The 68,060-nt window shown below is 48.0% G+C and overlaps 1 protein-coding gene across 1 annotated transcript; it reads left to right on the forward strand.

The window, feature by feature from the left end:
* Positions 1-25,641: 25,641 nt before the first annotated feature.
* On the forward strand, positions 25,642-52,711 carry GRHL3 (grainyhead-like 3 (Drosophila)). The gene is made up of 16 exons (XM_010000593.1): positions 25,642-25,658; positions 35,569-35,755; positions 36,459-36,520; positions 37,977-38,313; positions 38,586-38,665; positions 40,735-40,888; positions 41,662-41,773; positions 42,460-42,554; positions 44,588-44,746; positions 45,348-45,426; positions 45,809-45,942; positions 46,793-46,827; positions 47,485-47,573; positions 47,719-47,804; positions 48,869-48,933; positions 52,597-52,711. The coding sequence occupies exons 1-16, from the start codon at positions 25,642-25,644 to the stop codon at positions 52,709-52,711; spliced, it is 1,806 nt and encodes a 601-aa protein (XP_009998895.1).
* Positions 52,712-68,060: the final 15,349 nt, after the last annotated feature.

Below are 68,060 nucleotides of genomic sequence, written 5' to 3' on the forward strand. Positions count from 1 at the left end.
CAGGAGTCCTGCTCAGCCTGTTTGAAGGTGTGCAGGAGCTGTTGTTGCATCCTTCATTAATGGAAGTCATCCTTCCTGGTTCCTGAGGGCAGGCAGGGGTTTCCTGGGCCTGTTCTTTAGGAACAGCCTGTCTCCCAGCTGACTCAGGCACTGTTGAAGTAGCATATCACACTGGTACTGCTGCCACCAGCTGTGTCTGTGCCTCATCCTGCCTGGTCCCCAGGCCACAGCAGCGGGCATTAGGCTATGGCTTGAAGGTGTGAAAAAAGAGGAAAAGGAAAGGAGCCCAGCCCACTGACCAGTCTTTTCCTGCACAGTCCCACTCGAAATCCAGAGCAACAGGCACTCCAGCCTGCAGAGGCAAGACAGGACACAGCTACTCACACCTCGCTCTTATTTCTGACATAGATCCCAATGGATCTCATAGCAAATGGGCCAAACCCTCTGTCCTTACCACAAGGATTGCCCTCTCCATGGTGGGCCCTGCTTAGGAAGCCTTGTCTCCCCCTCCCAGCACATCGCTCTTCAAAATACCTCCCTTGGGAAGGGCAGAGGCTTTCTCTGCTCTGTGGTGTGCTCATGCATATGAAGATCTTCAGAAAAGCATGAGATACCTTTCCTTTACATGAGCCAACAAAAATGTCCTGTCTTGGGAAAATGAAAATAAATCTAATGTGTCATCTATCCTGCTGGGCAGACAAATATAATCCAGGGGAGTTTTTAAAGGGGCCTCAAATTTCCAGTGCATGAGTGAAGTTCTAAGCTTTCTTGAGAGGAACTAAGGGGAGAAATCAGGACTCAGTGCTTTCATTACTTTTGGTGGGTTTGTACACGTAAAGACAACATTGGATCTCTGCCCTGAGCTCTACTTAACCCAAATACAGAAATGTGGCAATTTGAACCTGCCAGTGTTTGTTCATACTCTCCAGACTGAGTTACATGACAGGAGAGTGACTGCTAACATCCAGGTGACTTGGCCAGGGAGATAAGAGTTGTTTCAACCCCAGGAGAGTCACTTTGTCCTTTGCCAAGTGGTTCTGCAGGGAAAACTTTGGAAGATCCTTTTCTGGGTTAGTTTGTAGCCCAGCCCAATGCAGAATTGTATAGAGAGCACGGGAACAGCAAGGGCTGGGTTGTTGATGCCTTCCGTGCCATCCCCATGTGCAGTGGGGATGCTGACCATGACTTAAGGGCTGGTACCATCCCACACTGCACTTTTATTTTTATGGGTATGAAGGCTTGGATGTGACAATGGACAAAGCCAGGTCAGCTGTGAGGTGCACTGTGTTCTGTGTGGGTCAAGGAGAAAAGCAAAATCCACTGGGTTTTCCTCCTCACTCTGTTTTGGGGCAAGTCATCACACTCTGAGCAGAGCACCCCTCATTATGTTAACAGTTTGTCAGCAGGGAAATGTTAAAGGGAAATAACTTTTCTATTTAAAAGAAGTGCCAAGACAAATTCCCTTTAATTTCCCTCCCTCTTTTTAAACAAAAATAGAAAGTAATTTTTTGTTGTTGTTTCCCATCCCATGTGCTATCGATTAGTCATCTTCTGGAGATAAACGGGACTGTTTGAATCCTGATTATCTGCTCTTGTTGCACTGTCCAGCATCACTCACCATTCCTAAAGGGTCTGCAGAAGTGCCTTGAACTTGGCAAAGCTCAAAACTGAATGTCTTTTTTACCTGTTCCCTCTAGTCACTGCAGAACAATGTGAGGGATTACAAAAGCCTGCCTGAATCAACAAACAGCAATAAGCAGCGCCTGACGGTGCCGGTGCCGTAGAAGCCCATTACCTCCTCTAATTAATCCTCACTTCATTAGGCAGAAAGGCCACTCATGGGCGCGTGGGCGTGCTGAGGGTACGGCTGCAGTAACTCCTCTCCCCGCTGCTGTTTGTTGGTTTCTGTGGCCCTGAAGAGACAAACAGACCCGCCCTGAGCGCTGCGTGGGCTGGGCTGCCAGCACATGCTGAGCAGAGGGCTTTTACCCTCGAGTTTTCTCAACAGGGATTAAATCCCCTTTGCCCCATGGTTCTTCTGGCTTCCTTCAGACACGGAGAGGAAACCTCTCTCCTCCAGGGCAGGGGGATGGTGGTGAACCTCTGCTTGGGTGGACACTGCCACAGCCTTTGAGCCCTGCTTTGGGCTGTGCCATTACACAAAGATGCTTCTTGCATCACGAGAGATCCCATTCCCTATCTTCAGTCCACACCCTCTTCATCCTATTTAATTCCACCCTTACCCAGCAACAACCATTTAGGCAGAAGACACCCTTCCTCACAGATCTGCTCCCTGTTAAATGCTGGTTTTCCTGCATAAAAAGTAGAAGGTCAGGGCTTTCCACCATCCCTTTCCTTGGATGATTTGACAGCCCACACATTTCTGGCATTCCATCTCCCTTCCAATACCTGAAAGGAGCCTACAGGAAAGCTGGGGAGAGACTTTTCACCAGAGGGGGCAGTGATAGGACAAGGGGTAATGGTTTTAAACTGAAAGGGGGGAGATTTATCATAGAATCATAGAATCTTAGGGGCTGGAAGGGACCTCGAGAGATCATCTAGTCCAACCCCCCTGCCAGAGCAGGGTCACCTAGAGTACATCACACAGGAACTCATCCAGGTGGGTTTTGAATGTCTCCAGTGAGGGAGACTCCACAACCTCCCTGGGCAGTCTGTTCCAGTGCTCTGTCACTCTTACAGTAAAAAATTTTTTTCGGATATTCACCTTGAACCTCCTATGCTCCAATTTACACCCATTACCCCTTGTCCTATCACTGGTCATCACTGAGAAAAGCCTAACTCCGTCCCCCTGACACTCACCCCTTAAATTTATGTTAGACATCAGGAGGAAATTCTTCCCCACGAGGGTAGTGAGGTGCTGGAATATGTTGCCCAGGGAGGTTGTGGAAGCCCCATCCCTGGAGGTGTTCAAGGCCAGGTTGGATGAAGCTTGTGCAGCCTGGTCTGGTGGGAGGTGTCCCTGCTCATAGCAGCGAGCTTGGAACCTGATGTTCCCTAAGGTCCCTTCCAACCTTCACCATTCTATAATTCCATGATTAAATCTCTTCATGCAAAGCCCTTGATAAAACATCTTGGAGAAGAGAAACACAGCACCCATGTGCTGCAGCTTTCCTCCAGCCTGAGCCCAAAGGAGAGAGCTCCGTGCTGGTGGCAGCTCAGCCAGTGCGGCAGGACACGGGAAGGCAGCCACCACCTTGCAATGGGCTGTCTGTTGTGCAAGAGGATTTTTTTGCAGACAAACCTGTCGTTATGAAATGAAATCTGCCTCAAATATAACAGAGGAGGATCAGAGAGGCAGTTACTATAATTACTACTAATGATACTTACACTTGCCCATACGTTAGTCCCGTATAAACCTTTTTTATTCCCTGTGCAAACAATGAATAATTAGCAGCCTCTATCATTGCCTGTTGAAGGATTACATCATGTTCCCTGGGACAAAGACCATCTTTTTGAACAGCACCCAGCACTGAGATTTCTAGGGTGTCAAGTGCCACTCTAATAAAAGCATGTCAAAATTGCAAGTGAATTCATTGAGCTCTGTAGGGCAAATCTGTTCCCACTAGACCTTTTCATTAGCTTTTTATTGGTACTGTAATTTTCTAGGGTGTTATTTCACATTATGGAGGAAATCTGTTTAATGCTTGTTTCTTTTGCCACTGAAACTGTAAGGCATTAATTCAGGGGCTCTGGAGGAGGACAGGTTTGCTGTTTCAGGGGTTTGAAGGCTTTTAACACTCATCTACAGTTGTTTCCCTGTCACGTACCTTTCTCCTACCTCAGTCTTGGCAGTTGCTCCACCTGATGTGAGGGAAATGTCTCTCTCTTAGCCTTGATTAGGCACCAGGAATGCACTTGTGAAAACAACACACCATTTTGCTTTCCAGCATCTTTTTTTTTTTCCCCAGACAAAATCGGATTTATTGCATAATAAACATGTTCACTGGAGCTAAGGTGAGGTGGTGGTTAAAAACAACTGTGGTTTACATCCCTTTTCAGACCACCAAAGCCCAGCCCTCTATTTGTGCTGATGCATTACCACTGACAGCAGTAATTTTTAGTGACAGATACAGAAATGTCCTTAGGGAAAATACAACAGTGATGGAAGTTTCCTGTGGGAAAAAAGGGTTTTTTCTTCTTCTTTTTTTTTTTTTTTTTTTTTTTTTTTTTTTTTTTTTTTTTTTTTTTTTTTTGTTTTTTTCTTTTTTTTCTTCTTCTTTCTTCTAAGTGCTTTCACCTTTTCTCTTTTTTGTCTTTAGGGACAGTTTCTTAACAGGCATTTCAAATCTCTTGATCCCATTGATTTCACTAAGATTTAAGGTCAGCCTGCATCTTACAAGCAATAACCAGTTTCTTTTAAGATCAAACCTGAAAAATTGGCTGTGCTTTTCAACTGCATTGGATCTAAATGTCAAGCCAGCTGTGGTCTGTATTTGTTGCAATCATTGGAAAGACCACACCTCTGTATGAAACATTGTCTTTTGCATAGCAACTGATACTGTGAGTTAAACTCGATTGCACAATTTAGACTCTAATCTTGACTGGGAAGATAGCATCAATTCTGAGTCAGAACCATATTTTCCCCATATCTCAGAGACAGGATATTTTTGCACAGCAAAAGGCAAAAATTTACATGTATGTAAATGTGTTGAATCTCAATCTCAGCATTCGGAGTGGGTCCTGGGTCAGGTGGATCTCCCACTGAATGCAAAGTGGTGTTGCTGTATCACAGCCTGAACAAAGGCTGGATAGGGCCCCGCTCCTCCCAGGATCTCACCATCCAAGTGCAAAAGAAGAATTGCAGTAAACAAAGGGGAGGAGATTCCTTGTGGAGGTTACAACAGCCAGAGATCCAGAGATTCACCTGTTGTTCTGAACCATTTAGTTGGGTCATAGTCCAGAACCAAAAAATTTCATTAAAAACAAACATTGCTGGGTAAGGTTGTACCTACTTACATGATGTGTAAATCATGATCCTGTCAGAGCACGGAAGTGAGTAAGTAAATAACTGCCCACAGCTCAGGCCATATTTACATGGACAGGCACAAGCAATCATCAACCTCATCTGCCCATACCCTGAGCCAACAAAACATGAAGTTGTTTCAGCCTGGAAGTCCATTAGCCTTATTAATATCACATGAACTTGTGCTAACAAGCAAAAAATTGGCAGAAATATCAGCCACTTTTGTGCAGCTGATCATTATGATTTCAGTAAAGACAATTTTCTTGAATTTAGCTTGAAATGTGTTGCTTTTGAGTCAGATCTAAATGCATCTTTGAGTGCCCAAAAGCATCTCTGTTTTTTCAGCTGTAGCAGCTGGTTTATGATAACACCTCTTACTACAGATCTTTGCCTGGCTTAAATGCACTTTGAAATCCTGGTTCAGAAGGAGCAGGAAAGGGTCATGCCCCTTAAATGCACTGAGAAGCCTTTGCATCAATAGTTCTCCACTCAGCTTCACAAAGTCAGGATTCTGCTATGTGGAGAAGTTACAAAGCTCTTTCATATGAGGGTGGTGGATCACTGGAACCATGGGATGTGGCAGCAATATGTTATTGAAGTTTTCTTCCTTCGTATTCAAAAGACTGATTAATCATAAATAAAATTCTCAGATTTTGTTTTGATCTGGATCATGACTCAGATACTGGTGCCATCATGAGTGCTTGTTTCTTTTTATTTGATTGTGATGTGAGAAGCAGAAGGTTAATGGCACGTGTGGCAATCCCCTGTTTTGTCTCTAATTGGTGAAGTTGTGCAGAGGAAATGACAAACACTGATGTTGCTGTTGCTCTGGTTAAGCTCTCAACTAATGTCATAATTTCCTGATATGATGAGTAAGTTGTAGTGACTTAGTTCAACACCTAGACCCTCACTTGGGTCTTTCTTTGGAGACATTTTTAGCAGGATCCCCTAGGATGTTTTGTTTGTTTTTTTTCTCAGCAGGAGGTTTGTTGTGGATCCTGTTATCTAAATATCTGAATTATCCCTGCATTTTTAACAAGCTTACCTCCAAATACACGAGTGCAATAGAGGACTGATGTTATCATAGGATGAGATAGAGGCAAAGAGAGTTTTCCTCAGAGCCCTGTAGAAAATCTGCAGCAGAGATTCTGAGTTCTGGGATAATGCTGCAGTCTCCTGGTTTTCTTCCTGGCTAGAAGGTGTTTGGGACTCTGGGCTGAGTCCGCTGCTCAGGGAATCCTACAGTTACATTAATTGTGACAACTAAGTGCCAGGATTTTTATGAGGCCCAGTGTATTCATTAGACGTTGATACTTATTACAATTAATAATACACTGAAATTAATTACTGGGAAGAAAAATTATGTCTGTGTTGATCCATCCATGTGAATGACAGGAGAGGTGCCTTCTGTGGCACTTCATTCCCTGGCCATTGGTGCTGTTATCCTGGAGGGACTGGGGTTTCCAGTTAATTCTCAGCGTGACAGTTTAATGTATTTATCTGATGCAATTCATTCCCCTCTGCAGCCCCAGCTCAAGCAACAAAGCAGGAGAAAATAACTGCTCAACCACCCCTTAATCCACTCAGAGTCAAGGCAGAGACACTGAACTAGCCTGACAGGAATGATGACCAACAGAGCAAAAGGCTGGGGGCCCTGGAGGGAAACCTGCCAAGCTTTGGTCCTCTAAACCACCTAATCCCTTTGTACCTCAGTGCCTTTGGAGCTGCTGCAAGTGTTCCAGGGCAGGAGATGCTGCTGTGCCCAACGTCTGGGTTTTTAAGCTATTTATTATTGCGAGTGCTGGGTGTGATATTACAAAGTGGCTCTGAGCCAGCTTAAGGCTGAGAATAAGCTTTCCTGAAAGCTCAGGTTTGTACAACTTCAGGAATCCAGGGACCATTATCCCTCTGCAGAAGAAGGGGCTCTGTGCAGGTCCCCTCAGTGAGCACATGTGTGTGCAGCAACGCCTGAGACCTTCTGCAAAGGAGATTCCATCTGAACATTATAAACTGACTGTTTCTGAGATGTCCTTACCAAATCAAGCCAGTGCCTTGTCCAGTGCCTCATCATTTTTTTTGACCATCAACATTTGATGCCTGCTATTTCTATGGATGGTGAAACTCCCCTAAATGCCCCCAGCTACTTGAGCAATGCTGTGAATGGCAGGAAAAATTCCTCCTTCGGCCCTAGAGGCCACCAGCTCATGCCCTGAAGCAGGAGGTTTCATTACCCCTATTTTTTTCCCTTGGGTTAGATGACTGCCAGTGTTATTTGCAGTCATAAAATTTTCCAGCTCAGGTTGGAGACCCAGTCAGTGTTGTTTGTCTCAGTGACCTTCCTGCGGCTGCAAATTCCTCTGCTCTGCTATGCACTGGACACAGCTTTTTCTTTCAGGACACCAACAAGAGCTGCCCTTTAATTTCACCCAGAGCCTGCTTTTTCCCACAGGGTCTGGCTGGGGGTGCTCAGCACCTGGCAGGATGGAGCTCACTGCTCAGGGCTTCAGAGAGACGTGCAGGGGTAGAGATGGGAGTCACAGCTGTGGGGTCAACAGCTTTCCCTTAGCAAGACCAGGCTGGAGGAGCTATTGGCTTTGTTGCTCAGCTTGGTTCTTCAGCAGAGCCCTCCATGAACTAGGCAGCCCCATTGAGAGGCTTAGTCCCTGAATTGTCTTCCCAAAGCACAGACCAGAGAAATTCAATGATGCCCCCACCTGTCTTCATGGCTCTTGAAATGACCCTTATGCATACAAAAAGTAGGAAGAGCACTGAAGGAATTGTGGGACTCTGTTTTATTTTATTATTTGGTTTTAGATTTTATCTATTTTGTTCTGATATGGGTGAGAACTTTCTTTTTCTCCTTCTATTCCTCCTTTCTTTTAAAACCATAGAATGATAGAATGGTTTGGATTAGAAGGGACCTTAAAGATCATCTAGATCCAACCCCCTGCATGGGCAGGGACACCTCCCACTAGACCAGGTTGCTCCAAGCCCCATCCAACCTGCCCTTCAGCACTTCCAGGCACAGATTCTTCCAAACTGAGAGGTTTGCAGGATCTAGGACTGTATGAAAGAATATGAAATAATTTTATTTCAAAGAAAGAAAACTACTGAAAGCAAAATCTTCTACAGAGATGCCCAAGAGTGGCTACTCTGGTAACAGTGGAAAGTACAATGGCAGGAAAAGGCACAACCTGTAGCTGGTATTTTTCTGGAGTAACCAACATGAAAGGGAAAGCAACAAGATGCTATAGAGAAGGAAGAGATCTAGAGATCTAGGAATCCAAAGTTTTGCTTCCCATCTCTCTCTTGAGTTTCTACATTTGAGAGGCAGGGACTGAAACTGCTGCAAAGGTCTCATAGTGGCACCAAGACAAAGTCCTCAGTGACATCTGCCATTATCACACTGGGTGCTGGGACTGCAGGGGAGCACTGGGGTGGGAAAAGGCCCAACACTTAATTAAAGGAGGGTGCTGGGTGCAGTGGGGGTGAAACTAGAGCTCCCTGGAGATCCCTGCTGCAGAGCTACAGGTGATTGTTGGGCCTGCCTGAGCTCCAGCTGATAATGGTTGGAAGACAATTACACACCTGCCAGTTCCTTGTTACAAATCACTCCAGAGCCTGAATCAGGGCTTGGTTGATTTAATGCTTCTTTTTTTTTTTTTCCTTTTTCCCTTTTTTTTCCTCTTCCCCCCCTACTTCTCTCTGGCAGTAGCAGTGAGGGACTGGCTGAGTTTGCTTGCTTGGCTGAAGGAAGGAGGGCTGCTCAGTTAATATATGAGCATCTACTCTTCAAAAACAAAATCTGCCAGTGATGCAGGCATCGTGTCAGCCACGTAGGAGGTGTGGAACCACGTGAGGAGTGGTGAATTCAGCAGTCCTGAGCTACCACTGTCCTGCAGCAAGAGAAGGTACTTAAACATTTAAATATTACAGGGCAGACAGCTCCCAGAGCCCAACAGCTACTGGGTCTGAGGACTGTGGCTGCTTTTCCTCTGCTTGGATCTCCCAGGGAATGGCAGTGCAGGAACAGAGCAGGGGTGTTTTGCCAAGGTGGCCTGGTGCTTGCGGAGAAGAGGTAGTCCAGCTCCTCCAGCACCTGGGGCTTTCCTTCTTATTGTTTCCCTCTTCGCTGTTGGCAGAGGGGAGCAGGGAGTTGCTGTCCTCCCTCCTGGCTTCCTCTTTGCTCCAAATAGGGTTACAGTTACCTTGCTGCTGAGCACTGGGCTCACCCACACCGAGATCCCAGGAGGAGAAGTCATTTTCCCCCAGGCCCTGGTGGCAGGAGTGTGGGGAGGGCTTCACCACAACTGGGAGCATTGGAATAGGGCTAATCTGGCTTGACCTCCACTCTCTCACCATGCCAGCCTTGTACGATGGCAGGGAGAAGAAGTCACTGCTTGCAGGCAGCTTGGCTGTCAGAGTCAGCATTATCAGCCATGCTGGGCTGGCACCTCAGGAAGGTCTGAGGCAGAGCTGGAAAATCAGCCTGAATGTAGCCCTGAAAAACACGTAGTCATCATCAAGAATATGCTTTGTAGGAGCAGCCTGTAACAACTGCTGGCGCTAAAGGGGTGTGAAGCAGGCAGGGAGTCTGGTCTTTTTGTCTTCTGTGCCACAAACAGAAATACCTGGGTATAATGTTTTTACTTTCATCAGGACTCTAGTGATGTGAAGGGGCCCCTGTTAGATCATTTGCAGAGATAACTCAGAACATGTAAATAAATATATCCCTGTCTCTCCAGAGATCCCAAATCAGATGTTGCATGCTGTAAACTCCAGCATTTGTAGCTCTGATCTACATAATCAGATGGGGAAGGGAGGCAGGCTGGTAACAAAGGGTGCAGCTGCCTGCCCCACGTACTGTCTCCAAGATCAACAGATTCCTTCACCCCCCGAGGTGCTGGAGTCTTTAATCTAAAGCTCCATGGAGATGCTCCATGCAATTAGCACCTATGCTTATTACTCCTTCTTGCTCCATTCTTACCCCAAAGCTCTCTAGATAAAAGGGAAGACTTTTAAAGCTCAAAGTTTTTCATGGCAGTTTCCTACTTTGTGCAGTTCTACACCCCCTCTCCTCTCCCTGCTCCTTTCTCCACGGCTCTGAGAATCTCCCAGGTTTGTGGTTTTTCTTTTTCACAGGAAGTTCAAACTCTCCTTTCCCTTATTAGGATTGTTTGTAATTCCATCTCCTACACATCCATCTTGCCATCCTTGAATTTTTTTTTTTTTTTTTTGCATCTCAGAGCCCAGCTAGTTATTATCTTTTCCCCCACTGGGTGGCTGCTTATCTGTTTATTTGCAAAACTGGATGGAGGTCTTCTTAGAAGAGAGATTTTCATTTGATTTCCAGCTGTCCTTGCTCCACAGAGAGGCAGAAACTTAGAAGAAGGAAGATTTTTGAGGTGTTTTTTTTCCCTACTCCCAAACAGAATCTGAAAACAGCGTGGCAGGGATCAGTAGTGCTGCTTCTTATCTTGGCTCTGCTACTCTCGTGCTGAGTTCTTGGGCAAGACTTTTCAGCTCTGAGTCTGTTTTTCCCATTTATCAATAGAGAGTATGAAATGGGCTTGTGTGTCTCCTCAAGATGCTGTAATCTTGAATTAAATGGTCCCTGTGGAGTACTTTCAATATGCAGCTTTTCATGGCAGAGCTAACTGTTATTGTCCAGGGAAAAATAAATATGTTGGAGTAAGTCCTGGCTCTTCCCAAGAGGCTGAGTAAAGGGTGTTATTTGTGCTGGAGCACCATTCTATTTAACCACAGACTCTCAGGGGATTTGTGTGGCTTCTAGTGGGTCTGCAGATGGTAAATGAAAAAAAAAGCTTATTGTCAGTTGGTTTAAACAGATTATATACAGGAGAAAAGAGAAGTTTTAGAGATTCTTGTCCAAAAATGTTGTAAACTACTGATGGCTGGAAATGGGTCAGCACTGGGGTGGAAGAAGTCAACAAAGAGTTGCTCAAACTTTCATGTGAGTTCTTTTGTGACTGTACACCTGTGGGGTATTCTAGGGATGGGTCAGCTCCCAAGAATAATCCTGGAACTAGTGAATTTTAAGGAGCTCTGATTTTAATTCATATAGTTTAGTTTCTGTGGTTCACATCAAAAGACACCAAAATGCTGGGAAAACCTCTGGAGCAGCCGCACCTCAGTTTGAGAAGGGCAGTTCATTCACACCTACTTCAGGGCTCTTCCTTTTAAGCTGCATGAATTGTTTTAATAAACAAAACAGTTTTCTTTCTAGAGAGTTCTAGTCTTTTAGCTGCTAGTCACTTAAGTGGTGTCCCTAGATGCTATGAAGTTGTTTTTTCTTTGACTCCACTTACACCTTTTCATTGAGTTTGAAAGCAATAATAGATTTCTTAGAGTCCAGATAATTGTGTCACTGGCATGTTCTCAGAGGCAGTCTCAGCTTTCTAAATCCTGTGCTCAAATCGGGCAGGTTGCCATACAAAGATGGAATTAGATGGCTAGTTACCTGATTTAAATGCCCAAATTGAAATTTTTATGTGCAACTGCAGCTTCTTAGGGGTGTAACTGGTTAGGTTACTGGTTAGCCATCTCATATAAACCATAGTTGTACCTAGAAAGGTTGGACCAGATGATCCTTGAGGTCCCTTCCAACCTGGCATTCCATGATTCTATAACAAGTGAATTTATTTCACTTCTCTTTAAAATATTCCATCAGTTTCTTCTGCCACTTTCACTTGCTGAAAATTAGGGTCAATCCAATTAAGCTGGTGCTGTTTCCTCAGTGAAAAGTGGTATGACCAAGAGGAGAATCTGGTTTATTTTCTGTGTGATGGATGTCATTAGAGGGGGAAAAAAAATAATCAGTGTGCACTGTGCTGGGATAGTTGACTTTGGTGCATATTTGAGATATTTCCCATTCTGAGTATAGGAAATACTTGAACAAAGTCAACACCAGAGTAGCCAGCACGCCGTGCTCTTCAGATGCCACCATTAGAGCTGTGTGTGGTGCTGACAGAGTGAATTCCAGCTGGAGCTTGGAGAGTGATGATTAATTTCCAGCAGTTCTGAAGAGGAAATTATACTCGTTAAATCAATCTAGGAGAATTTCAGCCCTTGCATAAAAGCCACCCTAATTGCATTGGTGAATTCAGGCCGGACTGCAGCGCAGTGTGCAGGAAGTTCACACATGCCTTGTACTATCATTAATGATTGCAAAAGAGCCTGAATTGTTTACTCACTCAGCCAATAACATGTTTGTGTTCCCTCTTTTTTTTTAACCTTATTTAATTTCAACGGGAAGGGGGCAAATCTCTGGCCTCTGAAGTGGGATGATGGACTGAATAAACCCTGGGCTGGTGGTGCTGGGTCTTCTTTCACCCCAGCAGCACAAGCTGACCCGGTGTCAAATGTTCTGTTTGGCTCCATGGGTGACCCCAATTTGCTGTAGCCAGAGACCTGTGTCTAGCTCTGTGCCTGGGAACATCACTCATGGTTTGTTGTTATTTTAAGCCTGCCCTACTTTGCTGTCATTAATCAAGGAGAGGTAGATGGGATGGGGACAACAGTGGCAGCTCCTTTTGTGGCCATGGTCTGGCAGCCACCGCTGTGCAGCCTGCGCCCCACTCGCTTGCCACCCAGCCCTTCCCAGGAGTGGGGTCAGGGAGACATTGAGTTTATTAGCTGTGCAGGGTGATTTACTGGCATCAAATTAATATGAGTTAAATTCACCAGAACCCTGTGGAGGAGAAAACCAGCTAAGGAATGAGGCAGCCAAGTGGTTTGTGGGGCTGTGAGTCAGCAGGTTGCAATTAAGGCACGGAGGGGCATGGAAGGGATGGCTTCTGTCTCTTCCCATTGCAGTCTTGCTGGGGACAGCAGTGGAGCTGCCTCAGGCTGACTGTTGGGTGCTTAATTCATAGTCTCATAGAATGGTTTGGGTTAAAAGAAACCTTAAAGATCATCTAGTTCTACCCCCCCTGCATGGGCAGCGACACCTCTCACTAGACCAGGTTGCTGCAAGCCCCATCCAACCTGGCCTTAATTCAGCCTGTCCTGTTTTGGGCACAAACTGGGTGAAGATTTTCCATCAGCCTCTCTTTCTCCTAAACAAAAGTGCCAGTGGTTCTGAAAACGCTGAGGTGGAGTTTTGCCGGTGTCCAGGCTGAGTGCAGTTAGGTTGTGTGTGGTCCCTGTCACTTTATGGGACTTGAGTAAACACCAACTGCTTTGTTGTATGCTGAATAGGAAAGTTAGCCCCAAATTAGCACTAATGTGAGGTCATTTAACCCTTATGGGAGGTCTTTTGAAAAAATCATAATAGAGCCATGCAGGAGTGAAGACAAACCAGTCACAGAGCCCTGCCAGGTTTTGTGCAAGGTTGACAAAGTGCACTATTATCATGCTGAGATGGGGTCAAAAAAGTAAATACTTGAGACCAGCAGAGAGAAACTTTCCTCCTGCTGGGTTGATTATTCCTAAAACAGGTGCTACTCCCAAATCCCCACGCAATGGCCACAAGCTCCCCATATAATTCCTGCAGGGTTTCAGGCCAGGAGAATTAAAAGTGAATTGGAAGTGAGCGTCAGCATCTGCCAGTCGAGTGTATTCATTGACTTAATGGCTGCTGGGTCAGGGCAGCTCTTCCTGCAATTTCATCGTCCAGCCCTTGAAACAAGAGCTAGTCTCTAATTGCCATTGAAAATAACTGTGTGTGGCTTGTTTGGGACAAGCAGCAGCCTGTGAGTGAATGGAAGCTCTTGGAGGTGTGATACAGAGACTGGTGTCCTCCCTTCCTGGGCAGCTATGGGCTAGGGATGGGCAGACATTTCCAGCCTGCCTTGCTCCTCTGCAGTGGGAGCAACAGTCTCTGCTGGTCAAGACATCTGAAGCAGGGTCAGTGTGTGTAGGAGTTGGCTTTCAAGGAAGGTCCACCCTGAGGGAGAGCTGTGATGACCTGTGGGACTAAGCAAATTCTCAGGGAGCCAGAAACTTCCTGTAATTGGGGACCCTCATTTGCAAGATATATTAGAGCTGTTGGTCAAGCCTCAAAGGTCGGGTTATGGGAGAGAAGGCTATGGGTGCTCCTGGTGTGTGCTGGGTGAGGCAATGGGTGCAGGCAGATCCCAGCCATGGGAGGAGTGTGGACCAGGCTGTTGCGGGGTGACACAACTGGAAGGTGGGCACAGGTAGCCCCGATGTAGAGCACAAAGAGGTCACAGAGTGATGGAAGTGTGGGAGGGTGCAACACACTGAGCTGGAGGGAGGGAAGTGACTCAGGGAGCCTTGCAGCATGCGAGGAACCCACAAAAGCAGCAAGGGGGGTGTCCATCCTGTCCCCACCAAGTGTGCGTGGCCCTGGCTCTGCAGGGCTTCCTTGTGTGACCCTGTGCTGGGCACTTCAGGTGGACTGATCCCACAAGAGCCTCTGTGACTGGGAGAAGGGGCTTAGGTTGGAACCAAGAGAGCCTTGTTCATGTCACCCACAGTGTGTGGCTTTAGGCTGGCCAGCCCAGATGTGCAGGCCATGCTGTGCAGATGTGAACAATTTGTGTCTCTGTTTTATTGGGGACCTCTGTGCTATGTTGCAAGGTAACAGCAAACCTCACAGCATCAAGAGAGGAGGTTTTCCTGACAACATGAGGGGGCTGGGAAGATAAGCTATTAGAGTGTGGGGCACTTGATGGGATCAGAGCCCACAGGCAGGGACTAATCCCAACCCCTGGACCTGCCAGAGCCTTTGGTCTGTGCACTGGCAAAGAGAAGAACTGAAGGGTTTAACCAGCCAACTTCTGACAATATGAAGTACATTTAAAGTTCCCTTATGGTTGTTGTCCACTCTGAGTACAAAAGTCAGGAGAGAAACCTTGGTCACTCTTTTCTGGTGAAAATCTGTCCATAGTGAGTGCTGGCTCTCTAGTTCCAGCCTTCCCAGGATGATTCCCTAGGTTGTTCTTGAGAAACACCTTCCTGCCAAGTAGTCAGCAGGACCGGAAGCTCCAGATACCTTCTCATCTGGAAAGGCAATCAGACAAAATGCTAAGCCCAGGGGGCAAAATTTCAGTCTTGGTGCCAGTCTTGCTTATTACATATCTGGGTTCTGCAGCCTGGTAGACTTTCATCATATAATTTATTTGCTTCTCAACATCCCTGCAGTTATTAAAAGCATCATATTCAGAACTGCCACCCAAGGTTTCTCTAATTAGTACATCTGCCTTTCGGGGCAATTTGGGATTGTTCAGTTTACAGCTTGACCTCAGGCAGCAAATGGACAGAATTTGCTCTGGGCTCCTCTTAGCCAGGGGAGCTGCCTGGGGTCCTTAGGACATCAGAGGGAGAAAGGATCTGATACTGCAGGGATGGGCTCTGTGGAAATGTCAGCCAAATGTCATGCTCAGGTCAAGGGGGAGAGCCTCTAAGTCCCCTTTCCTGCCACACAGTGCCAGCTGGCACCACAGGGCTCTGCAAAGGGCAGCTTTTCCTTGTGTGGAAGACAAGAACAATCCAGCATCTCCCCTGGGAAGGCCCACAAAGGCCCAGCACTGCTCTGTTTGGCACTTGTCTGCACTCAAGGTTTAATGCTGGCTGCAGACAGCTGGCTGGGCTGCCCATGTACCACCTCACATGCTGGGGTTGTGATGTCTTCCCCATCTATGATCTTCCTGCTCCTTCCAAAGCCTGGATGAGGAGAAGCAACAGTCTAGTGCAATGAATCTCATCAGCTGGAATGCAGCAGTGCAGACTCAGAGTGCCTGCTTACCAGCTGAACACCTTCAAGTGCAGGAACCCACATGGAGAGGCAGGTAGGCCAGGCAGGAGCCTCATGTCTTGTTTCTCTGACCTTTTATTAAAAAATTGATAAAATACATTTAAATTCTTGCAACAAGTCTTTCTCTGCCCATCTGGCATCCTTCATCTGAACCCAGTCTTCAGCTTTGCCTCCTCACTGAGTTCTAACTCTGGCTGCTCCCAGGTCTGACTCAGAGTAGGTATTTGTTTTTCATCCTAAAATTCTTTAATTCTGTGCTGAAAACCCAAGCAGCAGGCACTGATCTCATTGGCAGGGATTCATCCTAAAGCCACTGTAGGAGCCCACAGGAAACATCTCACTGTCAAAGTTATAAATCCTTCAGGTTCAGATGAAATTACAGTTTCCTTTTTGTGCCTTTTTAGGACTCATCTGCACTTGGGTTTTGGCCACAAGAACCAGTTCCAACTCCAGTAGAGACACGGTTTATGCTGGTGCAGGATAATTTGTTTGATCTTGTTTCAAACTGGGGTAAAAATGCATTGCTATAAGTAACATCTCCACTAGTGGTTTGCGTGGGTGACTAGACACTCAGGGTAGGCAAATTTTTCTAAGACTCACATAAAATGACTCGCAGCAGGGTCAGGGCTGCAGATCCCATGAGAGCCCTGGGGGTGGCATCTGTCCAAGTGCTCGGGACTGCCCAAACAGGCCTCCAGCTGGAACAGTCACAAAGGTGGTGAGAGGCAAAGCTCAGGCACACTGATGTGCAGGGAGCAGCCCTTTGGTCTCCTGCTTTCCATGGTGGTGCCTTAGAGACAAGTCATGGCAACAGATCCTGCCTGGATATCCCTGAGGAGCCAGCAGCAGAGGTTTGCAGGTGAATTGGGTTCGGTGCTCTCAAGAAGCCACCCTGTGCATCAGTGCCTGGTGGTTGGGTGCCACATTGTCCTGGTTTAAACCAGAATGAAGCCAGTTTTCCTTTTACTGACACACACAACAGTTGTGGGGAAAATACGAAGGTGTCAGCATTGAAGGGAGGCTGATTCACAGATATTGAAGTAAAAGAAGATTGATTGATTGATTGATTTAACAAAGCTAAAGAAACAGTTTGTTGTAGGCATGTGCTTCTTGCAGGAGGCCTTTTCTATGAGGAAGGAAAATCCCCAGGCCCCTAAAGGCCAGCAGACCTTACGTGCTGCCAACTGAGATGTTCTTGGTGCAGCTCTTTAAATGTTGCAAAACTACCTGATATTTTTCCACTCCATGGGACAGCTGGTACCTTGCAGTGAACTTTCTGTTAATCCCCAACAACAACCTACCCTGAGAAGGGAGTTCCAGCCCTACTGAGACTGACATGGAAAAGACAAGAGATTATGATTGGACACAAGAGGTAAATTTTTCACTATGAGAACAGTCAGACATTGGAATATTCTCCCAAGGTTTGGTTAGATTTGTTATCTAATAAGGTGATGCACTGAGATTATTTTAATTTGGGTTTCATTTAACAAGATTTTTCACTGTAGCTGTTGGGTTATGGCCTGGCCAGGAAAAGTAAGCAAAATGAGCAGGTAGAGCAAGTCAGAATTAAGTGGGCCTTTATTTGCTGTCAAATATGGTAGGTTCCAGCTAGGAAGCAGAAGGAGCTTGCCCACTACTAGAGGGAGGATGGGTGTCTGATTTTCTTTCTCTCCTAGACTCCAGAGCCATTGGGAGGGTGTTTGGGAGAGAATGCTGGTGGAATTTAAGGGCTCCTCCAAGTTTCCATGTGCCTGCTGTGACTGGAAGAGATCAGAGCTGACCCCAGGCTCCCTGCAGCTTTTGGTCTCTCTGACAGAGGTGGCAGCAGGATCTGGGTTGCAGTGTGTGGGCCCTGACAGGTGAACACCTGATACCTGGCTGTGATTACCTGTATCCTCACCAGATCACAGCTTCAGTCAGGAGTAGGTGCAGCTGCAGTGGGGGTGGAGTAGGACAGTGCAGCTCAGGGGTGCTGGAGTGACTCAGAAGGTCCTGTCACCCCCTGATAAAGCTTTCCCTGCTGTTACCCTGTGCTGGCAGTGCTGTGCAAGCACCAGTGAGCCACTGACCCCCTCGTACTGTCAGCTGAAGGTAACATCCTGCAGCAACTCCCTTGGCACCAGAAGATAAAGTCCAAAAGTTCCAGTTTCCCCATTCTCCAGCCCAGCCCTCTGATTTTTACAGCAGGTTTCAGCACTGCTAGCTTTGCTTGGATTTTGCTGCAGCATCTCAGACACACCGTGGCCTCAGCATATTTTGGGAAGGGGGCTCCCCTTTCCTTTTGAGCCTCTGTGTTAGCAGGACAAAACTGGAGCCCTTGGGGAGGGAGCAGGGCCAACATTGGGCCTGGCTGCAGGAGGTTTTCCAAGGGAAATCCCTCCCTGCTTGTAAAGAGCTGAGAACTGGAGCTCCAAGTACCTGGTGCTTCTCCCACATGAGGTTGCTCAGAAGTTGGTGCTGGATTCCCTGCTCACTATCAGCCAGCAGATGATAGCTGGGTGACTCATGCAGGGCCTTTGGCAGGGGTTTCCAGTTTTCTCACTGGAAATGAGATTCAGTTCCCACAGTTGATGTACCAAGCCCCTGCCCAGCCTCTCTTCTCCTCCCCTCCCTCTGCTTCTGCCTTTTCATTTGAATACTTGGGGAGCAGAAGCTGCCTCCAAACCAGACCTGGGATCTAAGCACGGAATCCCAACTCCAGGGCCAATTTTAGAGTCAAATCAAGATTGTGGAGCCAACTTCTTCTTCCTCTTTTCTATAAATAAGCAGGTCCAACAGCTATCTTCTCAAGGTATTGTGGGAAAGTGGCTCCTGCCAAAGTGCTGAGACAGTGCAAGGCAGGACGACTGCTGCTGTGTGCCAATTCCAGCCACCCCAAAGCCTCCCCTGGCCCAATATCCCATGACTGATCCAGATGAGTAATGACAGGTATAGAACAGAAGTGAGAAATAATTAAAATTTGCAGAGTGCTTTGATGATTCCAATACTGACCAGCCTTAGCATTGGTATGTCATGAACCATGGTCCTGCTGGCTTAGAAACCACAAGCCAGGTCCCAGGTAGATGTAGGATTGGCTTTAAAATTGCTTCACTTTGTGGAGTGTGTGAGAGAGTTATTTTCATTTCTGTCTCTTCATTGCTGAGCCTATAAGGGTTGTGTTTTGAGGCACTTTGCAGCAACCATGAAAGACTGAGATTTTTGTGTAGAGAAAACTTTCACATGATCATGTGATTGCAGGAAGTCAGGCTTTAAAAAGGCAACTAAATAAACTTGTAACAACAGCAAGTATCAGCAGATTTGTGATGAAACCATGAAGGCTGGCAAACCTGAGACATTATGAGCTCCACAGGTTGCACACAGATAAATATCTCTGGCCTGAGCTTTTCTAATTAGCTACAGAAACTAAGTTGTCAGGTAAAGGTGTCTTTCAAGGCTCTCTGAGCAGATTCGTTATAGCCCACTAGGATGGACTGGTATTAATTAATAATATTTCCTTTTCTATTTGCTTCTGAGGAATGTACTGAATGAAATCCCATTTCTGTCTGTTCTTAGATTCAAATCAGAACTGGCACCTCCACGACTGCATTAACTGAGCAGAGACCAGGATCCAAAACCACTTTTTGTTTCAGCTGGAGTCTGAATCTGAGCCCAGTCTCTGCTGCTGGGATATAACCCGCTGGCTGATAAGGGTAATTTATTCTGATCAGCTTGGGACACCTCTGCCAGTGACATTTCCATATCTCTGCTCATGAAGGGCTGATTAATGATGAATGGAGTCAACTGAGGTCCCTGAGACCAAACTCATCTTTGCTACAGCGTCACTGGCTGACATCAGATAACTTCCTGAAGGAAGGGAGGCAACTTTGATCAGGCTGCAGCAGTGGGGGAAATGGTTGGGAGCAATACCCCATGTTTTGCATCTGGGCCATTTTAAAAACTGTTTTCATGTTTAAAAATAAGTTTCAGTGAGGAATCACAGCACTGTGGTAACTGTGGGCCCAGCCCTGAGCCCTTTCTTGCTCTGCTAGTGGCACCGACAGCACCTTCTGCTCCTGCTGTGGTATCACTGGGGAGGGGAATTGAACTCCTTGTTTTTTTGCAAAAGGAAAAGTGCTTTTTGGATTTGAGTTGTGTGTGTGAGTTGATGGGAGGGAAATCCCTGCATTAGGTCTGGCTGAAGAGCTGCAGCGTGTGCTTTCTATTGGGTGTTGGTGTTAGAAGATAAGGTTTGCTTGTAGCCAGTCTGAAATCCCTTTTAAAAAGGACCCAGTTTTCCCCTGTGAAACCTTTCCCTGGCTCCTTCCATGGACTTATATAACTGTAGCTGAATATCACAGGCAGCCTGGGCAGCAAATCTGGCTGCAATGGAGAATGTCCTTGTGACATCTCCAAACAGCTCCCTCCCTCTACAGACTGAACTGGCATGTCCATTCCCTGCTGTGGGTTCCCTCGAGCTGGGTCTGGACTGACCAGTGTCAGCTAAATGCATGTGTGGAAAATCAGCTCCAGAGTGAGAGCACAGGACAAGATTAGGTCAGAGCAGGGAGAGAAAAAGTGAAGCTTCTTCCACAAAGAGAAGCTGGCTGAGACGGTGGGTCATGTTTGTTTATTTAAACTGAAGGTGTCTGCCCTGAAGTCTGTTAGTTGGGTCAGTTGTTTGCAACCCAAACTTGTTACTGTGTAAAAACTGGTAGAACTAGATAAAGACAACCGGAATTTTCCTATAGCCCCGTGGGCTACAACAGATAATAACAAACTGGCCTGACTCTCTTCAAAAAGCACTGGGTAATGTTGTTCAGTGGTACTAGAATCCTGCAGAGCTGGCCAACGTCCCAGATACCTGCAGATAGAGGGGTTCAACTAACTGGAAAACCGCTGCTGGGAAAAGATCAGTGAGGGGTTTCTCCCTCCCTTCAGAAGGCCAAATGCTTTTTTTCCCCCTTTTCCTCATTATTTCTGTGACAAGGGGGCTGCAGATTGACATAACCTGTGCTGTGCTGTGTGCTGTCCAAGCAGAGGGCAAGGACAGTCCTGCCAGACTAAGACTTGCAGCCCAAAGAAGTTCCAGTTCAGCTTTCTTTTCCTGCCTTCCCAAGGAACAAGCTCTGGGAGGCAGAGGGAGCCTCACTGACAAAGTGTGTCTGGTCTGGATATCAAAGGTTTCAACAAACTTTCATGGCACAAGCTGTTTTTTTGGCTGGAAAAGCACCTGAAGCAGCCACATCTCCCTTTGGAGAACAGTTCACTTGAACCTGCTCCAGGCTGCTTCCTCTTACTGCCTATTAATTGTTGAAGTGTTTTAATAACCTTTGGTCAAAGGCAGCTGAAATTCCTGGCACATCACAGGGCAACTGGAAAGGATGTTTGACAGCTGTCAGTGGGAAAAGCTGTGTATCCTAAAGGGATTAAAGCCCTCACTTTGAAGTTTCTTACAAGTTCTACAGAAAAGAAGCCAGGCTGGGAACAGGGAGTGTGAAATGATTTCTCCAAGGTCACCTGCAGACCGGTAGTGGAGGGAGGAACAGGGACACGAGGGCAGCATGGTAACAGGGCTGTGCTGTGGCACCAGAGGGCTGGAGACCTGGGCAGTGACAGTGTCCTCCATCACAGAGCTGCTGAGCTCTTGCTAACGAAATGCAGTTAATCAGTCTGCCCCTGAATGTTTAAAGAGGGTTTAACAAGCCAAACACAAGCACAACCCTATTGCCTTAGAGAGGGTGTAGCTGTGAGCAAAATTTGGCCCTCTCTTTCAAACTTTGCAGTTTGTCTTGACTGCTGCATGCTTTATTTTTAGAGCATCATAAAGAGCTTTTGTTCCAAGGTATATTTAACAGGGGAGTGGAAGGGAAGTGGGAGGGTTTTGTGCATAGAGAATGTATCTCTTGGTCTCTTTCTTCTAACCCACCCCCTCACCAGATACTCTTTGGAGGGTGGAGTATAAATGAAAAAAAAAAAGGGAGAAAATAATAATTAAAAATACTGAAATGACAGTCAAAGGGTTTGTCTCGGCGTCCAGGCCTGGAGGAGTCTCAGGCGCCATCAAACGCACATTATCACAAAAAAGAGAAGGTGCCCAATTGAATGGCAGAGGCAGGGCCAGGGTGGTCCTGTCTGGCAGGAGCTGGTAGGTGTTGGAGGCAGTGCCAGCTATCCCCGCTTCCCACCAGGACACATCACACCTGGACTGCTGGGCGGGGGTGGTCCTGGGGGTAACAGAGCCCTGGGACAGGCTGCTCAGAGAGGCTATGGAGTCTCCTTCTCTGGAGACATTCCAAACCCACCTGGACGTGTTCCTCTGGGATCTGCTGTAGGTGATCCTGCTCTAGCAGGGGCTTGGACTAGATGATCTTCAGAGGTCCCTTCCAACCCTTATGACTCTGTGAGTCCTTTGCTGGTGGTAACACAAAGCCACCTGAGGGGAGGCTGTGAGGGTCCTGTCTGTGGGAACACCAGTGATGAGGAGTGGGTAGCGTTTTCATCTGACCTTGAAAAGGTGTCTGAGAGAGCAAACTCAAACTGGTGTTGCTGTCAAGAAGGCAGAGATATGACAGAACTGACACAAAGGGGCTGGCTTTTCTGCTGTGAGGGATTTTCCTGAGGCCCTGTCATTCCCAGCGGCTGGGAGAGGGCCTCTGTGCTGTGGGCAGGCACTCAGAGAGGCTATGGAGTCTCCTTCTCTGGAGACATTCCAAACCCACCTGGACGTGTTCCTCTGGGATCTGCTGTAGGTGATCCTGCTCTAGCAGGGGCTTGGACTAGATGATCTTCAGAGGTCCCTTCCAACCCTTATGACTCTGTGAGTCCTTTGCTGGTGGTAACACAAAGCCACCTGAGGGGAGGCTGTGAGGGTCCTGTCTGTGGGAACACCAGTGATGAGGAGTGGGTAGCGTTTTCATCTGACCTTGAAAAGGTGTCTGAGAGAGCAAACTCAAACTGGTGTTGCTGTCAAGAAGGCAGAGATATGACAGAACTGACACAAAGGGGCTGGCTTTTCTGCTGTGAGGGATTTTCCTGAGGCCCTGTCATTCCCAGCGGCTGGGAGAGGGCCTCTGTGCTGTGGGCAGGCACAGGGTGAGTTGCATAAGGATTTGAGGCTGTATGTGAGGAGGAGCACATGTCTTCCCAGCTGGCAGAGGCTCCCAGTGCACCACTGCAATCAGATCCTTGCAGGAAAAAGACGAGGTCCTGGATCAGTGGCAGCAAAGTGGAGAAGAAACTGGGTGCTCAAAGCCAGAATGAGTAAAGCAGAGAGAGACGCTCACGTCTGAACTTTGGGAGTCCTGGTGAATTTGTTCAAAGGAGAATCTGGTTTTCTGTCTCTTCTGCCAGTCCTTCCCAGCTCTCAAAGGGACCTTCTGCTTTTTGGGCAGACTCCAGACACACTGGAGCAGGACAGGGTGCACAGCCTCGCTGGGGCCGGGCAGGCAGCACCAAGAGCCTGCTAAGCCCAGAGTGGCCCTGGCTGTCCCAGCCTCCACCCAAGCTGTGGCACATAAATTGTGAGTGCAGCAGGGTGGGCTTAAACCCCCAGAGGTACAACAAGGCTTTGTCAGCAGGGTACTGGTTACAGAGCTTAGCTCCAGGCAGGCAGGAAGCTCTGGAGGTTTAATTTTCCTCCTGCCCCCTATGACAGAGCAGCAGACAGCATCACCCCTGCTGTTGTGCAAAAGGCCAAGTTTGAAAACCTGAATGTTTCCATCCAGAGGTGGATTTGGCCTGGCCGTGGTGACACTGAGGCTGCAGGGCACCTTTCATTAAGGCAAAGCCTGTCACTGTTCAGCTTTGCCAGATACTTCTCTCCATCTTTTTTTTATTTTTTTTTTACATAGGCATTTTCCTCTGCAGGTCAGAATCCTGTGCCCTGCCATTCCCCTGCACGGTCTGGCTCTGCTAATGTTTTCTCCTCCTTCACTTTTGCTGCTGGAATCTGGTAAATATCACTGAAAGGTCAGAAGAAACTTGGAAATCCCCTCAGGGGATGTTGCTGCTCTTTGCACTACCCAGGGCTGGTGAAATACTCTCTGCCTGGATCCGGGCAAAGGGCAAGTACCCAGGATTACAACTCTGGTCATCATGAACTGGGCAAGGTTTCCTTAATTTAGAGATACAATCAGAATATTGATCAACTAATAGCACCACTGCATGAGATGTGTGCATTCCTTGGATAGGACATGTATTCTTTCCTCTTCTTTGTTTTGTGCTCTCGCCACTGCGTGGTCTCTGCTGTGGCATCAATTCTGATCATCAGCCCTTCTGGGTATTGCTGTTCTCTGCTCTACAAGTTCTTGGCAGCTGGTGCTCTCCAGTGATCCCCAACAGAGCTTGTATTGCTCCAGACTTTTGGTTTTCATTCCCAGAAAACAGACTTTGTTCAGTCCCTGTGTCCCTGGCAGGCAGGAGTCTGCTCAGCAGAGTGGAGGGTGATGGTTGCTGGCTGGGTCAGCTGAAGCTTAACCCACCAGGTCCTTATCAGCCAGCACAGAGGCACCCTGGTCATCCTCCATCCTGCGCTCTGAGCTGGCCATGCTTTGAGCCACGAGCCACAGAGGTGTGTTTGAAGGGTGTTGTACCCAAATGAATATGCTCTGGCTTCATGTCTGCCTGTGTAGACATGTCTTGTGCCTGCTGAGTGGGCTGTTAAGGCCGTTTGTCACCAAGCTGGGAGAGCTGAACTTACTGTTATGTGAAGGAAGACTTGGAGCTTTCCTTTCTTCACCTGCTGGTGCAGGACCCTGAGTGGGACAGATTCAGGGAGTGAGACAGTGATAGGGGGTGAGAACGAGAGGTGGAAGCCTTTCTTTTTCCCTTTGTTTTAAGGCTTGTACCAACTTGTCTTGTAAAATCCTCTCCAGCCTCCCAAATCCAGTCAACATGAGTCACCCACTGAGCCCATCCTTTGCCTCCTCATTGCAACACGGATGACAGAAACCATCCAACAGGAGTGCTTGAATCCATGATGAGTTTTGTTCTATTGCATAAATCACTTCCCCGTTTACAGGTGAGTTGCTACAGAGCTGTTCCCTGGGTGGTATTCCCGGAGCCCATTCCCAAAGAGCCGGTGTCCGCGCTTCCCGCTGCCATCCCGGGCTGCTGGAGGGACACTCCTCTGTGCTGGAGCAGGCAGGACAGCATGTGAATGGTATGGAAAAGGGTTATCCCACAGACCTGCTTTCCTTTATGTGTCCAGTGCAATATAGAGATTCCCTGAGTCAACAGGGAATCTGCTGCATGTCTTGGCATCTCATTTTTTAATATTTTTTTTTCTGGGGGGGGTGTTAAAGTTACTTTGTTAAGAGGGGGAAAAAACCCACCTAGAGAGACTTTCTGGAGTGAGAGGGTGAGAAAAGGAAGGAAAGGGTTATTAGGCTGTCAGTACAATTACCATTTAGGAATGAGGGGAAACTAAGAGGCTTTTCTTCTTTCCTAATTTATTCCTTTATACATTTGTATGTATTTTTGTCTTTATATTTATATATAAAGAAACAGCAGAGGACAAATCAACCCCCAGATTCCTAAAAATGACAGCTCCTTGGCACTGTGCTCCATGGAACACGTCCACCAAACTGAAACTAATTATCACAGAGATGAATAACTGATCCCACTCCTTTATCCTATCTTTTTTCCCCCAAGGGCTTTTCCCTCCTTCCCCACCCACCTCCCTCCCTCTGCTCCATCCTCCCGGGACCGGCAGGCAGAGGGTTACGGGCTGCACCTGTCTGGGTGTACCTGTCCCAGGGCACCTGTACCTGCAGCCAATCCCTGCGCCCTGCTCACCGACCTGTCAGCAAAATACCTGTACGCAAAACCTCAACATAAATCAAACACTTCACAGGCAATGTCTGTCTTTAGCAGGTACTAGAAGAGAGAGAAGTCATCAGAATTTACTGGCTGCAAAGATTTGGGAACAGGGGGAAATATGTCTAATGAACTTGAGTAAGTAGAGGATTTTTCTGTTTACCCACTCCTGTCGGTGACGGCTGTTTCTTCTCAGGCTGTTTAAGTGCTTTGGGTCTGAATGAATTAGACTCCTTGGCTTAATTTGTCTGTCCAGCTGTTTGCAAGTGGAAGTAAAAGAATGGGATAGGAGCATTTCTCAGACTTTCTGTTCCTCACTAACCTGTTGCTACTCTGAGGAGGAATCACAAGTGTTACTATTTGAGCTGTTTAAAATCAGGATCCTTTTTTTTTTTTTTCTTTTTCCCCTTCAGACTTACAACTTGACACATGGTGCTTCTGTCTAGAGGCAAATCTGTTCTGCCTCTATCCAACAAAGTCTAGTTCAAGCTACAATGAACCTGTGGTTTGTTTTTTCCTTAGAAAATACCTTCCAAATTATTTACCAATTTTGGATGAGTTTCTCCTTTCTGGAGGAAGGGGTTATTGTGTGGTGTTCTTTTTTGCTGGGTTGTTTTTTTCCCTTGGTTTGTTGTTCTGTTTTTTTTAAAAGTAGATGGATTCACATTATGATTCTATCAAGTAATTCTGATTCTATTTCTTTTTTATTTTAAGCAAGAGGAAGCTCTTAACATTTTGTTGGTGCTGTTTAACTCTTGCTTCTAATCTCGAGTTGTCATACAAGTATTTTGGGATTTGGATACGGATTGTGTGGATTCACACAGCATGTCATGCCTCTCAGCTCTGGAGTAAAAGCAAATGGCATTTTGGTATGACATGGTGTAGTGAAGGCTGGGGGGAATATCGGACCCTGGCCGTGAATGCTGCTGTCAGCCAGTCTTTAAAAACTCTAGGTATATAGCCCTGGATTAAATGGTGATGTATAATAAGGATAAAAATAGAAGAAAAGAAACAGAAAAAATAGGTGTCCATCTTTACATTCGTGCACATCTCATGCTTCAGAAGCTGTTTTGAAAGAAACACACATCCCCTGTGTGTCCACAAGCCTGGCAGGGCTGTTGTAACAGCTGATCTCTTAATCATTAAGAACTCTTGAAAGATGCAGCATTAACTATTATTTTATGTAAATGATTGGATCCATTAGGAAGCAGTGACTTAAATTTTCCCTTTCTGAACTCTTCGGGAAATTTGTAGTTGATGTGTGTGTGTGTGTGTGCGCGCAGGAGATGGATGCGTTACTAATTACTGGCTGGGGCATTATGTTACCTGCTGAATTACATGGTTGCTTGGCTCTTCTCTCCCTAACGGGCTGTTAACCCCTGTGCCTTGCGCATGAGAAAGGGGGAGCCGATAGGAGCGGCATCATCCCTTTTGTGATGCAGATCCCGGCCCAAAGCCCGGTGGATCGGGGAGGTTTGTTGGTTGCTCCCGGGCTGCGGGACCGACCCGGGCACCTCCGCAGGGAAGAGGCTCCGTGCGGCGGCTGAGGACGCGGTTGCAGATCCCTGGGAATTTCACTTTAGTTCAATAACCCACAGCTGGGGGAAATAATTCTCTGGGGATTGCGGAGAGGAGGGTGTAACAGCCTCAGGCTGCTGGTGCCTCGGCAGGGGCCAGGGCCGGGCACTGCAGGGACACTCCAGCAGCACTAAGGGCCTGGAGCTCCTGGAGCAGCTCAGAAAGCTGCCAGGGGCTGAGCAGGGGCTAAGGGAGCTGGGAACTTCGTGGTACCAAAGGCACAGCTGAAACCTGCAGACAGCTTTTGGGTTTACTTAAAGGGGAAAAGGTGTCACTGGGGAGGAGGAACCTGGTGAAGAGCTGCTAAAGGCCAACATCTGAGCGCTGCAGTAGCTGTTAACCTCTGGTTAATCACCCAGGCCTAAGTCATCCAGGGTGGAGCTTTGTAGCCATCAGGGGAAGGAAAGGGCTCCCTGAGCTGTGCTCAGAGAATCTGATAAGGGCAGCACGGTGTGTCTGTGTCTCTCACAGCCATTGTTCTTTCTACAACCCCCACAACAAGCTGAGCACAGGGAGGATGGATCTGAGCTGGGAACGTGTGCCCAGATGTAGCTGATTTCCATGGATTTCCCAAAATGTCAGGGAGAATAATCTCATCACTCCCTTTGCCACTCGAATTTCATAGAAAGGACTGGGAAGAGACTAGCGTGGCATGAGAGAATTAGATGTTTTGCCTATTGTAAAATATTCTAACTGATCATTTCCATAGTCTTCTAAACTGAACTTCTGTCTAACACTGCAACGCGTGGGCTTGAAAGAGTTAACCAGGAGTTACTCCCAGTTGTGGTTTTGTGGTCGAAACCATGATCGCCAGAAGCAAATTTTTGTCATGCATAAGGTGTGTTATTAAAACTTGAGTTATGCTCCTGGTGAATGAAAAGTTAAAGCCCTTTTATAAAATCCTGGCAGTAAAGCACACAAGGGATAACCAGGCTGAAGCAAGGTACACTTTCCAGGGAGACCTGGGTGTTTGATTTTTTTCTTTTTTTAAAGTTATGTAAAGAGAGAGATTTGTAAATTAAAGAAAACAACAATCAATGCAATTGACAACAAAGGAGTAAAAGCTTCTGAATAAACTCTAGACTCAAAGCAGAGATAAATCAACATTTACATAGGATCTCTGCTTTGATGCTGTGGGTCACATTTTCAGCTGACTGGGACCTGGGGAGAACTCAGATACATTTGTAGAATAAAGACAGTGGCACTGATGAGGATCTACACCTGCTTTGTTCGGTTTGGTGTTTGAATTGTTGATCATTGTAAAGTTTTCATCCAAAAATGCACTTGCATTTACACTGCACCTGCAAGCTCAGCTGACTGGCAGGGAGAGGGCTCCGAGTGGACCATGTGCTGGGTGTGATGAAGGCAGCAGCTGAAAAATAACCTTAATCAGTGGAACTGATTGTACAGATTATATTCTGGCTGGGGCTCCATTGCTAATACCCAACTCCAAAGCTTGGAAGATAAAAAGTGATGCCTCACTTGTTGTGATTCCTGTAGGTGTGTGATGTGCTGGCTGGTGGCTGTGGTGGCGTAGGGGAAGGTAGCTCTGATTCAAAACCAGTCCTTGTCCCCAAAGTGTTCACAACCACAAGTATTCAGAGGATAAAAAAGCAGGTGTTATTTACCAAGGTGCTGGGCTTCTGGGTGCCAGCCACTTACTCTGCCCAGTTTTTGTTCCTTTTCATCATTCTGGTGCTTGCTCTCCAGAAATGTGTTGTTCATTAGAGTTACACCTACAATGGGATGAACCTGATTTTTCTGGCCAAAAAAAAAAATAGTAATATATTATTTGAAACACATTCTGGTATTTATTTTTTTATTATCCAGCAAAGCAAAAGGCTTGTCTGACCTTGGGGGACACGTGTTCACAGGATGTGTTGAACCAGAACAGAGTGTCTGTACATAGCACACAAGCCCAACAACATGTAGGAGATCTGGGCAGCTGAGAGCTGGCCAGCCTGAAAAGTCCCTCCAGAGAGGAAAGAAAGAGGGCAACAGAAGTGGAGAGGCAAGCCTGGCTGTGCCTCACCAGCTCTGTAGACAGGGAAGCTGGGGAAGGCAGAGGCACTGCCAGGCAGGGGCAGGGAGCTCCAGGCACCGCGTGAGGCTCGTGTCAAGTGTCCTGCCCTGACACAAGCTTCCTGTGTCCTCTTGGGCAACTCCTGGGAGGATTCACCTCCCCCACCTCCAGCCAGCTTAAACCCAGGTGCCAGCTTTGTTAGCTGGCTGAGTTTGTAGGCAACAGGAAGATAACAGCACATCCCAGCCTAAACTGCCCTGTTGGCTCTCAGGGCATTAACCCCGTGAGGTTAATACTGATTTCTGCTCCTTCTACTTTCTTAAGTGAGTGCTGAGGTTCACACAGAAATGTGACCCATTATTTAGTTGTTACTGCAGGATCCTCTGGTAGGATGTGATGTGAGAATAGAAACCTGAGTAAAATCGGGCTCTCTTCTTAGTCAGGGCCTCTGGGCCTGTATAATTAACCCATAGTAATTGATTACTAGATTAAAACCAGATTACTTGGAGAGCAGTAAAAAGAAATAAACTTTGTCACGAAAGATTGCATATCCCTTTATTGCTGCCTTTGTGGGTTTTTTTTTAAAATCCAAATCTTGTAAAACTGATTTATTTATTTATTTTTAACTTAAAAGCCACAGCTCTCAGAGCCAGTGAATATATGGGAATTTAAAAATCAAATAGCAAGTAGCTTGGGGTTTGGATGTTGAAGGCAGGAGGAAATCCATGAGCACTGAAATAAAAAAAAAAAAGATAACTGAAAGCACCTAAACTCTTGGAGTTATGAAGCTCTTCTCATCCTATGTAATCTTTCTGCTGGTGTTTGAAGGACTGGGAGCTCCAGTGCAGTGTGTGATGTGTTGGTGGAGATGAAGGAATGTGTTCATAAGGTGCCCTTATCTGTCTGTGATGAAAACAAGAGAGACAGTGAAGGTTAGAGCAATTATGTCAGAAGTGCCAGGTGGTAGCAGATGCTCAGGCAGAGGCATCACTCTGGGTTTTCTGTCCTCTCTTTGGAGCCAGATCACCATGAAACTCAGGACACCTGAAAACTGAAGCATCTAACATCATAAACTGCTTCTGGAAAAAATCAGCCATAATTCCTGAACTGCAAACAAATTCTGTGCTGTCATTTGTTTTGTTAGGCAGGGAAGGCACTAGAGCAGGGATGATTTGTGAAATGTGATTGTGTGGGTGGATACCTCAAGGGTGATGTTATCAGGTAAAACACAATACCTGCTGGTGTCCCCCAAACATCACCCAGCACTGAATCTCATGGAGCCCTTCAGGCTAGAAAGGCAGGAACCAGCCCAGTGCTGCTGAGGTTTATAGCAGAGGTTCAGGTCTGGTTCTGCTCCCTCATCTTCACTGACCAGCCTTGGTTGAGTCATGTTAATGTCCATCCCCATGCCTCAGTTTCTCCTCCTGGAATAATAAATGGCTTCAAAATCAGGGATTTAGGCTGGTGTAGAAATGGAGGAATACTGAGCTTGGGTCTGTGGGTCCTGAAGAGCTGTAACCCAAGAGGGCCAAGGGGCAGGTGAGTTCCCTGCTCATTACCCAGGTAGCACCTGTCCCTGGAAGGTTTTTCTGGCTCCACAGCACTTTGGATTCAGTCTGCAAACCTTTCCAACTGGTTTCAGCTCTGCAGGAGAGTTGGGGTAGGGGATTCAGTCAAAGAGCCTGGCAGGTTTCTGTCTCTCTGGGTGTCAGCATGAGGCACATAGCCCTGGTCTCCAGCCTCCTCCATCCCACCTGGCTGACCATCATCTTGCCTGGTGCTGAGCACCACTGCCTTGCACCAACGCTGAGGACTCTCAGCACCCTTTTGGGAAACAGGAGCCTCAAAGACACTCATAATGGTCTCTTTTCTTTCCATCCCAGCCACTGGACATTTCTGGTCCACACTTGTGAAGTGCAGGTATCTGCCCTGTGGTGTCTGTGTAGGGTCCCCAGTTGGGTGTGTTGGGTGAGCCTGTCTCATCCATGTGCCACACACCATGTCCTTCCAGAAAAAAGAGAGGCTCTTCCTTGTGGGTGAAACAGAGCTGAGGGATGGCTAGGAAACATCTAGCTGTGATGTTAACATCCTGCACTGCCATGAGGTTGGTGGTGCTGCTGGAATGTCCCTGAAAAAATCCAGCAACAGAGGCCACATTGTTATCCAGCTGCCAGAGAAAATATTTCGGTCCTGTAGGCAGTGCAGGTCTATGGGATTAGTGGTCTCCTAGGCCTTGGATGCCTATGGATCAGCACTGTATTGTACTTGGCATCTAGGCAATGTTTTTCATCATTAGTCCCTGTGTTTGTTATGTTTATTTTTGTGGGGTTTTTTTCCTGGTTCTGTCTCTGCCTGGATTTTTGCCTGACTGTGTGAATGGGCCTGTGCCAGTGCACTTACTGGTGGCTGCACTGTCACGTTGTCTTCAGGTGTGCTTATTTCTTGAACTTGCACAGATAGGGTAAAATCAGAATTTTTCTGAGAAGTTTAGCTTTGGTAACAAGGCCAGTTTGTGGGATGCTCTTCCTCCTTGGTTACAGGCCTGGTTTACAGGCTAAAATCTCTAGCCCAGAAAGCAGTGATGGTAAAGGCTGCTCTTCATCAGCCCTGCTGATGTTGATCCCTCCCCATATCCTTGGGAAGAGGCTCTTGGGGAACATCAGGGCTATTTCAGCAGGGAGGTGAGTGCAATGGGCAAAGGCAGAGCTAATGTAAGCCCCTGTGTGAGCTGCCTGGGGTGTCACTGAAGTCCTGAGGGCTGGGATCTTTATTCTGCAGCTTTGAGTTCCTGCTGCTGGTTGCCATGGGTGCTCTGCTCCTTTGACAATGTGATGCTTCTCTGGAGCCATCAGCTCTGGCGTGGCTAATATTTAGGTTGGAGGCCTAATCAATTATAGGGAAGAGAACAAAGACAAGAAACACAAAGCTTAAAGGCCAGCAAAATCACCCACTGAAACCCAACAAAAGGCAAAAGTGTTTCTTTCCTGCTTGGCTGAGTTCCCCACCTAGACCCTTTGGGCATATCCTCCCGTTTCAGTGTAGCCCCAAGTGTTTATTCATAACCAGGAGGCCACTGTTACAGGCTTGACAGATAAACAGGGGAACCAGAGCTGGGATGGGATGGAGCAGGGAGAAGGGGCTGGTATCACCTTATGTCAAATTCTGAACTGTTTGGAAACAAATATTCTGCTCCCTTCCCAAAACCCTGCCCATGACCCTGAGGCTCCAGCGGGTTGGGGCTGTGCACACAAGAAGGGAGCTGCTGGTCCCATGGGTTTGTGTTTCACCCACTGGTCCTCACTTTGGCTGAGCCACCACACCAAGGAGACTGCCTGGAAAAAGGAAAGTTTGTTTTGCTAAACAGAGCAGTTTGCAGTGGGCAAACATGGCCCAGCCACCTGGAAGGGGCATTGCAGGGAGTGATGAAAGTCAAGTTCACCTGTGTTTGGAGCTGGTGTGGATGCCTCTTCTTGCCTCTCTACTTCAAAGTTTGCTAACAGAGTTGGAGAGGGGGCTGCAGGAGCAGAGGGACACCATGGTGTGCTGTGGCTGCATGAACTGAAATGCATCTGGTGTGCAAAAGGTGCCTCTAAACTTGTCATAATTTCTGCTTATCTCCTCACCTCACCCTCTTTCTTCAGATGTTGTTTAGCCCTGTTGATATTCTGGAACAGGGTCAGAGCAGAGCAGACCTCTCTGGAAAAGTATGACGGGGTGAAGGCTGCATTACATCTCAGCTGCAGAGCTTCATCTGAGGTGCTTCATCTGGCTCCACTCAAAACATTTTGGTGGCTATTAGGGATCATGTAAAGTCTGCCAAAGAAAGAAGATGGAATAAATGTGCCATCCCTGTTGTGTCACCTTTGTCCGAGTCCTGGAGTGAATCCACCCAAGCTGGGTGAATTGGTGGAACCTCCTTGGGGTGAAGACAAACTTGTGTTCTTCTTAAACTGGACAGAGTGGCTGAGACCTCAGCTTCCCTCTGCCTACAGGTTGCAGAGTAGGTGGTAATATGTGAGAACATCAGCTGCTGCTGCCTGCAGTGGTTGTGCTATGGCCAAGTGACCAGGCAGGGAGGCAGAACAGGGTCTTACAACAAGAAATGCTTCAGCTGAGGGAGCAGAAAGCTCTGAAGCATTTTTCCTTGTAATATCTGGGCTTTTTTTAAGCCCCTGAACACTTTGTTGCTACATCTTCCCGTGGTATGTTTATCTATGTTGATTACAAGTGATAGGAGCTGAGTCTCACCCTGAGAGCAAGCAAGCTCTGTTGCTGCCTATTCTTCCTTGAGAAGATCGGATTGAGAAGGGGTGAGGATTCCTGTCCAGACAGGACTGAACAGCCCATCGCCAAGTCGAGAGCAGTGAAACCTGAGTCACGGCGATCGCTGCCCTGGGACGGCAGCGGCACCGCCGGGCGGGGGGGGAGGGCTGCGTGAGAAACGCTAAAGACAACGAAACTCCCCAAACACCTGGTGAGGTTTCATGCACGGGCTGAAACCCGTGTTAGCGCCTCATCCCGATGTGCGAGGGAGAAGAGGAGCAGCTCAGCATCTCTGTTATACTGGCCTGTGATGGGAGCTGGTGGTGGCCAGAACGGAGGGGTGAACACAGCTGCTCCCGGTACCAGCCCGAGCTCAGGCACCTGCTGCCACCAGAGAGCAGAAACCAGAGGGTGCCTCGGGCCCTTAGCAGAGCTGGTACCAGCTCCTCTGCTGTGCTGCTCAGATGTGAAGGGACTCTGGGTGGAAACAACATACTCTTTCATAAAAAGGTGACAAGGACAGCAGAGGCTGCCCTTGATGGGTGCTGCTCTGGTAGAGGCTCTGACCCATTCTAGGGCTGCCTCTCTGCTCAGCCAAGGAGAGCTCTTGGGTTCCATCCTGGAGCATCACCAGAACTACCCATGCACAGCTGAGGTGTGTGTTACCTACTGGAGACAGGGCAGTGGGAGAGATCAGTGTGTGTGCAGGAGTGAAGCCATCTCAGCTGAGCTGCCAGGGAGGATGGACCAGCATCTTTTGACCCATCCAAGGTTCACCTCCACACCCTTCCCATCTCCAGCCCAGCAGCATCTGCTGAGTGCCTGGTTTTCACCCTGTCATCGTGGGCAGCTCCCACCAAACAGGCAGGCAGGATCTGTCATGGTCAGCAGTAACTGGGAGTGTCAGAGATGCGAGGTTCCTTTCAAGAGGAATCATTGTTCTCTGAATGGTTCACTTAAAAGTTTAGCCCAGGACTTCTTCCAAACATACAGAGACAACATATTCCTTATAAAAATGCCATTAAAATGACACCTAAATTCCTGTAGCTTTTCTTTGCCTTTCCATAAAAAAACCCAGCAATTAAAAAAGTTCTGCTCTTGGCAACTTTGGAGAGTTAAGGAAATCTTTCTTCTTACATATATATATATATTTAAATTTAAACTTCTTCCACTAATAAAAACCAGCCTGCCCTTCCAGCAAGTTTCCATTTTGATGAAGAAGTAAGTTTTGCCCACAAAGCTTGTTTTTTTATGATGAATAGTATGAGCTGTTGTGGTGGCACCAGGTACATGTGGCTGAAGGACCTGACAGGAGTAGGGCCACAGATCCATCTTCTCCTCTGAGCAGGGTGAACCTGCAGCACAGAGCACCCAGGGAATGCAGGGAGGGACTTCTGTGCTGGCTGCTGGCAAGATTTGCTGGAGGAAAAGGAAAGATGACCAATGTTTGGGTAATTAAGTGTCTGACAGTTTATTAAAATAAGATGGAGAGACCTGGAGAAAGTGCCAGAAGAGAGGACAGGCAAGGCATTATTTTGGTATGTTGCTTCTCAGCTCACGTAGTCCCATGAGCCTCACCTTTGTCAGGAATTCTTCAGTGGAAGGGAGGGTGTTGTGATCTGCTTGTCTGCTTCCCTCTAAGTAAAATCATGTGCAAATGATGGGGAAAAAAAACAAACCCTAAGTTGGATTGGAACTAGATTTTTAGAAGATGAACTATAGCAATGAAAAATGGTGGGGTTGGGTTTCATCTGGGTGGAGCAAGGTCTCTGAACACTGAGTGATCACTTTTGTTTGAGTCCTGGACTGTCCTTTAGGTTCAGACTCTTGGAAAAAGTTGCAAAGTTACATTTCAGTCAAGTTACTGACCAGTGTCCCCCCTTGATGGTGTGTGGTGGTGGTGATGATGGTCTGACTGGGAAGGAGCGGCTGCAGACATGTTGGGGCAGGAGGGGGGAAGCAGAGGTACCACAGTCCCATGAGAGAGACTCTGGCCTAATTTTGTACATAGCTACAGGCAGAAGAATTGGGAATTCCAAAGGCTCTGGGAGTTAAGGACCAGAAAGGCATCCCTTCTCCATTCCAGGAGTGCCTTTGGGGAGGCCTTCATGTGTTCATCTGGGGAGCCTGGAAATTGCTGTGGAAAATGAGCATCCTTTAGTCTGTTTCCTCTGTCTGGCTCAGTTTTAGATCTGTGCGTCTGATGAAGAATGACACCATGAACTTCCAGAAATTCCCTTATACCAACGAAGATGAAGCCTGGAAAACCTACTTGGAGAACCCCTTGACTGCAGCCACCAAAGCGATGATGAGGGTGAACGGCGACGATGACAGCGTCGCTGCCCTGAGCCTCCTCTATGACTACTACATGGTGGGTTCCCACTGGGGCTGGGGGGCTGGGGGGAGCCTGTCCCAGAGAAACCTGAAGGTCAAATACGTGCTTAGCTCCCCGGGGAGGGGTCCTCACCCCCTGAGCTCTCCGTGTTGTTTATGCAATGAAGGTCCTAACACCCCCAGCTATAGGGTGCCACTGTCATCCCCAGTGCACAGGAGGTGAACTGAGGCACAAGCCACCATGATACTGTAGAGGGAACCCAGAACAAGGGTGGGAAACTGAACCTGGGTGTCTTGAGTCTCAGCCTGGTGGGATTTTTACCTGTCAGCTTTCATATGAGAAACAGGAATGCTTTGAGAGACATGGAGCTGGAATAGGCAGGTGCCTTGCAGACCCCAGCACCTTTACTGTCCTGGTGTTTTGTAGGATGAGGCTTCAACAAATGTGGATATGATTTAGCCCTAATTGAAACAAATAGGACTGATGTTCCCATTCACTTGGGTGCTTTTGAAAGTCCTTCCCAGCACAAGGTGATGTGGCTTGCCTAAGGTTACCTTGGGAATCCATGGCAGAACCAGCCAGAGAGCCCAGGTCTCCTGTGTCCTCACCCAGTGTTTATTATTCCCCCAGTGTTTTATCTCTCAGACTTCACTTGTGACACAGACAAGGCTGGTTTTGCCTCTGCTTTCCATGAATAAAGTCTAACAATAAACAAACTCTTTGTTCTGCCTTGTTCTAGGTCCCAAAGGAGAAGAGGATTCTTCCATCTGGAATGATGGGACGCAATGAGCTAGGGAAGAGGTTAGCTCCATTTTTTGCTCTCTCTAGCTGTCTCATTCTCCTGCAGCTGCTTGCATGCATGATGGGTCTCTGAGCTTGCATAAAATAGACATCAAAGCACAGTGTTATTACCAACAACAGTGGAGGTTATTAACCCTGAGACATACATTAAAATTGTTTAGGCCAGATCCCAAGCAGGTATAAATTGAGCTACACCCATTTACACAACTGAGGATCTGTCCAGCTGTGTTCACAGGAGCTGCACTGATTTGCAGCAACTGAAAAATTTGTCTTTATTTCCTACTTTGTGACAATTGGAAAGGGGAAAAGGATTAAATGTTGGCAGCAAGGAGGGAGTGACCAAGCCCTCTTCCATTCACTGGGCTAAGGATTTCTGTTCCACTTGCTTCCAGCCTCCCAGGATTCTCTTCCAGTGACTCCCATTTGTCCTTTGAGGTTTTCAGATAATTAACTATTAAATTAATGGCTCATTTGCCACTATGAGTTCAGTTCCCCTTCCTGGATGCTGTGCACTCTGGCAGCCTTTTCTGGTTGTCTGTTTTTAACTACTTGACAGAATGAGCCTCTTCATCCCATCCTCAGAAGGAACATGAGTGAAGATGTTTTCTCCTCTCTGAAAGGCCACTGTGTTCTGGACAGTGCTGTGGGTTTCTTGCAGGTTTTTTTTCTTAATTATGGACATTTCAGGACATATCTGAAGGAGAAGTTTTTGAAGCAGAGTGGGTGGGAGCTACTCCTTCAGCTTTACCTCCCTTGGGGGTAGCTCATGCTGCCAAGAGGTGTGGGGGTTGCTGGTGGGGGGCTGGTTTGTTTTCTGAGCATGGTGACAGGGGCAATGAGCCACCTGTTCCCACCTGTGGCTGCAGAGTCAGAGGGGTCACAGAGCCCCTGCAGAAGGGACCAGCCCTTGGGATGCTGCACGAGGGGGTGGTTTCCATGAGCCACAGGAATGTGTTTTTGTACATGTCTTTGTCACTGATGGCTCCTATACTTGGTCTTTACTGCAAAAGGCCTAAAAAAAGGGCAATTTTAAAAACTCAGCTTTTCATGTCAATGAGCCTTGCAAAAGACCAGAGAGCAGTTGTCTCTCTTCTTGTCCCTGCTGCTCAGAGTGTTTAATAGCCTAAATAAAGAAATAATAGATGTAGGCCCTGGATCTGCAGCCCCAAACCACATCTGAACTGTGTTCCCTGATTCCGTGTGATCGTCCCTTACCTGCTGAGCACCCCTGGCTCTTGCTGGTTGCCCTGAGAGGTGTGGGTGGAGATCACCCACGGGCCTGTCACATCTCCCATATCAAGCAGGAGATGTACGCAGCTGACTCAAGGTCACCTGGCAGCCAGACTGTGCAGTTTGCTTCCCAGCAGCACATCCAAGCACTTGCTTCTTGCTGTGACAACTTGCTGGGGTTGTCCACCCTCTGCCCTGGCTTGAGACAGGACCCTTTCTCCACCAGGCACTGCCACGGAATGGATTATGACCCAGAGATCGCATCCTTTGATGGCTCAGCCCATCTCATGAAGCTCTTGTCTGAAAATGTTTCCATGACCCAAGAATATTGTGAGCCACAGAAGAAGAACGGCTTAAGTCTCGAAGGCATCCCTGCTCCTCACAAGCCAGCCATGCTTCCACCGGGCACTAGCAAACTGGATGCCACCCCAGACAACTACATGGTCCCTCCAGGGGACGTCTACGACAACAGCTCCTTGAACTCCCTCTTCGAGACCATCCCCGTGGCCCCACCACAGCAGAGGTGGCAGCCAGACAGCACTTTCAAAGAGGATCCCCAGGAGGTCAGAGCTGGCAGTGGGTTGCATGTTGGCAGTGCAGGACCCCTGGCTCTAGGCTGGGCTTTGCTCATGCTGGAGTCAGGGGGAGCTTTGCTGGTGCATCTGAAGCTTGATGCAGTTTCCTTTGAATTGTTGGGGGGTTTGCATTGATTTTGGAAGTAGGATAAGGCTTGGAGATGAGGGTCCATGACTGGTCTGTGGCCTCTGGGAGAAGGTGGATGGACAAAGCAATGAAAGATTCCACTTCTGACTGGTTTGTTTCCGCTTGTCTACAGTCTCTGCTCTTCAGTGACATCCTCAAACCCCAGCCAGAGCCACCCTGCCCTGAGAGTTATGCTGCCGATGGAGTCAAGAGGTAACTGCCAGTCTGTGGGCTCTGGGTTCCAGGGCACTTGGCTGTGTCCCTTTCCTGGGAACAGACTGCAGCCCTTTCTTCACCCAGTGCCAGCCTTGGCAACGACCTCTGCAAACCTACAGATCTCATGCTTTGCAGAGACAAGTCCTGTCCCCCAGGTGTCTTAGGAGCACGTTGCTGTTCCGTGACTCCTTAGACACAAAGCAGTGATGAACTGCAGTGTTTGTGGGATGGAGCAGGTGTGTCAGGGTTGAAATGTTTTGCTGAAAAGGAGTCAAACCCAGTTTTAAATTCAAGTTACTAGGTGGAGTTGTGACAGTTCATGTTTTTGGCTCGAGAGGTGTGTGGTTCAGACTCTGCTCTGTCAGTCACACCTCATCAGCACCTTGAGCTGCAAGAGGGGAGATGCAGCCCTGAGATCTCCCAGGGGAGGGTTTGTTGTGCAGTGCAGCCCCTGCCAGGGAGCACAACTTGCTTCCTGTGCTACTGAGAGATCCTGGTGGCTGCACCATCTTTCCACAAGCTCCTTGAGATGGGGTAAATTACAGAGAAAATGAGGAGGACAGTTGGTGATGGTGATAATCAACCTCCTTCTAATGGTTTGTGTTCTCACTTTGGGCTTAGCACTGTTAGTCAACCTTGACTTTAGAGGGTGCCACTGCCTCTCATTTCTAAAACATGAGATTTCTTCCTCCTTCCCACCCCTCTCAGGCAGAGCTTTTCCTGCTCTAGACACTGCATCAAACCTCCCAGTAGGCAACATTATTCCACCTCCCACTTTTTATTTGCCTCCTGAGTCACTGGACTCTGTGACTCAGCTGTCAGACGTGGGGATTTTCACATAGCAGCTCCCTCGGTGAGCAGAGGCTGTTTGCTGCTTCTTTGTGCACTACAGTTCTCTGGCTCTCCTGGCTCTAGATAAGAGGAGCTGCCAAGCCTATCTGTAGAGATGGCATCACAGGGGAGGTGGAGGAGGAAGAAGAGATGGGTTGGTGACTAAACATGGAATCAACGATCTTCAGGGCACTCCAATGGTCTGTGTGGAGGCTTGTGTGCAGGTGGTGGCTTGCACAGAGTCCTCACAGGAGAAAACAGCTTGAGCTATAGCCTGATTGTTTGAATGCTTCTAGGTGCTGGTGACTTTCCAAGAGCAGGACCTCTTGAAAATCAGTCTTTTAAATTTGCTTGTCAACAGTGACACCTTTCTCTGGGTAACACTACAGACCTTTTCTGTAAAGGCTAAAGTTGCTGCCCACCAGACTGAGAGTTCAACAAGCTGGGCTTCTAAGACCATTTTTAAGCCCCTGGCTCAGAGGCAGATGTCAGTGTCCTGCAGATCCTCCTCTTTCTACAGGACCTATTAGGACACAACTTGCCTGAGTCAGTCATTTCTGGGTGTGAATTTAGAGACAGGAATCTGAGTTTAGGTTGGTTTAGAAGTCTCATCAGAGGTACCTATTTTTGTTTGGTTTAGGCTTTTAATTGTGCAATGGTTCTGTAGCCATCCCCAGAAAAACCCTCGTTTGCAATAATGTACAGGGGGTTTTAAACCAAAACCAAAGGGTAAAATGAGGCACTTTTGATAAGGGCTTGTGGTGAAAGGACAAGGGGGGATGGATTAAAACTGGAAGAGGGGAGATTGAGGTTGGACATGAGGAGGAAATTCTGGAGTGTGAGAGTGGTGAGAGCCTGGCCCAGGTTGCCCAGGGAAGCTGTGGCTGCCCCATCCCTGGCAGTGTTGAAGGGCAGGTTGGATGGGGCTTGGAGCAGCCTGGGCTGGTGGGAGGTGTCCCTGCCCATGCAGGGGGTGGGACTGGGTGGCCTTTAAGGTCCCTTCCAACCCAAACCAGTCTATGATTCTGTGATATCTGAGAACTGCTGCTCCCCAGGGTGTTGGGAGGATCAGTGTGTGCTGATCACAACTGTTGGGCAGAGGGAGAAGGGGAAGGGGGCAGAGCCTCCTGTGTGTGCAGTGTCTGTAACCTGGAGACCTGCATGTCTCCTGGTTTTGCTCCTGCAGTGAAACAGCAGCGTGTGCTTATTCATCATTCTCTCTTTGTTCCTACAAGTGACTTTGAGTACACTCTGGGGTCACCCAAAGCCATTCACATCAAGTCTGGGGACTCTCCCATGGCCTACCTCAACAAAGGGCAGTTCTACCCCATCACACTGCGAACAGCTGGAGACAGCAAATGTTTACACTTGTCCTCAAATAAAGTGAAGGTAAGAGACAAGCTGACAATTTTTGCTGACACATGCTGTGATCAGACATCCAGCAATTTGACTGGCTTGGGAACAGAGCTGAGCATGACGAGCAGTGACTTTGTGGCTCATGTTGGCTTACAGTGATGAATGGGATGGATTCACTCTTAGCAAGCTAATCCTCCCTGCACAGCAACTGCCCTTGTGTTACCTGCCACTTGGGACCTTTCACAGCAAGGTCAGGGATGCACAAAAAGCCTCCCTAGCTGATGGCTGCTTGGGGGCCCTAGTGGGAAGGCTTCTGAGTTGGAGAGAGCTTTCCTGTCTTGCTCCTGGGATGTGTGGGCAGGTCTCAGAGCCACCCCTGAGACTAAGCTGAGCTTGAACTCCCAGCAAAGCAGCCTTGTCCTGAGCAGTATTTAGGGGCTAGACTTGGGACATCTCAGGACTTACAGGATTCCTGAAACAGAGGATGTCTAGAAAAAGGCTATTTTGGCTGCCCCAGCCCAGTACTTGCTGCAGCACTGCTAACATCCCTTCAGTGCAGGATCCTTGCACTCCTTGGAGCCAGCAGGAGCTCCTGGGCAGGACCATTAGGGACAATCAGGGCATCTCCACTTTGCCCCTTGCTCTGTGTCTGCCTCCATGACTGTGTTCCAGTCCCTCTCCCTTCCTGCCTCAGTTTCCCCAGCTATAAAACATGAACAATAACATGGATGCAGAGGATGGAAAAGGGCAGTGAGGGCACCAGACTGCAGTGTGTACTGACAGGGGGTGTCCTGGCTGTGTTGCAGAGTGTTGTGATGATTGTTTTTGACAACGAGAAGGTCCCGACGGAGCAGCTCAAGTTCTGGAAGCACTGGCATTCCCGCCAGCCCACGGCCAAGCAGAGGGTCATTGACGTTGGTATGAGGGGCTGTCCCACTGCTTTGGGGGGGCTGAGAACTTCTAGCACCATTTTACTGCATTTCCAGTACCCAGTAACACAGATAAAGCTCCAGAATTGACCTGGGGGAAAGCAGAGAGGAGCAGGCTGAGCTGCTGGCTTCACGTTCTTTCTGGCTGAGAAGCTCTTGGCGGTTTAAGATGGTGTTTGTCAAGTATAGGAGCCCAAGATACACCTAAGAGGAGCCTCAGTCAGAGGGACAGAAACTGCTCAATTACTTTAGCTCCTGCAGCTGATCCATGACCTCTTGGGCTCTAGCAATCTGAGCTGGAAAAGTCTTTGTTTCTGTTTGTCCTTCTCCACTGCCACCACAGTGTGCTATGCTGACCCAGGCAGAGGTTGTGTCCATTCAGCTGAGCACCTTGCTGAGCACCCTGTGGCTCAGAGCCACGCAGTCATTTTGAGTTCAGAAGCAACCTGCATTGACTGCATAACATCACTGCTCAAGCAGGAGCCACCAGCCTCCTTCAGGTCATGTCTGGCCTATCCCCCACACTAAGGTTTATCCTGTGGTATCAAGAATGGTTTCCCTTGTATTACAAGACTTTTCATAGTTTTAGGCAGGTTTTTGGGAGAGTGGAAAACCCAGGGAATATGACTATTTTTTACCAGCCAGAGGATAAACTGCTCCTCCCTTGCATTTCAGCTGACTGCAAAGAAAACTTCAACACGGTGCAGAACATCGAGGAGCTGGCCTACAATGCACTGTCCTTCGTGTGGAACATCCACGAGGAAGCCAAGGTACAACCTGTTCCTGAAGGGATTTGGGAAGCCTTGGTCCACAGCAAAACTGTAGCCCCTTTTCTGAGGGCCCAGGCTCCCCCCTCCCCACTCCTCAGCTGAAAGACAGGGAGAGGTTTAAATCCAAACAATCCATTCCAGTGGCCCCAGGTAGTGTTTGTCTGCCAGGCCGGTGGGGAAGGGCACCCGTGCCTCTCTGTGTGCTTAAGTGTTGCCATTAGCCAATAAACACTCTGGGCACACCTGAGACTGGCTCAGAGATGTTGTTTTAGTGCTGATGGATAACTCTGAAGAAAGCCTTTCTGCAGCAGGCAGCTCGATTTGGGCTCTGCTCACATGTAGGTGAAGCCTATTTAAATAAACCACAGCTTAGGGAACAAAGACCCTCCTTTCAGAGCAGCATTTTGATGCAGAAATGACTGACCACCCTTCTGTGGCTTGTGTGATGTGGAGGGGAGCCAGACAGGTCATAAGATCCCTTTTGACCTTAAAATCCATAAAGCTTATATCAACATCTTCCCAGCTCTGCTTTCTCTCCGGCAGCTCTTCAGAGTCTCTCATTAACACTTTGTATCTAGTGCAGATTGAAAGGAGCATATATATAAAAAAAAAAAAAAAGATAAAGTAACTAAGATAAAAAGAGAAGCATAAATGCCCCACCTCTCTGAAGCTGGTAGCTTGGGAAAACTCTGGTTTGCTTTGGGATCTCAAGAAACCCTTCTTTTAGCCCAAAGGCCACCTTGGTCTTTTACAACCTAAGAGGTTAACAAATGTCTGCAAGGCAAAGTTGTCAGAAATGGAAATATGTCAGGTATGTGACAAGCCCTCGGGGGCACCTCAGCAAAACTGGATTTAACTCTTAGCAGAAACTCTGTCCATGCAGTGGCCTGGGGCAGGTGAGGGTGAGACTTCAGAGAGCTGGGAGGGCTGGGAGCCTGACAGGAGGGGTCACGTATTTGGGTCTCTAGCACCTGTTGCTTCTCTTTGTGCAGTTAAACTTCACACCACAGTGAAGTGGTTGCTTTTCTCTGTGTAGGTACTGAGGGGTTCTGACATTAGGTTTCAGGGCTGAAATCCTCAGCCAAAGCCCTGCTGAGGGAGCTGTGGGAGCTTCTCCAGCTGCAAATCTGTCCCCAGAGCCCAGGGGAAATTTCAAGGTCACACAAATGAGCTGGTAATTTGGAGATACAAGGTGGATTATATCTGTGTTCAGCTTGTCTTCAAAAGTTTCCACTTGAGATAACTCCATCCTCGTGATAAAGGAGGCCAAGTGTGTGATGAATATTTATTTCACCAGCAGCAATGATTTATAATTCCTCAAGCTGCAGTCTAGCCCTCCTCCCTTCCTCCAGGGCACTGTTGTCTGAGGGTCCCTTGTTCAAATGGAAGATAAAAAATTTCAGCAAGAGCATCCCAGGGCAGACTTTGCATCTGCTCTGCTTGTCTGAGCTGATGTGAGTGGGCAGCCTGAGAGTTAAAAAAGAGCTGGAGAGATGCAGTGGGAGGGGGGAAATGTGGCCAGGAAGGAGCTCTGGTTGTGCTCAGGCAGGAAACCAACAGCTCCCATGCTTGGCTGATACTGTGAGGCTTGGAAGGATGTCTCAGGAGCTGCTTTTCACAGAATCACAGAATGGTTGGAAGGGACCTCTGGAGATCATCCAGTCCAACCTTCTGCTAGACCAAGATCCCCTAGAGCAGATCCCACAGGAACATGATCAGTCTGGAATGTCTCCAGGGATGGAGATTCCACAGCCTCCCTGGGCAGCCTGTCCCAGGGCATTGGTACCTTCACAGTCAAGAAGCATTTTCTTATATCCAGGTTCAACCTCCTGTGCTCCAGTTTGTCCCATTGCCCCTTGTTTTGTCACTGGACACCTCTGAGAAGAGTCTGGTCCCATCCCCTGACACCCCTGTATATACTGATCAGCCTTGATGAGATCCCACCCACTGCTTCTCCTGCCCGCTGCTCTCACCGCTGTTTGACAGTGTTTCCAGCATCAAGGAGCTGCATCAATCTCTGTCCCTATTTACAGGTATTTATTGGGGTGAATTGCCTGAGCACTGACTTCTCCTCCCAGAAGGGAGTGAAAGGTGTCCCCCTCAACCTCCAGATTGACACCTATGACTGCGGCCAGGGGAGCAGCCAGCTGGTGCACCGTGCCGTCTGCCAGATCAAGATCTTCTGTGATAAGGTAGAACATGGCTTTTCCACCTGCTTGGCCCAGGGGAGTCTGAAACTGGTGGCCAGGGACTCCAGCAGAAAAAAACCAAAACAACCCAGAAAGGTTGTGAGAGTTTAGAACAGCCCCAGAGGTCAGGGCTCATAGATGAGCCCCCTAGCTGGGGGAGGCAGGGCAGGCAGGAGGTGTCTGCACAGCTGAGGCCTTTGTGGAAGGGGCCTGAGAAAGTGTCCCCACATCAGACCTAAAGGGGCTTGAGCCTCATCATAAACTTTGGTTTTGACAAGTTTTTAAATAGCAGAAGAGGTGAGAATCTCCTTAGAAGGTCTCCTCCAGACTCAGGTATCTTCCCATGGAACAATTTCTCACAGTGATTTTTTTGTCTGTACTTTTCATTTTTAAAAGCAATTTTATTTATTTTTGAATAATTTTTTAAAAAATGTACAAGTAGCAGGAAGTTCAGGACAGTCTGTAGAAGGCCCCTGAGATGAGCATTTTTTGAAAAAGGCTGCCCTTACCTTTCTGTACTTACCTTCAAGAGGTGACCAGTGAACCCCCTCCTACCAATGTTAGAACTGTCATTGTCCTAATTTTTGCCTTCTCTTCCCCCCAGGGAGCAGAGAGGAAAATGCGGGATGATGAAAGGAAGCAGTTCAGAAGGAAAGGGAAGTGCCTGGACTCCAATAACAACGGTCAGTGCTGGTTCCCTGACCCAAGGGGTGTTGAAATCCATGTCCTTTAACTGCCACAGGATCTGGCCCTGGCTCTTTCCAAGCCTGATGAAATCAGCCCTGTTCAGAAGCAGCTTGTCAGTCAGGTCCCTGCCTGGTGTCCTACCAGGACTCTCAAAGCCCTCATTAATACCAACCAACCTTCCTGAGTTGTCCTGGGGCCTGGGCAGGGAACCTTCCCCAAGGGAGGTGGCACTGGGCAAGCCCTGGAGACCTGGTTCTGCAGGGTCCTGCCTTTTTCCCAATATTTCTGTGGGGACACCTTGGGCAGGTGCTTTCTCTGCACGTAGTTGCCTCCTAAACTGCCATCTGCGCTGAGATGAACTGGACTTTCCATCTGTAGGTCTGAAAGGCTGTTTGCTCTCTGGCTTCAGAGGGAATGAAATCACGTTCCTGAGGCCAGAGACTGACCTGGAAACCCAGCCAGTCCTGTTCATCCCCAACGTCCATTTTTCAGCCCTGCAGAGGTGTGGCACGGTAAGTCCCTGCAAAAACAACCAACCTGTTCTCCTCAGCTGTCACCCCCATCATTTCCAAACTGATCAGTCCTCACTTGTGTTATGTAAAAAACCAAAACCAAACCACAATTCTTCTGTGGAAATGTGGTGAAGGTGAAGATGTAGCTGTCAGGAGTGGCCTAGATAGTCATGCAACAGTGATGGGCAAGATAACCTTCCCAGGTTCCTCCCAGCCAGATATTCCTGGGGTTTACAGGATCATCTGCAGCTTCCACAGACTGGAGAGGCAGCAAAAATATCAGCAGAAAGTGAACTATGGAAAAATGCCACCATATCAGACCCTGCATGTGGGACATCACTCCCTTCTGCTGTGCCCTTCCCTATCTCCTACACCCAGTGTCCTTCAGGGCTCATCCATGTTCCCTCAAGAAACAACTGTCTCAGTTTGTCAGAAGGGGGGAAAAAGTCACCTCTGACAATACTGGAGCAGTGGCTGACAATCCTGCTGCAGTGGCTGCTGTACTGATGGATCAGCACCAAAACCAGAGACTAGAGGAATCTGGTTGGCATTCAGAGACCTGGCTGAGAAACTTGGTGCTTGATCCCAAGCAGGTTATAAGATCTGACCTGCTTTTGGGTCTAGCTAGATACATGCTCAGGTCTCTTATAGGCAGAGAAGAATCTGGAAAGGTTCTTGTATCAGGTTTCATTTAATCTAAGAAACACATACAGGTGTTTGGGTTTAATTGTGTAGGAAAAAAGGATGGACTGGGAGGAGGGGAATCATGGTTAAAATGTGCTCATGTTGCCCCCTCCTTCACTGGCTCACTGTGCAAACTAAAAGATGGATGTTTCCTTTCCATTGCCAGGCACTCCCTCCTGCTGTTCCCAACTCTGCAAACAGGTAAGGAAGTGGCAGTTTGTATTTCCCACCCAGCAGCTTCTCATCCACAGGCAGCTCGTATCTGCAGTGCAAAATAGCACAGCACAGTCTCTCCCTGGTGCCCTGAGTGCCAAAATAGGTGTTAAACTTTGGCCTAGAAGGGGCTGAAGGGCTGCAGAAAGCAGCTCCATTCCTTTCCCTCTCAGTGAGCCTCTCCAGCATGAGTCTGGTCCAGAACTGTCCTGCTGCTTGAAAGGGAAGGGGGGAGATCACAGAACTGTCACTGAATGGTTCAAGTCACCAGAGGCAGAAACTGCTGTAAAATAATCTGGAATGAAGCAGAAATCACACCTGTGGTGTGTCTGGAGTGGGAAGAACCAGTATTTTCTCCAGGCTTGACCCACTCTAGTGCTGTCAAGTAGAGAAGCAGTGACAGGAAGGAACAAAAGGCTTTGTTTGAGGTGACACCAACCCCTGCCTGCACCCTCTGATCTCCCTGTGTGTGTTGGGCAGGAGGTTGCAGCTCTGGTAGACACTTGGCTGCACTAATTACAAACCCAATATTTAATTGTTGGATGTTGGAGTAATTGGTTGTTCAATCAGAAGTTCAGTTGCTGGGATGGTTTTGTTCCCTGCCATTGTTCTGTCCCCCTGAGAGCCTCGTGTCCCTCTGCTCAGGCTGCCCCTGAAACGCAGCGGCGCCTCCTTCACCGATGAGTTTGACCCGATACCTCCAAAGCAAACCAAGGAAGAAGATCCTCAGAGAGGTAACCCCTGGGATGGGAACAGCTCTGGAATGTAGTCTCTCCCTGTCCTTACTCAAATAAGTTTGGATCTTGGGTTATACAGGGACAGGCCTCTGGGGACAGGCCGTAAGGGGCCCTGGTCAGAGCTGTGCTTTCTCTCTTTCAGTCTTGCTGTATGTGCGGAGGGAGTCAGAGGAAGTGTTTGATGCTCTCATGCTGAAGACACCAGATCTGCAGGGCCTCAGAACAGCTGTAAGTGTTACCAAACTGCAGATAAAAAGACAATGGGACTTGATATCTAGGGAGCTGGATGTGAGACTGCTGATACCTCACGTCTTGAGAATGGAAATGGAAGTTGGGAGCAGCAGGTGAATTCTACCCACGGCTCCTGGCAGGGCTGTGTGTGTCAGTGCTGGTTAGAACACACCTTATGGCAAGATGTTTGGTTCAGATCACAATGTAAGTCCTCTCTTGTGACAACACATTCATATTTTCCATTGTAACCCACCCTTTCCATTCTCAAGGCTGTAGATGTGCAACCTGAAGCCAATTCTGGCCTCCTGCTGGAATTCCCTGTGTTGTGTTTGAGAAGCACACAGACATATTTCTGTGATGATTATCAGCAGCATCTCTGATAACCCACTTCTCCTTGGGGATTGCTGGGAAGGAAACAATAAACCTCCCAGATTTGGGGTGGCTTTATGGCTGCACTTTAAAGCTCTGTTGGTTTTACAAACTTTTAAAATAGAGAGTTTGAAAAATGTCAGCACTGGGGATTCTTTCCATCTTCTCCCTCCCCCATCCCTCACCACAGAGAGTCCAAACCCTCCATAGAAAATGCTTGTGGAAAAGCTACAAAGCTCCCGTGCCTGCTCTTGGGGAGCTGGGAAACTTTGCAGATCCACTAAAACCTGAGCAAAAGCTGCAGCCAGAGCATCCACAGCAGACAGAGTCAAACACTGATTTGTCTCACCTTGGGATCCATCACCCAAGGAAAAGCCCCCATGCCCTTCCTGCCAAAAGCATCAAGCCCTGAATAGGCCAGGGAATGAGAGAAAGGAAATGAAGGTTATTCCCTAAGATCCTGGCCTGGCAGTGGGTGTGAGAAAGAGAACCAAGCCCCTCTGCCCACTGCCAGACACAGGCATGTCCAGATCATCCTGTTCAGATCATTGCTTGGGCTCTTTCTTCCTGAGTAAAAGGGGGTGGGGGGGAATCCTTTGCTGCTGAACACCCCTGGCTCTGTGTTATCTTTGGGTTTTCTCATGGGAATTTCATTTTACACGTACAAAGAATTGCCATGTTTTCTCATGCAGATTTCAGAAAAATATGGGCTTCCTGAAGAAAGCATTTATAAAGTCTACAAAAAATGCAAAAGAGGGTAAGCTAATCTCTCATCTGCCTTTCTGCTGTGCCTCTAAAAGCCCCTTCTTCTTGGTACCCTGCCATAGGCTGAAGTGGCCTTTAACAAGATCATAAAAGCTAAAGCCATGGGAGGCTGTGCTATTTGGAGCATATAAAACTCAGATCTTTCTGGGCTTTAAAGATTTGGGATAATGCTTGTTTGTATTACATTTATTTGGAGTGCAAAGTTTCCCTAGGAAAGGAGGTTGGATGAAGGAGGAATTGTTTGGGTAGTTTAATGGGTGATCTTTTGTGTCTCAGTCTAAAAGCCTGAGGTTATGGAGAACTTATCTTGCTGCCATCAGAGAGGTAGAAATGTTTGCTTCTCCCAGCCAAGAGTCTGAATGTCCCTGGCTTGGAAAGAGACCAAACAAGAGCATGGGCAGCCCCGCTATGAAGAGGGGAGATCTGAAAGGGGGAGTGTCTGTTCCCAGCTTTGCCATCCCAGCCCCAGCCCAGGGAGGTCAGCAGGAAGCCTCATGCTCACTTTGGGAGATGATGGGTCAGACCACACTGGTGGCTCTTGTGCAGCCCCAGCAGGGAAGTGCAGGTCCCACCTGAGCCTTGTCAGGGGCTGCTGGAAGCAGGTGCACCTGCTCAGGCTGCAGGTGAGGTTTGCAGTACATGTGAGGTGGCTTCTCAAGTGATTTCAACCTGGTATCTGTTAGTGACCCACCCCTGAGGATCTCCCCTGTGGCTGAGAGGGAAAGGAGCTCATTTGCATGAGCTGAGGACCAGGTGCCCTCGAGGGCAGTGGCCTCGACGTGGAGCCAGGCACGACTTCCAGAAACATTTTCTGGACTGAGAACTCCCTCTGGGTCGTCCTCAGCTCTGGCAGAGAGTTCTCCCTTCAGCTGATGGAAAGGGAAAGACTCATCAACTTCCAAGCTTATTTTCCTACAGTTAAATCCAGAGCACTTCTTGCAGAGTGAGCGAGATACAATCAGGCTTTGCAAGCAGCAGTGACTGCCTGGGAGATGAACTCATTGTTGTTGCTGGCCGTGGTCCAGAGCTTGAGCATGGGGAGAGACAGGCAGAGGAGCAAGGCTGGTGACAGGTCCCACATTGTGCAGCCCCACTGTTCCCACTGGCACAACCCCCAGAGAGGTCCCTGCAGAACAAAACTAGGGAACAGTGGCTTTGGGAGCTGCGGGTTAGGCTGAAGCTCTGTATCTGCATCTGCCTCTGGTGGCAGGGAGGTAAGAAAGTCCTTGGATGGGGATGGGAGCTTCCAACTCATTTCCCCATTTAGGAGGGGTTTTCAGTATGGTCCTAATTTTAAGATGAAGGATGGGCTACAGTGAAGTATCCACATTTGTCAGGAGGCTTTTCCACCTGTCCAGAACCCAGGGCCCTCATGTCAGATGCTGTTCATCCACTAGCCCCAGAAATGGAAATTTTCTCCCCAGATAAAAAAAAGCAAGACTGGAGGCCTCAAGAGAGGGGTTGTCCTACACACCCTGAGTCAGAGTCTGGTCTTGAAGAACAACAACTGTGAAGGACAGGGGTGGTCAGTTTATTATTCCAGCTTCAGGGCTGAGCCAAAACTCAGGTGTGTCAGCTGTGCCGGTGGCTTGTGCTGTGGCCACCACAGGTCATCAGGCTGTCATCAGACAACAGCTCTTCTCAGGCTCTCTGAGCAGCTGACTGTGAACATCTGCAGCAAGAGAGATCCCAGCACTGATGAGTCTGCAGGTGGACCAGGAAATGGCACTGCTGCAGGGGACAGGCCACCTCTACCCTGCTGTGCTTTGGTTTTGTTCAATACTTGATCTGATAAGTAGTGAGTGTTGTTTAATACCAACTGGGAGGGAAAGCAGGCAGGTGTCCTTCTCCAAAATGGAGGAGCAAAAAGGTATTGAATGAAAAGGCAACAACTGGAAATTAGATTGAAAAAAATACAAACTTTGATAGCAAATGTAATGATGGCTGGACATGCCTGATGCCACAGGGTACTGCTGAAGGGTCATTTTCTTCAGTCTGTTCAGTGGCAGGGTCAGACACTGTTTCCTGCTCCCCCAGATTTAATTTTCCTTTGAATAATTTTGTCCTATTGCTCCACCCTAAACAATCCTCTCTTGGTAATTACAGCTTGGGGCTCAGATCTTCATCTGGTGTAAACCAGTGAAGCTCAGTGGTACTACCTGGATTTACAGCAGGTGAGGACCTACTGTCAGCCCTGGGCCTCCTCAGAGGGATGAGCTCATTCAGATGAACTGAGTCTCAGGGTGACTCAAGAACAATAATAAGTAATTTCGTATCTCGGTGAGGTTTGGTCTAGAAAAACAATACAGGGCTTGGATTCCTAATCAACACTCCCTTGAGTCTTTTGTGGTTGAGAAATCAGATGGAAGGAAGGCAGTGAGAGACACAGGTGACTTATTGGGTTTCCTGCACTAAGAGAGCCAGAGATAACTGGGGCAGCTCTGTCACAAGACCAGAGCAGAGTGGACAAGAGGGCAGAGCTCCCACCTTCCCCTCTGAAATCTAGGCAGGCTGGGCCAGGGCTGTGATGAGCCTGCCCTGCTGAGATCAACGGGCAGGAGCCAGGAACCAGGCACTGCAGCCCAGAGTGGCTGCCCTGACCTCCAAGATATTCCCTGAGGGACACCAGGGCCCCGTGTTTGTGCTCGTTAAACTATTGGATTTGTTCAGATGCTCAGCCTCTTCTTTTTATTCTTTTTAATCTTGGCTTGTGGAGCATTGCACAATTAATGCTTTGCCCCATTAATGACCCAGCAGGAACCTGGAGGGGATGTGCTTTCTGCAGAGAAAGATAATTTGATTTCTTTGTTTCCTCCAAAGGGTTACAAATTTCCCAGCTGATTTCTGGGAACACAGAGGGGTGATGCAAAGCTGCCCCGTTCCTGCCATGACAATAATTGAGGGGCTCATGCCTGGCACAGAACTGCAGCCTCAGGTTTAAATGGAAATGTTTGCTTCTCCCCCTGTCTCCGTGTAATTGATTCCAGCTCAGAGGAACTGTGGGATCTGCAGCAGGGCTGGAGGGGTGTCCTGAAGCACGGGGAGGGATTTGCCACCGGCTGGGCTGGGCTGCCTGCGGGTGCTCCTCGTGGGAAGGGCTCCCAAGCACCTCTCAGGGCACGTCTACACGGGAGGTTGTTCTATGTTATTCCAAACCACTTCCAGCTGCTCCCACAGCAGCCTCAGCTCGTTCAGAATCCTGCACCCCTAAAAGCACCCCAGCAAGAAGTGAGGAGTGAGCAGTTCTGCCCTAGATTCACACCCCGCCGTAATCCAGATGAATCTGCCTGTGCAGCAAACGCTGGGTACCTTGAGGGCAGAATTGTGAAAAGCTCTGTGGGATGTTCCTTTGTGTTGTGTCAGGGCTTTAATTAATTAATCCTGGCTGAGCCCCTCCAATTGGGTAGGGTGGACACTGGTGCCCTCGTGTGCCTGCCCAGCGCCAGTAACAGGCAGGAAGGGAAATTTTTAGTGGGAATTTTGTGTTCATGTCGGAGAGGGCCACCTCTGTGCCACCAGGCTTTGTCACTGACGTTATTCCCAGTTCACAGCTGGGAATCCTGAGTGTGCCATAATGTCCAGCCCTCCTGACACAGCTCCTCCACAAACCTTTCCATGAGCTGCCTCTGACCCAGCCGTTCTCCTTCTCCTGTAGGATCCTGGTGAACATGGACAACAACATCATCCAGCACTACAGCAACCACATGGCCTTTCTCCTGGACATGGTGGAAGCAGAGGACAAGTTCCAGATCATCCTCAAGGAGCTATAAGGAGCCGCAGGCAGCACTTACTGGGACTTCTCTCCAAGCTGGCAAGTTGGAGCCAGCAGAGCTCAGCCTCACCCTGTTGCCTTTACTTGAATTCACGGCCTCTGGGGAGAGCCTCGGCCCCGGGGGCTGCTGGAAGATCTGATATCGATGTGAAAGTGGAACTTCTCTCTGAGTTTATTTTTATTATTATTATTATTATTTTTTTGTATTATTTTATTTTATAATTTTATTCCCTTCTGGCGATGGGCCTGACCTTCAGTTTCACAGCTGGGAACGTGCAGCTCCACGACCAGAGCTGTCAGGGGAGCCTCTGCTCACTGTTTGCCTTGGCCCGTGGCTTTGGCTGCCTCCCAAACCTTCAGTCATGCAGAACCTTCAAGCCATTTCCAGCAGGGCTGAGCTCAGCTCTGAGCTTCTCTCTGTCCACAGAGACTTTCACAAGATGCCTTTAAAACTCACTGTTGAACGGACACTAGCTGCTCCCATCCCCCTGCCCTGCCACAGCTCTGATTGTAAATACCACCAAGGCCTCCATAGCCCTTGTTTATACATTTCTGATGTATTGTTCCTTTTATATTTTATATATGTATAAATATGCATTGTTTTATATTTGACTCAGTACGGTGACACAGAGCATTTCAAACACAGGCTGCTTCACATTTCTCTGTGAACTCCTTTTGTAGCTGTGTTGTTGGTTTTGTTGTTTTGGACATTCTGTAGTAATAAAGGTTGAAAGATGGAAAGTGAACTGTTTTCACCCAGCTCTGGAGTTGGAGCCAGGGCAGGGAGGTGACCCCAGAGGCACAGAAAGGCCTCAGGGTTGGTTTTGCACCACAGGATGTTGAACAGCACGAGGAGTTTGTCTGTTAGGAACTGTCTCTCCAGCCATGACACAGATTTGGAGAAATTTTACACAAGTCAAAAAGAAATGCTCTGGTTTCCTGCTGCTGGCAGGGGGGGCAGCTCAGGCCTGACCTGGTGAGGTGGTGGCAGCTGTGCCCCCCACTTCCTCTGTTGCCCCAGCTGGTTGAACTCCTCACACCTGGTAGGTCTCAACCTCCACCCTGTGCTGAAACCCTCTGCAGCTGCTTCCCATTTAGGTAGAAAAACACAAGGGGAGCCCTGTGTTTTCTCATTAATCCTTTGACTAGTGAAAACTGGAGATTTCCTCTTTCCTCTCCTTCATCCTCTGCTTTTCCTGTCCATGTCAAAGGGAGGTGGGCCTTAGTCTCATGGCTGGGGAAAAGAGAGCAGCTCTGCTCCCACTAAGAAGGGGTTTTGAAATGCTGAAACTCATCAGGATGCTGAATTTTTGATGACTTAAGTGTTGTTATCACACTGAGGAGGGCCTCTAAGATGAAGCTCAGATAATTTTGAAGGCTTATCACCCCTTGATGATCTCTCCCAGCACTCTGCACTCCTTCACCTGGGAAACTCCTTCTTCAGCAGGATTTCTTGGATGCAGCCTTGGTGCCTACGCTCTTGCCATAGCAGAATTCCAGCTCCAGTTGCAAACAGGCCCACCAAGAAACCTCCCCAAGGCTTGGTGCTGATGGCTGTGACCCCAACAGGTCGCATAGCAGTCCTGCTGTGTCAGGGGGACACGGGGTCTGCAGGAAGACTCCAGGTCCAGGGCACCTGGCCAGCACCTCCTCCATGGGGTTGTTCCTGGGGAGGGTGATGGGATCCTGCCCGGCCATGGGGACAAGCTCTGGCTGCTCAGGTAAGCTCAGAGGTTTCTCACTGCCTGTGGGAGAGGGAGCCCCTCAGACAAAGGTGTGGGTGGATTGGGGGGACCCCTGTGATTTCCACACCACCAGAGAGGCCTGTAGACAAGGAATGGGTACAAACAGCAGATGGATGGAGCTGTGGTACCTGAGGGCTTGCTCCAGCTGCGCAGGGGGCTGGTGCTATCCCTGTGAGCTGCCTGGCCCTGGCAGAGGCCTTGGGGGAACCTCTGGGAGCTGAGGCCGCTCGTTCTGCCAGGCAGGACAGGACAGGGCTGTGAGGGCTGCAGCCAACTGTGGGGCTTTTGTGCACTGTTGGGGCTCTGGTGACCTCTCAACCCTCAGTGGGTTGTTGTAAAGGTCTGGTTTTGGGGTAATCTCCTCCAGTGTAAACACAGCACTACCCAGCTTATTCTCCTCTCCATCACACCAGTCTAGCTCCATTGACTCCAGCAGTGTTACTCCTGGTTTATAACAGCAGAATTCATGACACTGGCACTTTTAGGTTCCCAGCAGAGCAGTGATGGATTTGGTTGGGGTTTACAGTGCTCCATTCCACCCTGGCTATGAACCCATCCTAAGTTTTGCTGGGTGAGAACTGCCCTGGCTGGAGCCACGGGTGTCTGCACAGTGCAAGTGACTTCCCCGCTTTCTGTTGATAGGATGGAGGCAGAGAACCAGGTCCTCCCCTGCAGGTTCTGGCGCTCTCAGGCTTGAACCACAGCGACTCTGTAGTGTGCAGGGACAGGCGGGTTGGTTCACAGCAGGCTCAGGCACCGCCCCCTGCCCAGGGTGGGTGTTTTGCTGACTGGCTCAGTATCGTTCATCCCTTCCAGCAAAGGCGAGTTGCAGGAGAGGTTGCGTAAAGCAGAGCTCCCAAATATGTGAGAGCATTCTTGACTCTTTGCCCGGAGCCCACCAGTTCCTTTTGAAGATTAAGATAGAGCGATGAAGGCGATTCACCCCTGAGCCAACAAAGGTCGTGTGAAAGTATGAAGCTGCTTGTGTTTTGCAAAGGGTTCATCCTGACAAATGAGAGCAGCTTCCTCTGCAGCCCTGGCTGCTCCGGGCAGTCAGCAGCTGGTTTGTGCTGACTCCAGTTAGAAAGGCTCAAGTCAACTGGTGTGTAAAGTGTGCCAGGCAGTGTCAGGGCACACAGGGAGGTGACATGTGTCCTGCTGCCCTGTGTCAAGGCCTGTGCTGTGTGGCAGAGCCAATGTCCATCCTCTGAACAAGGGTGGTGCTCAGAGGGGCAGGATTTGCCCACACTGCCCTCCTCAGGTATTCCTACCCTCATAAGAAGGGACTCCTCAGCAGGGTAATGTCTCTTAAGGACCTGTTTTTTTGCTGAAAACATCAAGAGGAGTTTTTTTGCAGCCCCTATTAATTGTAGTAATTCAACACCTACAAAACTGGAAGCTTTCAAATCAGCTTTAGCTAATGATCATCTAATGTACAGCACCAAGTACTGCCCATGAGCTGTGGGTGAGCCAGCTGGGGACAGGGCTGCTCCCTGTCAGGCAGTGTGTGCTCTGCAGGGTTTGACACGGTCCTGTTGGAGGATCCCTGCTCTGGTCTCCTGGTTCTGCTGCTCACAGGCCTGGGAGCTGCTTCCTCCCATGGCTGTAGATGGAGGAATTGCTTCCCAAGTGCTCTGGCTGAATAAGCACCTGCCAAGGCAGGGATGCATGAAGAAGAGAAATGCAGCAGGATGTGAGCTGAGTTGTGCAAGAGCTCTGGTATCCCCAGTGCTGGGCGGGGGTTCTGCTCCTCACTTTACAAATAACACCCAGTTTCTGTGTCTTTATTCATGCTTATTCATTCCTTGCATCATCAGCCAAGCAGCTGAGGATCTCAGTGCATGGTGTGGTTCTCCATGGTTTTCCTCTATAGCTAGAGGAAAAAACAGCATCCTGTGTTTTGTTAGGACACCCACATGTTGTGTTTGGAGGTGCCCTAGTGCTGGGTCAGGTATTGGAGAGGATCAAAGCCAGAGGAGAAAAAATAACAGCAGTGTTGCTCGTGGCTGCTCTTCCAGCCCTAAGTGACCTCCCAGGAGGAATTAATAATCCTCGGTGAAATAAACAGGGCAACGAAAAGGACTCTGACTAACTGAAAAAATAATGTTACTTGAGCCTGGCATCAATTAGCCAACGGGCACTGACAGGATCCGCCCAGGCTGAGCTGGGCTCTGCCTCCACCCCCTGACAGCTCCCTATCCCTGCAGGAAAGAACCGCTCAGCTTGAGAGAACTGCAGCGGGGTTTGTCCCTGCAACAAGCCTTGTCCCTGCAGCAGCCTCTCTCATACCAATGCCAATGTCAGAGGGTCAAAATTCATGACAGTTCCTTGTCTGAGCAGTTGCTTTGCTATTGAGGAACAACAGCAGTGGTGACTGGCCCTGGCTGGAGGGCCTGGTGGCAGGTCTCTAAGTCAGGGGGGTGTTTAACCCCCTCCTCACTGAGGGTGGGTCCCTTCTCACCAGGCATTTCCTGCTTACAAGCTGCAGCGTGTGTTTCTTCTCTGTTTTCCTCAGCTCTTTGTCAGGAAAGCTCTGGTGAAGCCAGTGGAGGACAGGACAGTCAAAGAGACAGTGCTCCACCATGCTGCTCTCTAGCTGGCCTGGGAGACTTTCTCTACTGGCAGAAGACATGCTGTTTGTCTTCTCCTCTGTCCCTGCAAGTGCTCCTGACTTCCAGTCAAACAGAAGAACATTGCAGGTGAAATGTCTGTTGTACCAACAGCCAGAATCCTGTGACAGTTCTACACACGCACCAGAACTCACAGAACCTGTTTGTCCAACCACTGACAGTCAGGGATACTTTAATGGCCTTGACATAGCAAACAGGCTTTTTCAATCTTGCCCTTTAAAAATAATATTGTAAAATATGGATGAACAAGTTGGATAAAGAGCTGGTGGTCAGAGAGCTAGTGCTGCTCCTGCCATGTTGCTGCTCTGTGGCCCTTTGGAGACCACTCAGCCTAGATTGGCAGTGATACTAGACCATCTAAAGGTGTAAGGAGATACCATGCTCTCACCTTCTAAGAATCTAGACCCTTGGTGCTCATCATAAACCTACTGTCTCCCATTCACAAAAGCTCTTACATGTCTTGTGCTAGCAATGTAAGTGCTTTTCAGAACAGTGTGTGTCCCCCCAGATGTCCACGTGCCTTTGCAGAGGTACTCTCCTAATTTCTGTGCTGCTTTTTTTTTTTTTTGCCTGCTCAGGAGGCAGTTGTGCTGTTTAGTCATATTTGTGTTTTGCTATGTCTAGCAGTGAGAAATACTTCAGAACAACTCTTACCTTTACCTGGTCTAGAGAACCTTTCTTGTGATCTGCTCCCTGTGTTTGGGGCAAACACATCACTTCAGCAGTCCTGCTGTGGATACCCTTTGTGATCCATAAGGTCCTATGCCCAAGGAAACCAGGGTCTTTACAAGGTGGGATGGCTGAAGCAGAGAGAGTCCAGCAGAATTTCTGTCTGTGATTTTGTGAGGAACTTGTCCCCCACTGATGGGGTTTTATGTCTGGAAATCCAAGCTGTGGTTTCTGTTAAGTGCCTTGGGGAGGTGGATGGTTTATCCTCCTAAGCCAAAATGTTTGGGCAGTGATCTGGGGAAAAAAGGCTGCAATTGCAATGCCAGAACCAGCCTTACTTTATTTATTGTAAAATACAAAGACTTGCCAGTGGTGCAGCCCCTGCAGAGACCTGACTGCTCAACACTGCACTACAAGATAGCACTGAAACCAAGGCAGCTCCTCCCATTCTCTCCACTGACTGAAACAGGAGAGGGAACAGGCTCTAACCTCAGCAGTTGGGTGGGGAGTGTTTTTGTTTTCTGATATTCTCTCCACATATTTAATTTGCCCTTTCCTCTAGCCCTGTGTCCTCATCCAGTGCCCCTTGGCATTGCTTCCCTCCCAGCTTCCAGCTTCCCACTCTTTTTACAAAACCCCTGTTTTAAGAGACAAGTGCTGAGAGATGTAGTAAAGATACAGCTGTTGGGTAAGGAGAGCCCTGGGCTTTCTCATGTTCTCATTCTTTTCCACGGTCAGGAATTTATTGTTGATCTTAATCTTAGGCCAGGCAACGTCACTGCATGGTGACAATAAATTTAATTGAACAATTTGCTGATAGGCAGATTTATTTGTCTTCTCATAAGGGGGAGGAGGGCTTGGGAGAAGGCAGTTTCTTTTTGTGCCTTTTAATCTTTTTGAAACAAGCCGTAGGATGGAATATGTGGGAATGGCAGTTCTGGCTTGAAGGACGTGAAGCCTCTTTCCAGCTGTAATTCCCAGCCTTAGCAGGGGCTGAGGAAATACCTGGTTTACCCACAAGGCTCCTTGAGCTGCTGTGCAGCCACGAGGATCCCTCACAGTGATTCCCAGATTTGGCTTGTTATGCCCCGTGTGCTCCTCTGGGGATGAATTTAGGCCCTGGCAATGCAGAAGGAACACAGCCCAGTGCTTAAAGCCTCTGCCAGGGATGTGCAGGAGTTTTTTCTAGGTCATGTGTGCTTTGGCTTCTTGCTCTGTACAGTGGGGGATAAGAAATTACCCCCACATCATAAGGGTGGTGCAGTATTTAATTACTGTTTGTAAATGTCTGAGAGATCCTCTGATCCAGGTCCCTCTGACATGCTCCAGGCTGTGACCAGCCCACACTCCCTCCAAGGCAGCACTGTGACACTTCCCCCTCTGGGTGAGCTCCTGCAAACCTGGGGCAACAGCTGGCCACATTGGGTCAGTATAGTGGGACACTGTGGGATCACTCTCCTGCTTGATATTTCCATATGTCCCACCAAAGTGGCATGTTTTCCAGGCTGGACTTACCTGAAAGGAGTTTTCTTTGCTTCCCTGGTAGGTTTAGTGGCTGGTAGGTTGCAGGCTCTGGAGTAAATCCATCCATCCATCCTTGTTAGGTGGGAGGGCTGTGACTGGCAGCAAGATGTTATAGCCTTGGGAGACACCGTGGTGAGGGAATTGTTGATGTGTTAGTGATCTACAAAACAAACAGGAAAGGGATGTAAATACCAAGCAAGGCCACAACGGTGGCACTGAGCAAAGAGAGTGCAGCAGGCAGAGAATGTGACAGGAGGAAAAGGAACCGGTATAACTGGACTGTGGGGAAATCACTTCTGGGTTTAAAAAGTGCTGTCCTGGGCAGAGGTAAATTTCGAGGGACACTGATAAGGCAACACTAAACTTTGTCCTGAGCACAACAACCAGAGACATTAGCAATTTTAAAGCATCAAACAAGAGGAGAACTCACATGTGGTATAACTTGTAAGATAAGCTACAAAGCTACGTGTCCTCACACTCCAGGTCTCAAACCTCACCAGGCACTGGGCCAAGAACAGACTTCTTATGCAGCTAGAGCACTGTAGAGCTTGGTCCATTATCCACTAATGTGGCTTCTCCTGAAGCCTCTGGCATTAAACACTGAGTTGTGGGAATGTTCTAGTGATTCCTTATGGCTACTGAACACTTTCAGGATGGTTTCTGGATGGTAGTCTAAGCAGAGAGGCAATGGGACCTCTTGGAAGAGAGACTCAGTAATGTCTGGGCACCAGCTTAAATGTAACATGTCTCAAGGAGCTCTGAGTGACCTGAATTGGTGTCCACGGGAGCTCTGCACCCTGGAGAGCCAGAACCAACATCACCACTAATGTCTCTCCTCCCAGCTCAAGGCTCAGGTACATGGAGGAGGCCATCTTCCTATTTTTTCCAAATGTAATCCTATTGTAGTTTAGGACATAAACACTGTTTGGCTAGAAGTGGTGTTGGTTTGCTTGCAGAAATCCATAGAGGTCAGGTGCAGAAAAAGAAAAAAGGGCTTTTGAATGCCTTGGAATTGACTTCACCTGTGGGTAATCACCAAGAAATGAAACCCCACATTTAAAATCCAGTTGTCTCCAGTATGAGAGGTTCTAATGATCCAGCTGTAGGCAGTGCCTAGAATAGTCATGATCTTTAACTGGCTTATTTTAATACAGGGTTTGGTCCCAGAGCCTTGAGGACAGCTCAGGACACCGTTTTCTTGTTTCTCACCCATTTTTTTCCTCCAATATTCATCACATTTCAGCTGTCACTGCCTTAAAAGCAGATCAGTTAACAGACAAAAGTTTCTTTCTGCCCAAGTGAGAGCAGTGACCATGTAAAGACTGCAGGGTCTGCCCTTCTTTTATCTTCTCAGATGTCTCTTTGTCTACAGTCATAAATTATCAGATTCTGCCATCTTTTAAATAGATAGTTTCCTGTTCTGCATCTTGTAGGTTAGATATTATCTCCTACAGTAAATCATGAGTCAGTGATTAATTCAAGAAGGCCGTTCCCAGGAGCAAATTCTTACAATGTTAAAAATAATATGATGTGAATCTATTAGAGTACGATAGAGAAAATAATTATGGCCTGCAAACTAGTTTAATCAACTTAGAACATGCTGGGGCAGATGCTCAGTTGGAGTGAGTCATTATAAGAAAGTTCATAGTCTTGGTGTATGGGTTGTGTGAGTGAACACAATTACTCCATGTCAGCTGAGACTCGGTGACTCTCTGCATGTGCTCCTTGCACACCCAGATTGTGAGGTAAGACATGTTGGGTTTTTGTTGTTGTTTGTTTTTTTTTAAACACCTTTGCTGATGTTTAAACTATATCAAATTACTTTACAAAAGCTTGAATAGCTTCAAGAACATGCATGCAGCTCGTTAAGATGTCTCAGCTGATGAGTGTCAGCTTATTAAGCTTATTACATTGTGTTGTCTGCACTCTGTCTTCAACAGCTGTGCAAAGTCATCAAATATTAGAGTCAACAAGCTCTGCCTCACCACAGTGGCTGGCTCTTGCATCAAGCAGCAGTTTGAAAGGGCACAGCTCACTAGGAAATGGCTGCACTGCAGACATACTGTGCAGAAAAAGACAAAAACCCTCCGTAAAGAATAACAAACCAATCCAAAAGTAATTGCAGCTAGAGCAAGACACCATTGAAGGAACAGGAAAGTCTATTAGCAGTGTGTATATTATTATAAACTATCTGATAACTGTTAATAACACTTGGTGTTTTGTTAATGTCTTCCATATCTCAAGACACACACTGAATTCCTGTGGACTAAAGCTTACAACACCCCAGTGCAGCCTGGTCACCGTGGCATGGGTGGGGAGCAGCAGGCACAGAACAGTTAAATGACTTACACAAGGGTGAATCAGCAGGAGGTTCAGGAACTGAACCTGAGGGCTGGGTCCTCAGCTGATACCAACTGGCACAGCTCCACAGCAAGTGGAAGGGCACAGACAATTACATCAGTGGTACGTACGCAGACCTGAGTCCCTGCTCTGAAGGTGAACCTCAAAACCTGTTGCTGATGAGACATTCACCTGCCTCGAGCTGCTTGGCAGAAGCTCCCGATAACCAACAACGCAGATCAGGTTTCTGGGGTGAAAACTCAGGGGATGCTTCAGGGTCTTTCAGTATCAAAGCCAGAGCTGTGGCAAGGACTGGGGTTGCTGCTGTCCCAGGGGATGTGTTCCTTCTTCCTCCCTGGGTACTGATGAGTTTCTCAAGTGCTCAAGGTTCACAGCAGCTTGGGCTATGCCTTCAGCATGGTCGGACAGCAGATCATGCCCAAGCACCTGACCTGCCTTCGTGCTTGTTTGTTCAGATCTTAGTGCCAAGCTGTCCACAGTGGCACAGAGCTCCAGATCAGGCTCAGGGTCAGTAAGGGATATGGTTTAGTTAAGGGCTTGTCAGTGTTGGACTTGATGATCTTTAAGGTCTTTTCCAACCAAGGTGATTCTGTGAGGTACCTGGCACAAAGCTCTGGGCTGCTGCAGCTGCCCTGAGAGCTGCACCCCAGCTGGGTTGACTACAGCTGGTTCCAATCTCTGCTGGAACATCAAACCTCTCTTCACAAACCTTACAGGGGAGCTGCTCCCCCTTCCTTGTCCTCCCTTGCAGATCTTGCACAGCACTAACTGGGGGCTGCAGTGGGGACTTTCTCAACCCTCCTACCAAGGGGCTGTTGAACATTAAAGTTTCCCCTGTGAAAGAGGCATATTTCTTAGCACAGACCAAAACATCCCAATTCTTTCAGGGACAACTCTGAGGACAGTGACCCTGGCTCAGAGCAATGGTCCATACATACCCATATGTACCTAAGCAGCTTTTAAACCATGCTTACAATTCCTCTTACTGGGCTTATGGCTGTGAGTTCCACAAATTAACTACTATTCTTTATTTTCTTATTTGCATATCTGTTGCTCCAAACAGCTTTTGTGGGGAATTACCACCCCAGTTTACAAATGGAGAATTAACAGTTTGTACAGTTACTTCCTTCTTTCAAGTTTACATTTATTGATTTTTAAGTTTATTATGATACTCTTCTGGTTTTTATTATATGGGAGCAGCTCACTATTTCATTTTTCTTAATTATCTCACATACATTTCAAGCCACCTTATTTGCCTTCTCCCTAAATTAAACCTTCAGTGTTCTCAGTCTTTACTGAGACTCTCATGACCTTTGAGGTCCCTCCAACCCAAATCATTCAGGGATCGTATAACTTATTTTTCTTAACTGAGTCTATTTCTGTTTGTCACAGTTTGACTCAGGTCCGACAACAATGCTCTCGATCCCCTCCCCCTCCCACCCAGGTAGGGAAGGAGAGAGAGAAAAAGAGAGAGACTTGGCTGGATTGAAAACTAAACTACACAGCTTTAATTAAAACACTAATGAATCATACAAGAAAATATATACAATTATGTACAGATATGTTCAGGAATGGGCAAAAGCCTCTCGCCTCCCCCCACCCCAGCAACTCCCACAGCACTTCCCTGAACTGGGAAGAGTCCCGAGGAATCCCGGAGCTGCTGCTGGAACAGAGCAGAGAGTTATGGGGGTCACGAGAGATCAAGCCTGACGATCGACGGTGATGGATGAACAGAGTCCTCCCCGGACGCCGGCCATGGACCGAAGAGAAGGGGAGAAAGAAGAAGGAAGTTGTCTTCTGTGATCTCTGACCTTCCTCTGAGCTTACGTAGATATATGGAATGGAATATCTTTGGCCAATTTTGCTGTCCATCTAACTCAGCCTCCTACAGGGGGGTCACAGATCTCCCCATAGTGTCTGAGCTGGCAGAGTGCAGGTGCAGCCTTGAAGCCTCAGTAGTTAGAAAAACATTCCTCTGTCTTATCAGCCTAGCAGAACACACTGTTGCTAGTTACAAGAAAGCTTACTGAAGGAAAAAAAAACTCAGTAAAAAGAAAAATTGGCTTCATCCTGGCTCAAACCAGGACACTGTTGTAGCCTTGTTTTTTAGAGTTAAGGTGGTCAGAACTAAAGATGAAATTCCACCTGAAGATGCACCAGCAGCATAAATGAGAGTATTATTGTATTTCTTGTATTATTTCCCAAGTCATCACTTATACCCCCCAAGTAACTGTTCATTGAGGTAAATGTGTCTTCGTTGTTTCAAAATTATATAATCTTCTAATGTAAGTCTCCAGCTAAAAGGAAAACTGAGTATTTCTGAGTATAAGGGAGATGAAATTTCTTTGCTGCCTACATGGCAATTTGTATAGACTTGGAGCCATAAAAAAAATCTAAAATCTCACCTGTAACATCTGAGTTGGACCTAATTAATTCAGCATGTGGGCAGGGTGCATTTTGTGCAGCCACCACACCCTTCCTGACTCTGTTCTCTTTCTGGGCTTTTCAAAAAGAGGATTGGGAGGGATTCTATTTATAGAGCCAAATAAATCAAAACCTGCCTGTTTTGTACATACCTCCAGCTTTTCAGGCGTGGTCCCTTTAAGTGCTGAATGTCCTTGGTAGCATATCCTACTTCTGCCAATCCCAGGAAAAGAAGTGGGATTTGGGAGGTCTGGGACAGTACAAGGTGAAAGAAATAACTTTGTACTAACATAAATGTGAAAGGATTCCAATATGTAGGATGGAAAGAGCTGAAGTTCCTGGTCTTTGAGATCATTCTACCATTATGTGAACTCCATTAATTGTCTGGTCTGCCAGTTAGCAATGGAAAATGTTCTGGAAGTACCTGGAAGTGACTTAGTTCCTGTTCTGGTGACTTGAGAGTTGGATTCTGACAATGATGAGTTGTCCACCCAAAAAACAGCACAGGCACAACAGTAGGGGAAAGAGGATAAGATGCAGGGGACTGAAGAACAAAGTAGTGTGGATTTGAGAGTAGAAAAGAGTAGTTTGGGCATTATCCCACTCATGCAAAGACATGAGGCTGAAGGAAGTTTGCTGCAGGATCAAGGAGGAGCATGAAAGAGGCAGGGTTAAAAGTGGGGAAATGGAAGTCTGCGTTGGACAAGTTTAGGGTTGATTAAAAAGCACCCTCCACACAGGACCTGTGCTGGTGGCCATGGAGGCGCAGCACAGGAGTGACTCCCTCCCCATCAAGAAACAGCCAGAAGGGAGAAGAACAGAGGCTCCTGCTCTGCTTGGTCTTGCAGAAGAGAAGACTAAAGGGAGGAATAGCTGGGAGTGGGCAGGCAGTGCTGTCTGCTGGAGAAGATGCTGTTGATTTACAGTGAGATCATGTGCAAACCACTCCACCAGTCTGTTTTTCCACTGCAGCCGAGCTGTTTCCTGCTGCATGCATGGACAAGTATAAATTTGCTGCTACAGTGCTAAAAATAATGAAAGCCAAATATGAGCCACTTTCATTAAAACTGGGAGAGTGTTGGAAAGAATTGGATCCCAGGTCTCCAGTTCTTGTTATTTGCACATGGAATCCTTGTGGATTTGGCCTTCCTCATAAACATGGCACCCAAGCTATAAAGCAGATGGTCACAAATAATTTTTTTCCACATATTTTTTCTTTGTAAGGAAATGCTTCAGGACCAACCAAAAGCTGAGGTATGGGATGTAACTCTGAGAAATTCAGCACAGCTGCTCTGACTTAACAGGGTGTTTCAGTTCAGCCCCTGTGGAATACTCCTGGAATGTCAAAATTAGAGGGACATTTCTGAAGATGTGCTCTGAGGGCTTGTCCACAGGGAGAAGGCAGGGATCCTGAGCTAGCTAGTTTTTATCAAGGAGAAGCAAAACAGACACTGCTCTGGTCTTCAGTTTGCATCTCCACATGGCCCTGCAAGCCCTGCCACGTGCTTGAGGTTCCCCACCCTGTGCTCCACCGACAAGAAGGTTGTGCTGAGGAAAGCAAGATTGGTTCAGTTTGCTAGAACTGGCTATGAAAATTGCAGCAGGTTTCCAAAGCAGCTGATAAAAAACTGCATCTGCAAGCTCCATTCCCTGGTGTTGCCCAGGCTTGGCTGCTCCTGCTGACCAGCCTGCTGAGGCTTGGATGGAGTCCCATGCTCAGCCCTACCCCAAAAAGGGGAGTTACTACTGGATTAACACCTTCCAGGAGAGCACGTGGCCGGGAAACAGCTCCGCAGCCCTTCTCCCATCCAGTGCATCCAGCTCAGGGTTTGGCATGTCCATCCTCACCTCAGAGGTGTTGAAAGTAATTGGAGATTAGACATCTACATGCCTTGGGAAATGCACCTCCTGCTAAAGTGACTCCACAGCTCTGTGCCCTCTGAATGCCTGGAATCATGCTATGGTAACACAAGGGGTGCTGAGCTGTGAGGTAAGTCCCTCAGAAACACCCTGCAAAGTTCAGCTTGTGGTACCTGTAGGGATGTGTGAAGACAGGGGTAAACTGGCAGGGCTACAAAAGTGGGTCAGCTCACCTGTCAAGTATTCTAGGTCAGGTAGCAAAAGAGGCAAATAAGCTCTTTACACTGCCTAAATTACAAGAGAGGTACACTTTGTGTGCTGGCATTTATCCCTGACTACCCTGCTAAAGGAATGTGCTCTAAAATGGCCTCTGCTGACACAGTCAGGTGCTTTTGATGGAAGAAACTAAGTCAGCAGCCCCCAGATGGTCCAGTGTTAATGGATCTAGTGCTTCCCCTCCCCTACCTGGTGCAGTAACTTTTCTCTAGGGATAAAGCCTAAGAAAGACTCAGCCAAGCCCTTGTGTAGCTTGTGGTTTGGCTTCCTGCCTGCTCTGCCCTTCAAGCAGGAAATTCTCAAAGGGAAGGGAGTGCTTTGTGAAGCTACCTTAGGACTCTGCCTCTTCTCTTTTAGTTAGAACTTAGCATCAGGTCATCTGGAACTCCTGGAAGCTGACCAGACAGACTGATGGCGCCTACAGAAGGTATTTAAGCAACTTCTCTACCTTGATCATTTTCCCTCATCTTTTGTCCTTTACGTCCTTGATTGCTGTTATTCAAGCCTGAGATAATACACTCCTGATATCACTGAGATGGGAGAGACAAGCAAGGAGGAAGAGATCAAAGGGAGGAGAAGAAAGAGACGATGCCAAAGGCAGAAGAAGAAAGAGGGAAGATGCCAAATACTTCCTTGATTTACCTACTTTACATACCCAGTACACAGAGTTTCAGAAATTCTTAATATACTTCACTTTCCAAGCTGTGGGGTTACCACGTAGGCAGCAGGAGGCTGTCAGCGGAAGACAGGGGCTTCTTCCTTCAACCAGCAGAGGAAGTAAAAATCCCAGGAGGCCCTTGGCAACTGTGAGTGTTGGCTGACTTTAAAAAGAAACCCTGCAGAGTGCAGGCTGTGAAGTCTGGTTGTAAAGTATCTTTCTGCTTCCCTCTGCTGGCCAGATCACAGAAGCACCAACGTGACTCCTCCAGGGAGGGCTCAGGCAGACGAGCAGAAGAGAGGAGGGCCATCTTGTGCTGTCACTACACAAGCGTTCACTCCACCGATCGCTTTCAATTCGATCCTGAATTTCGGCAGAAATGCAATAGAGATGGAGGTGTCCTGGGGAGCTCAAGGAATGGGACCAGGGTCAAAGCGGGGTGGGCAGGAGATGGGACAGGAGTGTGCTACCTGTGGAGCCATTTCAAGGTTTAAATCAGTGATACTGCTGTACCACTTTTCTCATCCTGTTCTATCAGTTGTGACTACAAAGGTAGTTTAGCAACGTTTCTTTTTCAGCTGTGAAATTATTGTCCAAGTGCTGTTCCTGTTTGCTACAAGGTACTCAGCAGAACTTTAAGATCATAAAGTCCAACCGTTAACCCATCACTGCCAAGGCCACCCCTAAACCACGTCCCTCAGCACCAAAACTCCACATCTTTTTAACACCTCCAGGATGGTGACTCAACCACTTCCCTGGAGATCCTCCTCTAGCAGGGCCTGACAATCTTTTCTGTGAAAAAAATTCTTCCTATTACCTAATCTAAACCTCCCCTGGCACAACCTAAGGCCATTCCCTCTTGTTCTATTGCTTGTTACTTGGGAGAAGGGACCACGAGTACCTGTAAGGCAGGAATCCACACTGCAGAGCTACTGCACATCAGTGCAACGACTCCACCGTTTGTTTTGTTTGTAAAACTCATCAGTCGCCGCTATGAACGTGGAACAGAGAGGCCGGCAAGTCTGGGTTGGTTTTCTACAGAGATCAGCGGGTCAGCCACTTTTGTTTTCCCCACTCAGTGACCTGCTGAAGTTTGACCTGCTGCCTGAGCGCAGGACAGTGGCTCAGGAGGGCGGGCAGGGCCGAGGGGAGCCGGGAGGGCCGCGGGCGGTGCCGCCTCAGGGCGGGCGGCCTGAGAGG

Source organism: Chaetura pelagica, unplaced genomic scaffold, assembly GCF_000747805.2.
Source record: "Chaetura pelagica isolate M959 unplaced genomic scaffold, ChaPel_1.0 scaffold676, whole genome shotgun sequence".
Classification (NCBI taxonomy): Eukaryota; Metazoa; Chordata; class Aves; order Apodiformes; family Apodidae; genus Chaetura; species Chaetura pelagica.

Bases quoted from the DNA above. Each gene is read 5' to 3' on its own strand.
- GRHL3 (XM_010000593.1), top strand. The intron at 45,427-45,808 runs GTCAGTGCTGGT...TTCCATCTGTAG, and splicing joins CCTGGACTCCAATAACAACG to GTCTGAAAGGCTGTTTGCTC. The intron at 45,943-46,792 runs GTAAGTCCCTGC...TTCCATTGCCAG, and splicing joins CCCTGCAGAGGTGTGGCACG to GCACTCCCTCCTGCTGTTCC.